The sequence below is a fragment of the Coregonus clupeaformis genome, unplaced genomic scaffold, assembly GCF_020615455.1.
Source record: "Coregonus clupeaformis isolate EN_2021a unplaced genomic scaffold, ASM2061545v1 scaf1582, whole genome shotgun sequence".
Classification (NCBI taxonomy): Eukaryota; Metazoa; Chordata; class Actinopteri; order Salmoniformes; family Salmonidae; genus Coregonus; species Coregonus clupeaformis.
In genome coordinates, this window is record NW_025535036.1 from 1 (window position 1) to 59,396 (window position 59,396).

The 59,396-nt window shown below is 43.5% G+C and overlaps 3 protein-coding genes across 3 annotated transcripts; 2 read left to right on the forward strand and 1 right to left on the reverse strand.

Annotated features, from left to right (window-relative positions):
• Positions 1-3,322: 3,322 nt before the first annotated feature.
• On the reverse strand, positions 3,323-27,768 carry LOC121558329 (tax1-binding protein 1 homolog B-like; the record flags this gene model as incomplete). Its single annotated transcript, XM_045218442.1, has 12 exons — positions 27,640-27,768; positions 22,964-23,157; positions 11,037-11,139; positions 10,233-10,423; positions 9,896-10,117; positions 8,556-8,744; positions 6,155-6,340; positions 5,556-5,807; positions 4,259-4,447; positions 4,046-4,118; positions 3,636-3,754; positions 3,323-3,343 (listed from the first exon to the last, which is right to left on the reverse strand). Coding segments are annotated over exons 2-12 (1,722 nt in total), but the record flags the coding sequence as incomplete, so codon positions are not given.
• A 1,550-nt stretch (positions 27,769-29,318) lies between these two features.
• LOC121558324 (3-hydroxyisobutyrate dehydrogenase, mitochondrial) lies at positions 29,319-39,334 on the forward strand. The gene is made up of 8 exons (XM_041871724.2): positions 29,319-29,426; positions 32,882-33,042; positions 33,447-33,556; positions 33,756-33,877; positions 37,045-37,178; positions 37,408-37,484; positions 37,833-37,989; positions 39,156-39,334. Exons 1-8 carry the CDS (start codon positions 29,357-29,359, stop codon positions 39,324-39,326), a joined length of 1,002 nt encoding a protein of 333 aa, XP_041727658.2. The 5' UTR covers positions 29,319-29,356; the 3' UTR covers positions 39,327-39,334.
• An 8,026-nt stretch (positions 39,335-47,360) lies between these two features.
• Positions 47,361-49,963, forward strand: hoxa13b (homeobox A13b). Its single transcript, XM_041871723.2, has 2 exons — positions 47,361-48,059; positions 48,350-49,963. Exons 1-2 carry the CDS (start codon positions 47,414-47,416, stop codon positions 48,589-48,591), a joined length of 888 nt encoding a protein of 295 aa, XP_041727657.2. The 5' UTR covers positions 47,361-47,413; the 3' UTR covers positions 48,592-49,963.
• The last annotated feature ends 9,433 nt before the right edge of the window (positions 49,964-59,396 follow it).

Below are 59,396 nucleotides of genomic sequence, written 5' to 3' on the forward strand. Positions count from 1 at the left end.
GCTACGCTCCTTCTCCTCCTAGAGAGATAACACTCTGGTCACAACATGTAGCTACGCTCCTTCTCCTCCTAGAGAGATAACACTCTGGTCACAACATGTAGCTACGCTCCTTCTCCTCCTAGAGAGATAACACTCTGGTCACAACATGTAGCTACGCTCCTTCTCCTTCTAGAGAGATAACACTCTGGTCACAACATGTAGCTACGCTCCTTCTCCTCCTAGAGAGACAACACTCTGGTCACAACATGTAGCTACGCTCCTTCTCCTCCTAGAGAGACAACACTCTGGTCACAACATGTAGCTACGCTCCTTCTCCTCCTAGAGAGATAACACTCTGGTCACAACATGTAGCTACGCTCCTTCTCCTCCTAGAGAGACAACACTCTGGTCACAACATGTAGCTACGCTCCTTCTCCTCCTAGAGAGATAACACTCTGGTCACAACATGTAGCTACGCTCCTTCTCCTCCTAGAGAGATAACACTCTGGTCACAACATGTAGCTACGCTCCTTCTCCTCCTAGAGAGACAACACTCTGGTCACAACATGTAGCTACGCTCCTTCTCCTCCTAGAGAGACAACACTCTGGTCACAACATGTAGCTACGCTCCTTCTCCTCCTAGAGAGATAACACTCTGGTCACAACATGTAGCTACGCTCCTTCTTCTCCTAGAGAGATAACACTCTGGTCACAACATGTAGCTACGCTCCTTCTTCTCCTAGAGAGACAACACTCTGGTCACAACATGTAGCTACGCTCCTTCTCCTCCTAGAGAGATAACACTCTGGTCACAACATGTAGCTACGCTCCTTCTCCTCCTAGAGAGATAACACTCTGGTCACAACATGTAGCTACGCTCCTTCTCCTCCTAGAGAGATAACACTCTGGTCACAACATGTAGCTACGCTCCTTCTCCTCCTAGAGACAACACTCTGGTCACAACATGTAGCTACACTCCTTCTCCTCCTAGAGAGATAACACTCTGGTCACAACATATAGCTACGCTCCTTCTCCTCCTAGAGAGATAACACTCTGGTCACAACATGTAGCTACGCTCCTTCTCCTCCTAGAGAGACAACACTCTGGTCACAACATGTAGCTACGCTCCTCGTCCTCCTAGAGACAACACTCTGATCACAACATGTAGCTAGGCTCCTTCTCCTCCTAGAGAGACAACACTCTGGTCACAACATGTAGCTACGCTCCTTCTCCTCCTAGAGAGACAACACTCTGGTCACAACATGTAGCTACGCTCCTTCTCCTCCTAGAGAGATAACACTCTGGTCACAACATGTAGCTACGCTCCTTCTCCTCCTAGAGAGATAACACTCTGGTCACAACATGTAGCTACGCTCCTTCTCCTCCTAGAGAGATAACACTCTGGTCACAACATGTAGCTACGCTCCTTCTCCTCTTAGAGACAACACTCTGGTCACAACATGTAGCTACACTCCTTCTCCTCCTAGAGAGACAACACTCTGGTCACAACATGTAGCTACGCTCCTTCTCCTCCTAGAGAGACAACACTCTGGTCACAACATGTAGCTACGCTCCTTCTCCTCCTAGAGACAACACTCTGGTCACAACATGTAGCTACGCTCCTTCTCCTCCTAGAGAGATAACACTCTGGTCACAACATGTAGCTACGCTCCTTCTCCTCCTAGAGAGATAACACTCTGGTCACAACATGTAGCTACGCTCCTTCTCCTCCTAGAGACAACACTCTGGTCACAACATGTAGCTACGCTCCTTCTCCTCCTAGAGAGATAACACTCTGGTCACAACATATAGCTACGCTCCTTCTCCTCCTAGAGAGATAACACTCTGGTCACAACATGTAGCTACGCTCCTTCTCCTCCTAGAGAGACAACACTCTGGTCACAACATGTAGCTACGCTCCTCGTCCTCCTAGAGACAACACTCTGATCACAACATGTAGCTAGGCTCCTTCTCCTCCTAGAGAGACAACACTCTGGTCACAACATGTAGCTACGCTCCTTCTCCTCCTAGAGAGACAACACTCTGGTCACAACATGTAGCTACGCTCCTTCTCCTCCTAGAGAGATAACACTCTGGTCACAACATGTAGCTACGCTCCTTCTCCTCCTAGAGAGATAACACTCTGGTCACAACATGTAGCTACGCTCCTTCTCCTCCTAGAGAGATAACACTCTGGTCACAACATGTAGCTACGCTCCTTCTCCTCTTAGAGACAACACTCTGGTCACAACATGTAGCTACACTCCTTCTCCTCCTAGAGAGACAACACTCTGGTCACAACATGTAGCTACACTCCTTCTCCTCCTAGAGAGACAACACTCTGGTCACAACATGCAGCTACGCTCCTTCTCCTCCTAGAGACAACACTCTGGTCACAACATGTAGCTACGCTCCTTCTCCTCCTAGAGAGACAACACTCTGGTCACAACATGTAGCTACGCTCCTTCTCCTCCTAGAGAGACAACACTCTGGTCACAACATGTAGCTACGCTCCTTCTCCTCCTAGAGAGACAACACTCTGGTCACAACATGTAGCTACGCTCCTTCTCCTCCTAGAGAGACAACACTCTGGTCACAACATGTAGCTACGCTCCTTCTCCTCCTAGAGAGACAACACTCTGGTCACAACATGTAGCTACGCTCCTTCTCCTCCTAGAGATAACACTCTGGTCACAACATGTAGCTACGCTCCTTCTCCTCCTAGAGACAACACTCTGGTCACAACATGTAGCTACACTCCTTCTCCTCCTAGAGAGACAACACTCTGGTCACAACATGCAGCTACGCTCCTTCTCCTCCTAGAGACAACACTCTGGTCACAACATGTAGCTACGCTCCTTCTCCTCCTAGAGAGACAACACTCTGGTCACAACATGTAGCTACGCTCCTTCTCCTCCTAGAGAGACAACACTCTGGTCACAACATGTAGCTACGCTCCTCGTCCTCCTAGAGACAACACTCTGGTCACAACATGTAGCTACGCTCCTTCTCCTCCTAGAGAGACAACACTCTGGTCACAACATGTAGCTACGCTCCTTCTCCTCCTAGAGAGACAACACTCTGGTCACAACATGTAGCTACGCTCCTTCTCCTCCTAGAGAGATAACACTCTGGTCACAACATGTAGCTACGCTCCTTCTCCTCCTAGAGAGATAACACTCTGGTCACAACATGTAGCTACGCTCCTTCTCCTCCTAGAGAGATAACACTCTGGTCACAACATGTAGCTACGCTCCTTCTCCTCTTAGAGACAACACTCTGGTCACAACATGTAGCTATGCGCCTTCTCCTCCTAGAGAGAACAACACTCTGGTCACAACATGTAGCTACGCTCCTTCTCCTCCTAGAGAGAACAACACTCTGGTCACAACATGTAGCTACGCTCTGGTCACTGACTGCTCCTATTTAAACCAGAACCTCTTCCTCCTCTTTGGAGTGGGGAAAAACTGTCATGCTATCACCCTCCTTCTCCTCCTAGAGACAACACTCTGGTCACCCTTGGGGAAACCGTGTTCTCTTTCTACACTTTATGATTGATAGATTTGTAGATTGATTGGTTGGTCTGATGGACTATGCAAAAACTCTGACAATATGATGATGAACACACCAGACAGGAAGCCAAGAAGAGTTCTTACATTCAGCATCTGCTTGCATTTCCTGTACTTGTCGCTCCTGTCGGACGCCTGTCTGCTGAAGCCTTTGAGTTTCTCCTGGATGATGGCCTCCAGCATGGGGTCAGCAGAACCTGGACTCCCTGGGGATACACAGGTCAGACCGTTACTATCCCATCAATAGTTTTAACATCAAGGACCTCTTTGGAAAAAGTGTTTTAGTTAATGCTTCCAAGTCTTATTCTCTGGGATCAAATGCACATCTTGTTTGATGGAAGTATTATTTTGACCCCAAATTCAACTCTATTCAATAGATAGGGGCTTAGAAATAAAACATTTAGCATGTAAACCATACCTGAAAGTTTTACAACAAAGGAGGACATTTTAATTCAGGGTGTCACTGGTAGCAATATGTGAGGTGAATGTGTGTGTACCTGGCACAGAGGTGTCTGGACTGACAGACAGAGGGACGGCCATGGTCTCAGCTGCTGGGTTCTTCCTCAGCTCCTAGACACAAACAATATGAAGACACATGTTGATGAGTGTGTGTGTATGTGTGTCTGTGTATCCATGCCTGTGTGTGTGTGTGCCTGTGTGTGTGTGTGTGCGTGTGTGTGTGCGAGTGCGTGTGTGTGCGTCTCACTCACCCCCGGTTGTTCAGAGAGCTTGACCACCTGCCTCTGCAGCCTCTGACACTCCTTGTACTTCTCCTTGTAGTGTTCTGCAGCCATGTGCAGCCGGAGCTTCAGGTCCTCCACCTCTCTCTGCAGCTCAGCCACGGTGGCTGGGTCAGCCTCTGCCTCATCCTCCACCCTGCACACCTCAGACTTGGCCTGCTGCTCCCACAACACACAGAGGGACAGTGAGGACAGAGATGGCCACTTCATGTTAACATCAGACCGGTCCAATATTTGAGCAGGTAAACCTTGTCCGATCCAGAACAGTCCATAGGGGCAGGAGCTTAATCACCTGTTTTTGTAGCATGAGGTTACTTGATGTACAAGTACACCTCCTGGACAGGACACTAGTCTATCTCCTGTTTCTGTAGTGAGGCAGCTTGATGTACCAGTACACCTCCTGGACAGGACACTAGTCTATCTCCTGTTTCTGTAGTGAGGCAGCTTGATGTACCAGTACACCTCCTGGACAGGACACTAGTCTATCTCCTGTTTCTGTAGTGAGGCAACTTGATGTACCAGTACACCTCCTGGACAGGACACTAGTCTATCTCCTGTTTCTGTAGTGAGGCAGCTTGATGTACCAGTACACCACCTGGACAGGACACTAGTCTATCTCCTGTTTCTGTAGTGAGGCAGCTTGATGTACCAGTACACCACCTGGACAGGACACTAGTCTATCTCCTGTTTCTGTAGTGAGGCAGCTTGATGTACCAGTACACCTCCCTGGACAGGACACTAGTCTATCTCCTGTTTCTGTAGTGAGGCAGCTTGATGTACCAGTACACCCCCTGGACAGGACACTAGTCTATCTCCTGTTTCTGTAGTGAGGCAGCTTGATGTACCAGTACACCTCCTGGACAGGACACTAGTCTATCTCCTGTTTCTGTAGTGAGGCAGCTTGATGTACCAGTACACCCTCTGGACAGGACACTAGTCTATCTCCTGTTTCTGTAGTGAGGCAGCTTGATGTACCAGTACACCCCCTGGACAGGACACTAGTCTATCTCCTGTTTCTGTAGTGAGGCAGCTTGATGTACCAGTACATCCCCTGGACAGGACTCTAGTCTGTCAAATATATCAGCTGCACTTGATTTAGTTTGTCCAGTACAACGGAACCAATGGAATCGTCCCAAAAGTTCAAACTCCAAGCTAAACTGAGTGCAAACTAAGTATACATCCAAATTCAAACAGCCCTTTGGCTCCTGGTCAAAAGAAGAGCACTAAATAGGGAATAGGGTGCCATTGAAATCAAGGTCCTCCTTACTGCCTCTTGCTGGGCGTCATCCTTCATCTGTTCCACCAGGCGCTCCAGACGGCCACACTGTGCCAGGGCCTCCTGCTTCCCCTGCTGCAGGGCGTCTGTCTCCAGCCTCATGCGGTACAGGTCAGCCATGGTGCGGTCGCGGGCGCTGGACGCGTCCCTCAGCTCAGCAGACAACATGGAGGCCTGCTGCTGTTTGGCCTGAAGCTGCTCTTCCTTCTGACGAAGCTGTTCCTTCATGACCTTCAGCTCACCCTGCACAGAGACACCAGGGGAGAAAGGGAAATACATGCACAGGTATAACGGTCAGTACATCTCTCTCTCACATACACACAGGTATGGATGAACAAATCATGCACTCTGAATTAACATTTGTTGTGAGTTCGAATCCCAGGTCTGCCCACTGCCGTTGTGCCTTTGAGCAAGGACCACTCCATGGGCGCTGCTCTGCGGCTTTGACGGTGTTGCTTCCAGACTTTAGTCTCTTGTAGGTGTGGGGTCTGAATATTATGGTGTGCGGCCAATATTCCCTACCACCTATATAGTGCACTGGTCCAAAGTAGGGATCTAGGAGGTAGCCATGATAATATTCTGATTCTTACCAAGGGGGAGGCCTTGGCCAGGAACTCCTTGTGTTGTTTCTCCTTCTCAGTGAGGCAGGAGCGGAGGCGTCCCACCTCCTCTTTGAACTGAGCAATGGTGTTCTCCTTGTTTACACCCACAGCCTTCAGCATCTGCAGCTCTGCACTCAGCTTAGTGTTCTCCAGCTCACGGTTCTTCAGGTGGATCTAGAACCGCAAACAAATATTTTAAATACTTTTTTTGAATGGCAAAATCACATTACAATCAAAAAGGATTCTAACATTTCAAAGGTCACAGAAAGATGGACGATGTAGGGGGTTCGTATAACAAATGAATCATTAGAAAGTGTAGCTATGTTTCTGCCTGGTGTTCCAGTGACACCCCTCTGACTACATTAATCATCATCCTTCAGCAAGATGTAGCCAGCTCCTAAAATAATGCAGAATAACCTTAATTACAACACAGAGATTGAGGTGGGCTCGTTAAACTACCCTGCAGTCCCACCAAAATGGCACCCTAAACCCTCTGTAGCGCACTACTTTTGACCAGGGGTCATAGGGCTCTGATCAAAAGTAGTACACTATATAGGGAATAGGGTGCCAATTGGGACACAGCCTCAGCGACGCGGCCGGCTAAACGAGGTGCGGCTTTCACTTGTGCTTCCGTGGCGACAGTGTGCGTGCGTACCACTCCTAGTTCCTGAGCTGTACCCACCAGTCACCACCACTACAAAGCTCCCCAGAAACGGCAGGCGAGAACCAGGCGGAAGAGGGCCGGAACAGACCATATCCTGTTCAGCCACAACACTGTGGGATCCCACTGAGCAGGGAAACAGCAGCTACACACACACTAGTGGGATTAACTGGATTGAGAGAAGTGGTCAGATTAACTGGATTGAGAAAAGTGGTCAGATTAACTGGACTGAGAGAAGTGGTCAGATTAACTGGATTGAGAAAAGTGGTCAGATTAACTGGACTGAGAGAAATGGTCAGATTAACTGGACTGAGAGAAGTGGTCAGATTAACTGGACTGAGAGAAGTGGTCAGATTAACTGGACTGAGAGAAGTGGTCAGATTAACTGGACTGAGAGAAGTGGTCAGATTAACTGGACTGAGAGAAGTGGTCAGATTAACTGGATTGAGAGAAGTGGTCAGATTAACTGGACTGAGAGAAGTGGTCAGATTAACTGGACTGAGAGAAGTGGTCAGATTAACTGGACTGAGAGAAGTGGTCAGATTAACTGGACTGAGAGAAGTGGTCAGATTAACTGGATTGAGAGAAGTGGTCAGATTAACTGGACAGAGAAGTGGTCAGATTAACTGGACAGAGAAGTGGTCAGATTAACTGGACTGAGAGAAGTGGTCAGATTAACTGGACAGAGAAGTGGTCATATTAACTGGACAGAGAAGTGGTCAGATTAACTGGACTGAGAGAAATGGTCAGATTAACTGGACTGAGAGAAGTGGTCAGATTAACTGGACTGAGAGAAGTGGTCAGATTAACTGGACTGAGAGAAGTGGTCAGATTAACTGGACTGAGAGAAGTGGTCAGATTAACTGGACTGAGAGAAGTGGTCAGATTAACTGGACTGAGAGAAGTGGTCAGATTAACTGGATTGAGAGAAGTGGTCAGATTAACTGGACTGAGAGAAGTGGTCAGATTAACTGGACTGAGAGAAGTGGTCAGATTAACTGGACTGAGAGAAGTGGTCAGATTAACTGGACTGAGAGAAGTGGTCAGATTAACTGGATTGAGAGAAGTGGTCAGATTAACTGGACAGAGAAGTGGTCAGATTAACTGGACAGAGAAGTGGTCAGATTAACTGGACTGAGAGAAGTGGTCAGATTAACTGGACAGAGAAGTGGTCAGATTAACTGGACAGAGAAGTGGTCAGATTAACTGGACTGAGAGAAGTGGTCAGATTAACTGGACAGAGAAGTGGTCAGATTAACTGGACAGAGAAGTGGTCAGATTAACTGGACTGAGAGAAATGGTCAGATTAACTGGACTGAGAGAAGTGGTCAGATTAACTGGACTGAGAGAAGTGGTCAGATTAACTGGATTGAGAGAAGTGGTCAGATTAACTGGATTGACAGAGGTGGTCAGATTAACTGGATTGAGAGAAGTGGTCAGATTAACTGGATTGACAGAGGTGGTCAGATTAACTAGACTGAGAGAAGTGGTCAGATTAACTTTTGACTATGGTCTAAAAGACATCTCTGGTATGATTCCATACATTTTCCCAAGATTCCCAGGTTTTTCATAAATCCCGGTTGCAGGAAATCTTGAATCCTGGGAATTTTGGGAAAGTACCGGAATCTTGCAACCCTAGGTATGATCCTTCACAGCTACAGTCACATGACTCATAGTACAGCAGCAGTGTGCGCAACGTATGTGTGTGTGTGTGTGTGTGTGTGTGACCTTGTAGAGTTCCTTCTCATCCTTCTCATCCTTCAGGTGTGACTCCATGCCATCCTTCTCCAGAGTCAGCTTCTTCACTCTGTCCTTCAGGCTGTCCAGCTCCGTCTCTTTCTGCAGGCCCTTCTGGGTGACTCCTATCAGGTCATCCTCCAGCTGCAGGACCCTGGCTGTGGCCTCCTCCTGTACCTCCTGGGGACAGAGAGACAGAGGGAGGGAGTTAGTAACCTGTAACCTTAAATGTCTTTTTTATGTCCGTTTTACCCTTTTAAGCCAGAGACAAATTGTGAGAACCTAAGGGACAATAACGTTCTCCTCTCATCTACTAGTTCCCCTGGAGAATTTAGTTGGTTTGCTTCTCTGTTATGTAGATTAGAATAGAGAACCATGTCAGGTCTATACAGGATATATATCTGCAACGTCTTCAATTGAATCACTTCCTGTCTCTAAAGCACAACAAGAACAAATCCTCAGTGCTGTGACAGACAGGCGGCCGCTAGAGGAAATCCCAGCCAGTCCTGTCTGTGTCAAACACAGAGACACTGCCAGGTCTTTATGGATTCAATCACACACACACACAGTCACCCTGTAAATCCAATACTAACTGTGTGGCTGTGAGCCGGAGAACGGGAAAAAAACGTGTCAAGTTTTCGTACTACTTTTGAGATGTAAAATCATCTGCCTACAAATCATCCATTTCAATCTGGCGTGTTATTCTGTTTTGAGGCTGGAAGGGAAGCTTGCTCTGTCATAAGTACAGGACTGCACAATGACTGTTCCAAAAGGCATTGCAGCAGATTAGAATTTGTTTCTACTGTAAGTTTATGAGCCGAATTTTGGAATCATTTTTTTCACAGCGCATAAAAAAAACGTATAAAAAGTGTAGTCGTAAAATGAACAGCCACCAAATGTGTAATTATGTTTTCATCTCAAAGCCATTTTCAAAACCAGCAGCTTTATGGAACGGAATAGTTCTATGCATTATCATAAACACAATGTTTTAAAAGATACATGTGAAAGTATTAAATATCTGGTGCTGAACAGTGATCACACTCAAGATCATTACTAACTGGACTTTATTTAGTTCTTTATTTAGTTATAGTGGTTAGAGGTGGAACTGTCTGTGTCACACTAGGGGATGCTGAGAGACAGAGGCTAGATGGAGACATTTCAGGTCAACTGCCACCAGAGTCTTGTTCAGTGAGTGGGCACAGCACAGGGAAAGAATTGTTTGGAAATGGGGGAGGTACAAACTGAACTTGTCCAGTAAGAACACTCATTGTTGCTGTCCGTATCAAAGGGTTTTGCTACGTTTTGCTCTATCTCCCAGGAGTTGTTCTCACCTGGTTCTCTCGTCTCAGTTGGGTACACTTCTCTTTCTGCTGCTCACACTCTTTATGCAGGCTCTCCTTCTCCTCCTCTAGCTGGGCCTTCTCCTTCTGCAGGAGGCTCATGGTCCGAACCATCTCCTCCTTCTCCTCCTCTAGCTGGGCCTTCTCATTCTGCACGAGGCTCATGGTCCGAACCATCTCCTCCTTCTCTCTGTGGGCCTCCTCCATCTTTTGCTGCAGGGACAAAGAGAAAGCATTGAGGTGTGTGTGTGTGTGTATTCATGCTTGTGCGTGTGTATGTGTGTATGTGTGTGTATCAGTGCAGAGCCTGGCTCGCTCTCTGACGTACCTCCAGGTATCCGGTCCTGGTCGTCACCACCAGGATGTCCGAGTTGCACTCATCCTCCACGGTCAGCAGCTCGTCCTCTGAGGGGCTTTGAGCCCGGAACAGGAAGGGTGTGCTGGCCCCCCGGATCTCCCCCTTGTGGGTCACATAGCAGAACTGGTAGAACTCCCCATCATCGTTGGGCACGTAGTATCCTGAGGTAGGAACAGAACAGACAACATCAGAAAGAGTCTAGGGCTACGGGCTCTTTCTGGACAGGGCCTAGGTATCTAGGGTCATATCAGGTAGCAGGTAGCCTAGCGGTTAAGACCATTGGGCCAGTAACTGAAAGGTTGCTGGTTCGAATCCCCAAGACGACTAGGTGAAAAATCTGTTGATATGCCCTTGAGCAAGGCACTTAACCCTAATTGCTCTGGATAAAAGCATCTGCTAATTGACTAAAATGTACATGTAAACATCAAGCCTCTCAGAGTAGGAGAGCTGAACTAGGATCAGGTCCCCCTGTCCACAAAATCATTTTAATTGTGATGTAAAACAAAACAAATGCTCAGGATCTCAGTTTCAACCTTTAGCAATCAGAGCCCTTCTCTGGCTCCAGTCCTAGGCTAGCTATTAATAAAGAACACAATGAAAACTATCTTGTTAACACCAAACAAGAAATCCCTTAAATGGGTAGAGTTTCATATTTTACTGTGTTGGTATAAAAGTCTTAACAGCCCTCTGAGGGGCCAGGCCTCTTGACATGAGGTTAGAAAAAGTGTAAAAGTTCCATAAAACCACGGCGCGTTCAGTGGGCCCAAATCACACCTTGAAACACCAGCGCTCTGTGGATGGCAGTGCCCTCTGTGTGGTTCTCAGGAACAGGGCACCACAAGAACGTGTAATAGTCCCTCGCTGTGCTCCATCCAACCTGCAACACAGAGGGTGGGGGGCGTTAAAGGTGGAAATACAACGCACCAGGTTGCACCCAAAACGGCACCCTATTCACTACACAATATATAGGGAATAGGGTACCATTTGGGACATAATTACAGTAATAATTGAGCAAGTTAGCAGACAGAAAAACCACCCAAAGCTGTGAAACAGTATCCTACCTACACATGACACAGTGCCAGCCACACTGTGGAACGCACAGCAATGTTGAAACGTTGGTGTTTTACCCAATAAATTACTGGGAGTATAGATAGAGAGATACTCTATTTTTATAGCTTTCAGTTTATTCTCCGTTAGGTCACAATATGGACCATGATCATGAAAACCCTTTGTAATATAAAAAACCTAAAACCCCCACTTAGGCTAGGTTATATTAAGGTTTTAGATGTGAAAAAGGGGTTCGTTTCAACATTCCCATATTCCTGCGTGCCACGTGTCGTATATATGGCCTATAATGAGGCCCGGCCTCGTCAACATGCTCCGCTGCAGAACAGCGGCAACAGCTCACCTCCAACAGGAAGGGGGAAATAGGTGAAAATGATATACTTCAAAATGGAAACCAACATGTAATTATATTAATTTTATGTGTTGTTAACTGATGGCTGGTGAGGGGGAGTACAGAAAATACATCCAGAAGGCCATAAAACTGTCAAACAAAATCAGGATCACAGTGCTGGCTGGGGTTACAGGTCTAAGCTACAGGCTCGGTGCTGGCCTGGTCGGTCCAACTACGATACACACAACACCAAAACAAGCCTGGTCGGTCCAACTACGATACACACAACACCAAAACAAGCCTGGTCGGTCCAACTACGATACACACAACACCAAAACAAGCCTGGTCGGTCCAACTACGATACACACAACACCAAAACAAGCCTGGTCGGTCCAACTACGATACACACAACACCAAAACAAGCCTGGTCGGTCCAACTACGATACACACAAGACCAAAACAAGCCTGGTCGGTCCAACTACGATACACACAACACCAAAACAAGCCTGGTCGGTCCAACTACGATACACACAACACCAAAACAAGCCTGGTCGGTCCAACTACGATACACACAACACCAAAACGTTGATCTAACCTATGAGACTTTATGTAAGCAAAATCAAATCTCTCCCTATGACACACATTCTCTCACCCACACAGTTTGTTTACATATGGTCAGTGTGAAGCAGCACTGTTGCCACTTGACAGTCTGTCTCACTCCTCACATAAGTCTGACCAGCTTGTTTTCCTCCACTACCGCATCATCGCTGTGTGTGTGTGTGTGTTGCAGATGATCCTGTGCTACGCTACAATGGTGCCAGTGTTGTTGAGAATCCCCTGGGTAGTTGTCCCGGGGAGGCGTTCCCACTTCCAGCAGTAAAGAACAGGAAGCTATTAAAGCAGGCACATAGTTAGTGACTGTCATTACAGAATGAAGGAAGGCTAGTAGCAGTAGGCGTTACTGCAGCAACACTCATTAGTGGTGAGAGAGGTGAGAGTCAGGGGCTGACTAAAGCACCTTTCCCATGGACCAGAGGGCCTAGCCTGCCCTGTAAACAGCCACACTGACAACCAGGAGAGGAGTGGACACAGTGTGCATACCTGGGTCTAATCATGCTGGATAAGCTTCATCCAACAGGTCTATTGGCTGGATAGGCTATCCTGTTGGATACAGGTCTATTGGCTGGATAGGCTATCCTGTTGGATACAGGTCTATTGGCTGGATAGGCTATCCTGTTGGATACAGGTCTATTGGCTGGATAGGCTATCCTGTTGGATACAGGTCTATTGGCTGGATAGGCTATCCTGTTGGATACAGGTCTATTGGCTGGATAGGCTATCCTGTTGGATCCAGGTCTATTGGCTGGATAGGCTATCCTGTTGGATACAGGTCTATTGGCTGGATAGGCTATCCTGTTGGATACAGGTCTATTGGCTGGATAGGCTATCCTGTTGGATACAGGTCTATTGGCTGGATAGGCTATCCTGTTGGATACAGGTCTATTGGCTGGATAGGCTATCCTGTTAGATACAGGTCTATTGGCTGGATAGGCTATCCTGTTGGATCCAGGTCTATTGGCTGGATAGGCTATCCTGTTGGATACAGGTCTATTGGCTGGATAGGCTATCCTGTTGGATCCAGGTCTATTGGCTGGATAGGCTATCCTGTTGGATCCAGGTCTATTGGCTGGATAGGCTATCCTGTTGGATCCAGGTCTATTGGCTGGATAGGCTATCCTGTTGGATACAGGTCTATTGGCTGGATAGGCTATCCTGTTGGATCCAGGTCTATTGGCTGGATAGGCTATCCTGTTGGATCCAGGTCTATTGGCTGGATAGGCTATCCTGTTGGATACAGGTCTATTGGCTGGATAGGCTATCCTGTTGGATCCAGGTCTATTGGCTGGATAGGCTATCCTGTTGGATCCAGGTCTATTGGCTGGATAGGCTATCCTGTTGGATACAGGTCTATTGGCTGGATAGGCTATCCTGTTGGATACAGGTCTATTGGCTGGATAGGCTATCCTGTTGGATACAGGTCTATTGGCTGGATAGGCTATCCTGTTGGATACAGGTCTATTGGCTGGATAGGCTATCCTGTTGGATACAGGTCTATTGGCTGGATAGGCTATCCTGTTGGATCCAGGTCTATTGGCTGGATAGGCTATCCTGTTGGATCCAGGTCTATTGGCTGGATAGGCTATCCTGTTGGATCCAGGTCTATTGGCTGGATAGGCTATCCTGTTGGATCCAGGTCTATTGGCTGGATAGGCTATCCTGTTGGATCCAGGTCTATTGGCTGGATAGGCTATCCTGTTGGATCCAGGTCTATTGGCTGGATAGGCTATCCTGTTGGATACAGGTCTATTGGCTGGATAGGCTATCCTGTTGGATACAGGTCTATTGGCTGGATAGGCTATCCTGTTGGATACAGGTCTATTGGCTGGATAGGCTATCCTGTTGGATACAGGTCTATTGGCTGGATAGGCTATCCTGTTGGATACAGGTCTATTGGCTGGATAGGCTATCCTGTTGGATACAGGTCTATTGGCTGGATAGGCTATCCTGTTGGATACAGGTCTATTGGCTGGATAGGCTATCCTGTTGGATACAGGTCTATTGGCTGGATAGGCTATTCTGTTGGATACAGGTCTATTGGCTGGATAGGCTATCCTGTTGGATACAGGTCTATTGGCTGGATAGGCTATCCTGTTGGATACAGGTCTATTGGCTGGATAGGCTATCCTGTTGGATACAGGTCTATTGGCTGGATAGGCTATCCTGTTGGATACAGGTCTATTGGCTGGATAGGCTATCCTGTTGGATACAGGTCTATTGGCTGGATAGGCTATCCTGTTGGATACAGGTCTATTGGCTGGATAGGCTATCCTGTTGGATACAGGTCTATTGGCTGGATAGGCTATCCTGTTGGATACAGGTCTATTGGCTGGATAGGCTATCCTGTTGGATACAGGTCTATTGGCTGGATAGGCTATCCTGTTGGATACAGGTCTATTGGCTGGATAGGCTATCCTGTTGGATACAGGTCTATTGGCTGGATAGGCTATCCTGTTGGATACAGGTCTATTGGCTGGATAGGCTATCCTGTTGGATACAGGTCTATTGGCTGGATAGGCTATCCTGTTGGATACAGGTCTATTGGCTGGATAGGCTATCCTGTTGGATACAGGTCTATTGGCTGGATAGGTTGGGATAACAATAGCGTGCACAAAAGTGAGAATCTTGAGTTCCCGAAAACAACAGACCAAAAACCATTTAGCTAATCCAGGATCTAGCCTAATTATACCCTTTTCGCATGCAAAGCACATTCTTAGAAGAAAAAAAACATCTGTGCCAACATGCTTAAAATACTTTGCTAACATTCCCATAAGACGTAATGCCAGCACACTGTTCTTCAGCAAGCTGCTGGTTAGGGACTAGTAGCTAGCATAGTAAGCTGCAGGTTAGGGACTAGTAGCTAGCATAGTAAGCTGCAGGTTAGGGACTAGTAGCTAGCATAGTAAACTGCAGGTTAGGGACTAGTAGCTAGCATAGTAAGCTGCAGGTTGGGGACTAGTAGCTAGCATAGTAAGCTGCAGGTTAGAGACTAGTAGCTAGCATAGTAAGCAGCTGGTTAGGGACTAGTAGCTAGCATAGTAAGCTGCAGGTTGGGGACTAGTAGCTAGCATAGTAAGCTGCAGGTTGGGGACTAGTAGCTAGCATAATAAACTGAAGGTTAGGGACTAGTAGCTAGCATAGTAAGCTGCAAGTTAGGGACTAGTAGTTAGCATAGTAAGCTGCAGGTTGGGGACTAGTAGCTAGCATAGTAAACCGCAGGTTAGGGACTAGTAGCTAGCATAGTAAGCTGCAGGTTAGGGACTAGTAGCTAGCATAGTAAGCTGCAGGTTGGGGACTAGTAGCTAGCATAGTAAGCTGCTGCAACAGTTGAAGGCTTTCTTGTTCGCCATGTTTGTTAGCATATAGCCTAAGTAGCCTAGTCCGAGCCAGAACAACCCTTACGGCAGGAGAATCACACTGTATCAATCAAACAGGTAGGACAAGTGGATCATGAATCAGGCAGCGGGGCTGTGCTCTACGACAGGTTAATTATAAAGGCTGTGTTTGCCTGTCCCGACACTCCTCCATCAGTGTGTAGGTGTTTGTTCGTGTGTGTGCGCTCTCAGAGCACCTCAGATCACAACTCACAGTAACCGTTCCAACATCAAAGAGCCATAGGCACAAGACACAGTGCAGCCTAACAAGAGTCTGTCTGTCCCCCACCCTCACCGCTTTGCTGTTGACGCTAAATAGATGGTTGTATGAAATGTTTGGTTTATCTTGGCGAGTGGTACCGTGCAATTATGACATTTGTTGTACACGACTATAGGTTTGCATAGCCTAGGTACATGGGGAGAACAAGTATTTGATACACTGCCGATATTGCAGGTTTTCCTACTTACAAAGCATGTAGAGGTCTGTAATTTTTATCATAGGTAAACTTCAACTGTGAGAGACGGAATCTAAAACAAAAATCCTGAAAATCCCATTGTATGATTTTTAAGTAATTACAGTGGGGGAAAAAAGTATTTAGTCAGCCACCAATTGTGCAAGTTCTCCCACTTAAAAAGATGAGAGAGGCCTGTAATTTTCATCATAGGTACACGTCAACTATGACAGACAAAATGAGAAAACAAAATCCAGAAAATCACATTATAGGATTTTTAATGAATTTATTTGCAAATTATGGTGGAAAATAAGTATTTGGTAAATAACAAAAGTTTCTCAATACTTTGTTATATACCCTTTGTTGGCAATGACACAGGTCAAACGTTTTCTGTAAGTCTTCACAAGGTTTTCACACACTGTTGCTGGTATTTTGGCCCATTCCTCCATGCAGATCTCCTCTAGAGCAGTGATGTTTTGGGGCTGTCGCTGGGCAACACGGACTTTCAACTCCCTCCAAAGATTTTCTATGGGGTTGAGATCTGGAGACTGGCTAGGCCACTCCAGGACCTTGAAATGCTTCTTACGAAGCCACTCCTTCGTTGCCCGGGCGGTGTGTTTGGGATCATTGTCAGGCTGAAAGACCCAGCCACGTTTCATCTTCAATGCCCTTGCTGATGGAAGGAGGTTTTCACTCAAAATCTCACGATACATGGCCCCATTCATTCTTTCCTTTACACGGATCAGTCGTCCTGGTCCCTTTGCAGAAAAACAGCCCCAAAGCATGATGTTTCCACCCCCATGCTTCACAGTTGGATGCAACTCAGCATTCTTTGTCCTCCAAACACGACGAGTTGAGTTTTTACCAAAAAGTTATTTTGGTTTCATCTGACCAAATGACATTCTCCCAATCCTCTTCTGGATCATCCAAATGCACTCTAGCAAACTTCAGACGGGCCTGGACATGTACTGGCTTAAGCAGGGTGACACGTCTTGCACTGCAGGATTTGAGTCCCTGGCGGCGTAGTGTGTTACTGATGGTAGGCTTTGTTACTTTGGTCCCAGCTCTCTGCAGGTCATTCACTAGGTGCCCCCGTGTGGTTCTGGGATTTTTGCTCACCGTTCTTGTGATCATTTTGACCCCACGGGGTGAGATCTTGCGTGGAGCCCCAGATCGAGGGGGATTATCAGTGGTCTTGTATGTCTTCCATTTCCTAATAATTGCTCCCACAGTTGATTTCTTCAAACCAAAGCTGCTTACCTATTGCAGATTCAGTCTTCCCAGCCTGGTGCAGGTCTACAATTTTGTTTCTGGTGTCCTTTGACAGCTCTTTGGTCTTGGCCATAGTGGAGTTTGGGGTGTGACTGTTTGAGGTTGTGGACAGGTGTCTTTTATACTGATAACAAGTTCAAACAGGTGCCATTAATACAGGTAACGAGTGGAGGACAGAGGAGCCTCTTAAAGAAGAAGTTACAGGTCTGTGAGAGCCAGAAATCTTGCTTGTTTGTAGGTGACCAAATACTTATTTTCCACCATAATTTGCTAATAAATTTATAAAAAATCCTACAATGTAATTTTCTGGATTTTTTTTCCTCAATTGGTCTGTCATAGTTGACGTGTACCTATGATAAAAATTACAGGCCTCTCTCATCTTTTTAAGTGGGAGAACTTGCACAATTGGTGGCTGACTAAATACTTTTTTCCCCCACTGTAATTTGCATTTTATTGCATGACATAAGTATTTGATACATTAGAATTTGCATTTTATTGCATGACATAAGTATTTGATACATTAGAAAAGCAGAACTTAATATTTGGTACAGAATCCTTTGTTTGCAATTACAGAGATCATAAGTTTCCTGTAGGTCTTGACCAGGTTTGCACACACTGCAGCAGGGATTTTGGCCCACTCCTCCATACAGACCTTCTCCAGATCCTTCAGGTTTTGGGGCTGTCACTGGGCAATATGGACTTTCAGCTCCCTCCAAAGATTTTCTATTGGGTTCAGGTCTGGAGACTGGCTAGGCCACTCCAGGACCTTGAGATGCTTCTTACGGAGCTACTCCTTAGTTGCCCTGGCTTTGTGTTTCGGGTCGTTGTCATGCTGGAAGACCCAGCCACGACCCATCTTCAATGCTCTTACTGAGGGAAGGACGTTTTTGGCCAAGATCTCGCGATACATGGCCCCATCCATTCTCCCCTCAATACGGTGCAGTCGTCCTGTCCCCTTTGCAGAAAAGCATCCCCAAAGAATGATGTTTCCACCTCCATGCTTCACGGTTGGGATGGTGTTCTTGGGGTTGTACTCATCCTTCTTCTTCCTCCAAACACTGCGAGTGGAGTTTAGACCAAAAAACTATATTTTTGTCTCATCAGACCACATGACCTTCTCCCATTCCTCCTCTGGATCATCCAGATGGTCATTGGCAAACTTCAGACGGGCCTGGACATGCGCTGGCTTGAGCAAGGGGACCTTGCGTGCGCTGCTGGATTTTAATCCATGACGGCTTGTGTGTTACTAATGGTTTTCTTTGAGACTGTGGTCCCAGCTCTCTTCAGGTCATTGACCAGGTCCTGCCGTGTAGTTCTGGGCTGATCCCTCACCTTCCTCATGATCATTGATGCCCCACGAGGTGAGATCTTGCATGGAGCCCCAGACCGAGGGTGATTGACCGTCATCTTGAACATCTTCCATTTTCTAATAATTGCGCCAACAGTTGTTGCCTTCTCACCAAGCTGCTTGCCTATTGTCCTGTAGCCCATCCCAGCCTTGTGCAGGTCTACAATTTTATCCCTGATGTCCTTACACAGCTCTCTGGTCTTGGCCATTGTGGAGAGGTTGGAGTCTGTTTGATTGAGAGTGTGGACAGGTGTCTTTTATACAGGTAAAGAGTTCAAACAGGTGCAGTTAACACAGGTAATGAGTGGAGAACAGGAGGGCTACTTAAAGAAAAACTAACAGGTCTGTGAGAGCCGGAATTCTTACTGGTTGGTAGATGATCAAATACTTATGTCATGCAATAAAATGCAAATTAATTACTTAAATATCATACAATGTGATTTTCTGGATTTTTGTTTTAGATTCCGTCTCTCGCAGTTGAAGTGTACCTATGATCGAAATTACAGACCTCTACATGCTTTGTAAGTAGGAAAACCTGCAAAATCTGCAGTGTATCAAATACTTGTTCTCCCCACTGTACATGTTCAAATGTTCTGAGAAACTAGGTTAAATCATGGAAAAGACAGAAGCCTGTGCTTGAGAGGAATTTAGGGCAACTAAAAACATTTATAGTTTAATTGATTAAGACAAAGGAAGGATTGTTGTGGAATGGAAATGTGTATTTTTGCATATCCCACTCCCCCTGAGACACCCTCGGAGAGTGGGGTCACGGCCAGGGGTCAGCCATTATTGATGGAGAAATTAGGGTTAAGTGCCTTGCTCAAGGGCAGATTGAGAGATGTTTCACCTAGTCAGCTCGGGGATTCGAACTGGCAACCTTTCGGTTACTGGCCCAACACTCTAACCGCTAGGAAACCTGCCACCCTATATACCCAATATAGTTTTAACACCGTGTTGCTCTACCCTATCATGACTTATCAGATCAGTGCAGATGAAGACAAAAAGACAAGGATAGGAAACCATTTCAGGCTGAAAGATAGACTTTTTTTATTTTTGTTCATCTGTTATGAGGCAATAGCAGCTCCATGTCACTAGGGGGCGATAGCACCTTACAGGCTGAGGTATGGGGCTCAGCGGTGGAGCTGCACCACACAGCTCTTGGGACAGTGAGTGAAGTAAAGAAGAAATTCAACTCTTGTAATTTGATGTAAAAAATCAATGTGTTTTGGTATGTAGCCTTCATCAGAGTATTTTTATAAACTTTCACTGTCCTCCAAGAGATCGCTGAATTTCCTCTTCAATTCAGTTTGGTCCTCAAGTCAGGTAGCGGCAGTGTTCTTCCCTTCCCACAGTGAGAGAGTGAGTCACGGTCCAGGTATCTGTCCTCCTGTGAGTGCTGCCTGGAGCTCAACTTGGCACCCCAGCCTCCTGTCTGTCAACACGCCCAGGAACATTTACACGATTTATGTTCCATACTGCTCTGCTTCGCGAATTAGCGTGTTTGGGGTTTAGGGAAAACGTGCACCACTGCTGCAGTTAGGTGCTGTGGTATGCCATCGCCATCAGACAACACTCCAATCAAATCCCCGACTCCAATATTTCAAACAAATCCCCAGATGTTACCTGATCCTCCCTTGTGTTGGATGTTGCTTCCCAAATGGCACACTATTCCCCCTACTTTTGACCAGAGCCTTACTATGGGTAGGGAAAAGTAGTGCCCTATATAGGGAATAGGGTGCCATTGGGGACAGTCGCATCCCTAATATAACCACAAGACTCACTTGGAGCTTGGCCTTCTCTTTACCATGCTACTCTACACACAGAAGATTAAACAAAGGGTTCATGTTTAAAATCATCTTGTGTTCTGCTTTTATGGAGCCAATTTATGGTTTAAACTCAAACTTAATCATTTTATCCGTTCAATTAGATATAATTATATGACACTGAAAGTCATTTTTTACAGTAGGCTTCTGCCACACGTTCTGATAAAAAAACACATTCTGCAGTGCCATAAAACTACAGAGAAACAGAAGAAATCGTCGTGTGTGTTCATTGAACTGCGTTCAATCCAGCCCACATAGAGAGGAAACAAAAAAACAGAGCGGAAACAGAAACAGACCGCTGCTTTGATCTGGTCGGATGAGATGTGAGCCCAGACATACAGACCACATCTCACCAGTTCCACCTCTCCTCCAAAGTAGCATTGCTGCTGCTGGAGAAAGCGCTGGCCCCAGCTCCACTCCGCCCGCCATCTTTCACTACAGAAGAGGCTCAAATCAATAAGTGCCAGTGCATTGGATTTAATGTGCTCCTATAACCAGATCCATCTGGGACGCGCCAGTCTGCAGAGCAGGACAAAAAGACTCCCCTCTCCCTTTTCATACTGAGGGCCCAACTGCGGCTGCACTCACACACATAGATTACAGGACTTGGTTACCTTACTTTTAAACATTGTTACTTTTTAACATGTGTAAAGCAAACCTTTCTCAGATAAACCAGGAGTCTTGAGAGTACGGTTGAGTACAAAATGGCACCCTAATCCCTATATAGTGCACTATTTTTTTACCAGAGCCCTATGGATCCTGGCCAAAGGTAGTGCCCTATAAAAAGGGTCTAGGTAACTATTTGGGACACAACACAATTCAAATATGGTTGCTCACAGCGAGTGGACTGGCCCAGATTGAAATGATAGGTCAGTCCCTATTAATAGGTGTCCATGTTCCACTCTAGAAATGTAATCAAGTCTGGTAGTGACTGGGTCTGGTCACGTGACCAATGGGCGTTATGGTCGCTAGTCACTAGAGCGCTGCAAGCCCAATACCTCTTTTTCATATTTTATAACATTATTTGGATAAGGATTTATTTTTATTTTTAAGACTGATTAACAATGCCGACTACCCAAGGAGGCAAGAAAAACAGCGCTTCTCCGACTTCTTCCTCTATAGTTAAGCGTCAGAAGACACCCCTCAGCACTGAAACTGAGTCCTTCATATCTGCTGCGATTTCTGAGGCAGTTCCAAATCTAAAATTGTATCACCTATCGTTCCAAACAAATTTCCTGAAGACCTGGTTAAACCCAGAGGCTTCTGTTCCTTGGCATGCTATAGAAGAGTCAATAGTTTCTCCTATTAGATTACCAGATGTATTATTTTCTGGATTGACTCCTAAAAAAATGTGCATTATTGTTTGGACCCATTATAGCGTACTCAGTAAATGTGTGGAAAGCTACAGAGAAGCATATGAGATCTAATCTTAAATGGCATTCATACTCTCCAATATGGCGTAATAAATCATTCTTAGCGTGTAAGAAACCATTTATATCAGATTCTTGGTCTAAGAAGGGTATTTATACTTTCAAAAGACATATTCAATTTGAATGGACTCAAATTGTTGGAACTCAAGTTTCCAGGAAATCTGTCAGTGTTTTAATGTCCCAGGTGCATCATTTTGTCTTTACCTTCAACTCCGCCTATCCATGCGAGCCTATGAGGTCCCCTGGGGAGCAGGACTAGCAATACACCCATTGGTCAAAATTCTAACGGACAGACACCCCTTAAAAGGAGTTGTTTCTAATATCTATAGTCAATTAATTCTAGCAGCACAAAAACGATTAACTCTATCCACTGTATGGGAAAATATTTTACACTTGCTGGGAGACAGTATGGCAAAATATATTTGGATAATCTAGAAACCCCAATCACCAATTAATTAATTTAAACATTTGCCATAGAACCTAACTAACACCTCAAAAAAGACATCACATAATAAAAACTTGATGTTAAAAAAAATATATATATATATAAAATCAGGTCTGGAAGATAGATGCCCTTGGTCCTTTATAATAGAATTGACCTGTTATTGGCAGATGAATCAGCAACATGACATCATTATTCTACACAGCGGGCCGGGGGTACTTCCTGCTTACAGGCTTCAACGATAACATGATGACCCTAACTGACCAGACTAACACTATTGACCACATTGGGAAGTAGCCTGGTCCCAGATCTGTTTGTGCTCTTGCCAACTCCATTGCTGTGGGAAAATGTTTGGCGTGACAAGGAGTTGGCATGATAGCATAAACACAATGGCACTCAAGCTAATTGGGAGGAGCTAAATATTGGCAGATTTGGAATTGTGTTTGATTTCTGTAAGCTGAAAGTAACCCTGTATGATGTACGCTGTATTTCTGAGTCCACCTTAAAAGAGATGCATGGGAGAGGAAGGAGGGAGGACGGACTCACCTTGAATATGCCGACCCAGTCCTTCTGGTGTGGTTTGATGAACTGGGTGAGAGTGTAGTGACACTCTAGAGCAGCGTGGGGCAGGTAGCTCTTCCCCACGTTCTGGAAGATGACGTGTGCAAAGTTTGACGTGTCCATGGCACTGCCTACTGATGTCTCGTCCAGGAAGAGAGCCATCGATCACTCAGCACAGGCTGCATGGGAAGAGAACAACTGACAGCATAAGTTCTGTATCCCAAAAAAGGAAAGGTGACAGCATCTTCTACAAATGACAACAACAAGGTTTTCAATTCATGGTGCGACTGTATGGTATTTTTTTAAGCTGGAGTGTCTTGATATTTCGAAACAATGCTCAGTCTCCAGAGCATTGATAGTCCCCTGCTATCATCCAGAAGGCGAGGTCAGTACAGGTGCATCAAAGCTGGGACCGAGAGACAGAAAAACAGCTTCTATCTCAAGGACATCAGACTGCTAAACAGCCAACACTAGCACATTAGAGGCTGCTGCCTATAGACATAGACTAGAAATCACTGGCCACTTTAAGAAATGGAACACCAGCCACTTTAATAATGTTTACATATCTTGCATTACTCATCTCATATGTATTACTGTATTCTATACTATTCTACTGTATCTTAGACCATGCCACTATGACATCGCTCATCCATATATGTACAATACCAGTCAAAAGTTTGGACACAGGGTTTTTCTTTATTTTTACAATTTCTACATTGTAGAATAATAGTGAAGACATCAAAACTATGAAATAACACATATGGAATAATGTAGTAACCAAAAAAAGTGTTAAACAAATCAAAATATATTTTATATTTGAGATTGTTCAAATAGCCACCCTTTGCCTTGATGACAGCTTTGCACACTCTTGGCATTCTCTCAACCAGCTTCACCTGGAATACTTTTCCAACAGTGTTGAAGGAGTTCCCACATATGCTTAGCACTTGTTGGCTACTTTTCCTTCACTATGCCGTCCGACTCATCCCAAACCATCTCAATTGGGTGGAGGCCAGGTCATCTGATGCAGCACTCCATCACTCTCCTTCTTGGTAAAATAGCCCTTACACAGCCTGGAGGTGTTGGGTCATTGTCCTGTTTAAAAAAATTATAGTCCCACTAAGCCCCAAACCAGATGGGATGGCGTATCGCTGCAGAATGCTGTGGTAGCCATGCTGGTTAAATGTGCCTTGAATTCTAAATAGATCACAGACAGTGTCACCAGCAGAGCACCTCCACACCATAACACCTCCTCCTCCATGCTTTACGGTGGGAAATACACATGCGGAGATCATCCGTTTACCGACACCGCGTCTCACAAAGACATGGCGGTTTGAACCAAAAATCTGCAATTTGGATTCCAGACCAAAGGACAAATTTCCACCGGTCTAATGTCCATTGCTTGTGTTTCTTGGCCCAAGCAGGTGTCTTCTTCTTATTGGTGTCCTTTAGTAGTGGTTTCTTTGCAGCAATTCAACCATGAAGGCCTGATTCACACAGTCCCCTCTGAATAGTTGATGTTGAGATGTGTCTGTGACTTGAACTCTGTGAAGCATTTATTTGGGCTGCAATTTCTGAGGCTGGTAACTCTAATGAACTTATCCTCTGCAGCAGAGGTAACTCTGGGTCTTCCATTCCTGTGGTGGTCCTCATGAGAGCCAGTTTCATCATAGCGCTTGATGGTTTTTGCGACTGCTCTTGAAGAAACTTTCAAAGTTCTTGAAATGTTCCGTATTGACTGACCTTCATGTCTTAAAGTAATGATGGACTGTCATTTCTCTTTGCTTATTTGAGCTGTTCTTGCCATAATATGGACTTGGTCTTTTACCAAATAGGGCTATCTTCTGTACACATCCCCCACCTTGTCACAACACAACTGATTGGCTCCAACGGATTAAGAAGGAAAGAAATTCCACAAATTAACTTTTAAGAAGGCACACCTGTTAATTGAAATGCATTCCAGATGACCACCTCATGAAGCTGGTTGAGAGAATGCCAAGAGTGTGCAAAGCTGTCATCAAGGCAAAGGGTGGCTATTTGAAGAATCTCAAATATAACATATATTTTGATTTGTTTAACACTTTTTTGGTTACTACATGATTCCATATGTGTTATTTGATATTTTTGATGTCTTCACTATTATTATACAATGTAAAAAATAGTAAAAATAAAGAAAAACCCTTGAATAAGTAGGTGTGTCCAAACTTTTGACTGGTAGTGTATATATTCTTAATTCATTCCTTACTTAGATTTGTGCGTATTGGGTATATGTTGTGAAATTGTTAGATATTACTGCACTGTCAGAGCTAGAAGCACAAGCATTTCGCTACACCCGCAATAACATCTGCTAAACACGTATATGTGACCAATAAAATGTGATTTGACAGTGGGCCTATTAGTCTGGTACATTCAGTTAAGGCTCATTACTCTGTTGTTGCCATGGCGTGCATGACTACTGTTGTTGCCGTGGCATGCACGACTACTGTTGTTGCCGTGGCGTGCATGACTACTGTTGTTGCCGTGGCGTGCATGACTACTGTTGTTGCCGTGGCGTGCATGAATACTGTTGTTGCCGTGGCGTGCATGAATACTGTTGTTGCCGTGGTGTATATGACTACTGTTGTTGCCGTGGTGTATATGACTACTGTTGTTGCCGTGGTGTATATGACTACTGTTGTTGGCGTGGTGTATATGACTACTGTTGTTGGCGTGGTGTGCATGACTATGACACGCTCATCATCCCTGACTAGAGTTCACAAGGGTTGGTCTGTTCTGGTCTGTTCCCCAGCTCTTCACTAAACTATGCAAATCAATTACTCAACAAGCGGAAAGTTCAACACACCAACAACATAAGTCGATCTGGATAAGAGTGTCTGCTTAGTGACTAAAATGTTAAATGTAATCTAAATGTACCAACAAAGCTCTTATCTAAAAATGCAATTCAACTTCATTAGGACTGGGTGTTCTTCCTGCATTTAGCTTTGCAGTGTGGTTGGTTCACACAAAGCAGCAAGGATACCATCTCAATCAGACTGTTCTTATTTAGTAATCACAGTAATCCAGGTACGGCCTCCAGATGGAACATCCACTGAGACCTCTGAGGAAAGAACCAAACTAAAGGTTGTCGGTATATTTAGACAAAGGACTTGATCAGTGACCACAGTGAGAGAAAGTTTAATGTCACTGTTGGTTCAGAATTTGTGACTCCTTTGAGGGTTTAACTACTGTTACTAATGAGATGCGTCCCAAATGCTATTCCCCATAGTGCACTATAAAGGGTATAGATTTAGTCTGGCCTAAACTGTAGCCTGAATGTGCTGATGAATTCCTCTTGCCACAAAATCCGTCAGCATTTTCCCTGAAACAAGATAAGAGTTTCTACTTTCCACACTGTTGCAATGAGAAAGAAGTTTCAACAGTCAAAGGACCTGTGTAAAAATGTTGTCCTCGATCTCATTCTCAACAGATAAAAGTTATATCACTGAACCCTAGCTAAAAGTCTAATAAAGGTATGTAGGCTCTTTTTTAAAAGAATTATTAACTAGGCAAGTCACTTACGAACAAATTCTTATTTACAATGATGGCCTACCAAGAGGCCTCCTACAGGGACTGAGGCTGGGATAAAAAATGTATGAAAAAAAATAGTAGGACAAAACACGCATCATGACAAGAGAGACACCACAACACTACATAAAGCCAGACCTAAGGATCAGACATGATTAGCAGGAATGTCCAGTCTCTCTGTTCAGTCACAGTGACGTGTTCAGGAAAATGGTACACATGAGAAGTATCTAAGACAACATCGGTAAATAGAGAAAGAAAACACAGTCCAGGAGGTTGTAATCTAGGTAAAACACGCCAACAACACGCACCACTTATTCTCATACTAAGTAATGTCTAAAAACAGGCTTGTACTAAATCATTTCCAAAATTATGCAATTTGCTAGACAATAGCAGAGCATTGTTCGACATGCCAATTGTATGGGACTTAGAAAATAAACGGTTATACTTAAATTATACATTTATTATACGGATTGTGATGAGTGACATGAATATTAATTATCTGAATTGTTGACAACCCAGTGCGTGTGTCAGCCAGTGTGTTTGAGCCAAATTAATCACACAATGATGTAACTTTATGGCTAGCTGACGTTAGTTAATGTATAGTAATGGCATTAGAATTAACTGGGCAGGTATTATATGGCTAGATAGATTCCAGACATAAATACAGCCATGTGGATCAAAACAAAGAAAAGGCCTAGCTAAATCGTGTAGTTAAGCTATCATACTGCTGTAAATCGAAAATGTTACTTGTTTAGGCTAGTTAGCTAGCTAGATAACATATGCTAGCTAACTCCCTAATGATAGCCTAGATAGCTTGTTCCAATAGCTAGCTATGTATCTAGCTAGCTTTAACAGAGATTAATGACCATTTTCGAAAACGTGATACGGGGCAATGACTTCAGCCAACCTTGTACTATGTCCTCCCAAAATAGCGTGAGTTGTCCGTCAACCCTGCTAGCTAGCTAGCTGTTTGCTGCCCTGGCTTTAGCACGGACCCTTTGGCTAGTTAGCTATCATATCAAGTTACCAGGGCAAGACGAAGACATTTTTCAATAGTTGTTACTTTTTAATCGACAAGAGCACATAAGATGATAACGTACCCATTTGCCATGCTGAAGAGTAGAGGAAAACCAAAGATAGTCGTCAAAACTGTTATTGACGCAGTTGCTCGATGTTAAAGCGCAATCCCCGTCTTCTCTTCCTGGAATAGAACAACAACATTAGCTACATCACTTCCGGAAAAATACCGTTATTTGTCAACTGGGAATTCCATACTTGTTACAATGTAACAAATTGTTAACAACGTGTAGCTAACGATCTGAAAAACGCTGAATGGCACAATGAATATATATTTGACCCACTTTCTGATACAGGAAAGAAACTCTGAAATTTGAGTAGGACCCATCAAAGTGGTAGATGACAATATATTTGGCCCATTGTGGGTAAAGATGGTCCACCTTTTTCAGTTTCATTAGTTCTGTATGCGGTTGATATAAAGCAAATTATAAACTGGGTGGTTCGAGCCCTGAATGCTGATTGGCTGAAAGCCGTGGTATATCAGACCTTATGCCAGGGGTATGACAAAACATGTATTTTTACTGCTCTAATGACGTTGGTAACCAGTTTATAATAAATAGCAATAAGGCACCCGCTTTGCATCGTGCATAAGAACAGCCCTTAGCCGTGGTATAATTCCTCTCATAAGATAATGTTCCATAATATAGCAAACTGTTCCAACACCAGATACTGTTCCCCCATAATATTCCGCTCCTCCAGATACTGTTCCTCCATAATATTCCGCTCCCCCAGATACTGTTCCTCCATAATATTCCGCTCCTCCAGATACTGTTCCTCCATAATATTCCGCTCCCCCAGATACTGTTCCTCCATAATATTCCGCTCCTCCAGATACTGTTCCTCCATAATATTCCGCTCCCCCAGATACTGTTCCTCCATAATATTCTGCTCCTCCAGATACTGTTCCTCCATAATATTCTGCTCCTCCAGATACTGCTCCCCCATAATATTCCGCTCCCCCAGACACTGCTCCCCCATAATATTCCGCTCCCCCAGAGACTGCTCCCCCATAATATTCCGCTCCCCCAGACACTGCTCCCCCATAATATTCCGCTCCCCCAGAGACTGCTCCCCCATAATATTCAGCTCCCCCAGATACTGTTCCTCCATAATATTCCGCTCCCCCAGATACTGTTCCCCCATAATATTCCGCTCCCCCAGAAACTGCTCCCCCATAATATTCCACTCCCCCAGAAACTGCTCCCCCATAATATTCCGCTCCCCCAGATACTGTTCCCCCATAATATTCTGCTCCCCCAGATACTGCTCCCCCATAATATTCCGCTCCCCCAGATACTGTTCCTCCATAATATACTTTTACTCGATCAGACTTGATATAGTTAGGGGGGCTTGACATATTTAGGGAAACCATGACTGCCAAAGGCTGTATGTAACATGATAGTCATATTATGATGCAGTACAGTATGCCCCTTATGCCGTTATTATATAGTTTATGTGCTGATAACGTTAGGTTTCTTTATGGTTGAGCTATTGAAAACGCGTTTCCACCGCCTGGGCAGACTATTGAATTGGTGTTATTAACTACTGATTTTGCATTTCAGCGCTTGAGGTATGAAATCAGCCATGTCCTTCAAGTTCATACAGTTCGGATATCCCGCCCCCAATGTTTCTCATTGGATATAAACCCGGGGAAACGGCTTTGCGATTGGACAGAAAACGTGTCATTTACAACCCACACAATGATGTCACGCTGAATCCGAGGTCAGAAAGCAAAGAAGCATGGCCGCTGTTTTAAGGGGGTCTCGGAACCTATGGGGAAGGAGCCTCAAACATGTTGACTTTACTTTGGGTAAGGAGTTAAAAATTATAACAAAAATATAATATCTACCATCAATGTTGAGGACCTGTTTGATGGCAATTCCCTTATATGACACGAAAGGCACCGCTGCGTGCCAAATCAACGTTGAATAAAAGTTGATTAGCATTGGCTATTGTGGCTCGCTCACTTCTGCTAACTAGCTAGTTAGTTTGCTAAAATAGCTAGTTAGCTAAAGTCATGGGACGTTGGTTGATCGAAACATTTGTTTTATTGTTTATCAGGACAACCGATAGCCACCACCAGCAAATGTTCTAATCAGAGGTGTGTATCTCGCACAAGTAACAAGTTGAGGGTCAAGTCAAAGCCCACAGCTCTTGTCAGCAATTCAGTAATTGCCAAGCGAGTTCTGTATTGAATAGGGTGATTGTTTGCACAAAGGGGTGTATGCACTCACTAACTGTAAGTCGCTCTGGATAAGAGTGTCTGCTAAATGACTAAAATGAAAAGTGTGAGGCCAGGACAGATCATTGAGATGTAGCCCAACTATAGCTAGTCTGTTCTGCTGCATGTTTGATTTACATCTCTTCTCATACCAGTGCTGTGCCCCTACTGTCCTCACTGGTAGTTCAACTCTTACCATGACAACCCCACCTACTGTCCTCACTGGTAGTTCAACTCTTACCATGACAACCCCACCTACTGTGCTCACTGGTAGTTCAACTCTTACCATGACAACCCCACCTACTGTCCTCACTGGTGGTTCAACTCTTACCATGATAACCCCACCTACTGTCCTCACTGGTAGTTCAACTCTTACCATGATAACCCCACCTACTGTCCTCACTGGTAGTTCAACTCTTACCATGATAACCCCACCTACTGTCCTCACTGGTAGTTCAACTCTTACCATGATAACCCCACCTACTGTCCTCACTGGTAGTTCAACTCTTACCATGATAACCCCACCTACTGTCCTCACTGGTAGTTCAACTCTTACCATGGTAACCCCACCTACTGTCCTCACTGGTAGTTCAACTCTTACCATGACAACCCCACCTACTGTCCTCACTGGTAGTTCAACTCTTACCATGATAACCCCACCTACTGTCCTCACTGGTAGTTCAACTCTTACCATGATAACCCCACCTACTGTCCTCACTGGTAGTTCAACTCTTACCATGATAACCCCACCTACTGTCCTCACTGGTAGTTCAACTCTTACCATGATAACCCCACCTACTGTCCTCACTGGTAGTTCAACTCTTACCATGATAACCCCACCTACTGTCCTCACTGGTAGTTCAACTCTTACCATGATAACCCCACCTACTGTCCTCACTGGTGGTTCAACTCTTACCATGGTAACCCCACCTACTGTCCTCACTGGTGGTTCAACTCTTACCATGATAACCCCACCTACTGTCCTCACTGGTGGTTCAACTCTTACCATGATAACCCCACCTACTGTCCTCACTGGTAGTTAAACTCTTACCATGATAACCCCACCTACTGTCCTCACGGTAGTTAAACTCTTACCATGATAACCCCACCTACTGTCCTCACTGGTGGTTCAACTGTTACCATGATAACCCCACCTACTGTCCTCACTGGTGGTTCAACTGTTACCAAAACCCAACCTTGTGAAAAACGTGACCTAGCTCTCAAACTCTAGGTGGCATTCTGCCTTCTCCCTACAGTTTTCAGCGGTTAGCTTCGCCCATGACTGGCTCATGTCAACTACAATCCTGACGCTGTGTTGTAACTTTTAGAAACGTCAATAATTATAGCTTGGAAAACAATAATGGCGGCTTTCGAAACACGGCCCTTACATCAGCGACAAAGATTCCTTCATATAAAAGATGCACTCACTGTAGAAATTGTGCACAGATACCCTTACACTCAGGTGTTCGGAGCATGCTAGATAGCTAATTAGCACAGGTCTGTTTTCTGTTAAAAAAGAACTGTAACATGGAGATATGTCCATGTGGGCAAGACCAACCCTAACCCTATAAAGGTGTGGATCCTTTATTTATTATTATTATTTCTCGCTGATATGAAAGGGCCTTTCAATATATGCTTCCAAAACCGTACCACAAGCGATGTGTGTTAATGTTCAGACCGAGCATCGGGGCGCTTAACAAAACTGCCCCATACAGAAGACGCCTTCTTCCAGTGACTCTTATGTGTAATGTAATGGAACTGAGTCATGATCAAGGGTTAGTGACCTTAATTGCAATGGCAGTAGGTCTAGCACACAAGACCGGGGTTGCGTCCCAATAACCTTCATTGAATTGACTGGCACTGGTACATGGAAACACCCTCTAGCCCATGCCTACACCAATCTAATGCCTTTATGTTTGTGGGAGGACACACTTCAGCAGGAAGTAGAGATTATTGAGACGCAGCCAAGGGGTCTTTCTGAGTGTGTGTGTGTGGTAGTTCCCTAATGCCTCGTTCAAATGCTAGTCGGAACTAGGAAACTCTGACATTTCCGACTTGCTGATTCGTTGAAAGTGGCACGTGTATGGCTAAAATCAGTTAGCGAGTCAGACATTTCAGAGTTTCCAAGTTCCAACTAACGCGTGAATGCGGCGTTAGTCCAACAGTGGCAGGTCACGTGTGTCTTTCCACTGAAGCCACTATGAAGATTGATTGGGAGAGCCAGCCATGTGAGAGACCTGCAGCCTGGATGCCTGCCCCACAGTGTATTTATAAGATGCCCTTTGGCCCAATACATCTCTACTTTCATCCAAAACCTTCGTTCTATCCTTCTGTTTTATAGGAAATGGTGAATGGGTTCACTACTGGCAGGTTTACTGCTTTGATATGCAATTATCGGGTTAGCATTAGCTTGACTGGAACCAGCTACATACAAGGGCTGCAGTGGGTTTTCATATCAAATGGTTTAGGATTTGCAATTAAACATGTTTCTTTATTCTCAGGACAAAATGAATGTCTGGAAGCAATGTAGAAATGTCTGGCTACCTTTCCTTGGTCCTAATTTGTTTTTATCCAGCTTGCCTCTGACATTACCCACTGGAATGTACAATACAGGTCTTGGTTAACTATTGATAGGGCTGGGTTATGTTTGGATTTCATTGAAACAGAAGTGCAAGGCCTAGATTAGAAGTGGCCTTGATGTTTCAATGGACTAGGGAGCCTTTTGACAGCATTTTGCAAGAGACTATAGTTTTTCACATTCCGGTCATTTCTTTTTGTTAGTGAAGCCTACACAGAAAAGCTGTGTTAGAGCTTTCTCAGCTTGGCTGAAAGGTTTACAAAAGGCCTAGGGTAGTCTAGCCATCTGTCAATAACACCGCTCCTTACAAGTTGTTCCTGGGGTGTATTAGGAACCAAACGGGCTGAAACTGGGAGGGACCTAGGCCTACCTGAACTTGTCCAATAAGGAACATTAGTTTTCATTGGAATGTTTTGCTACGGATTGCACCGGTTTGCACTAATGAATACACCCCTGTACCCCCCAGTCTCCAGCAGGTCCATGGCTTCTAAGACCCAGGTGGGTTTCATCGGCCTGGGGAACATGGGAAAACCAATGGCCAAGAACCTGCTGAAGCACGGATACCCCGTCATCGCCACTGACGTCTTCCCTGAGTCCTGCAAAGAACTGCAAGAGTTGGGTGCCCAGGTGGGACACAAAACTATCTTTCTTGTTTTCTAATGGCAGCGCATTGAGCGCAATGCACCGGATGATGGCATGCCATAGCGCTCTGTTTGTGATGATAGCTGGTAGGTGCTAAAAAAACACGAACAAAATACCATGACTGAAAACTCTATTGTAGATAGGTGGAACCACTTTAATTAGTGTCCAATCCAAACAAACTGAGTCCATCATAAGATTTGCCTCTCGTCATTGCCTATCTACTTCTTACTTTAATCCTGATGGTTGTGCTTGCCTGGGGTGTAGCTTATTCATTATGCACCAACAGACTAAAACAGGGAGGGACTACCTGAACTTGTCCAATAAGAAACACTCGTTTTTGAAACATTTTGCTACGGTGAGCCCTAATGAGTAAAGCCCTGTTTTGTCAGATCGTGGATAACCCTGCGGAGGTGGCAGACCAGGCAGACCGCATCGTTACCATGCTGCCCTCCAGTCCCAACGTCATCGAGGTTTACACTGGACCCAACGGTATCCTCAAGTAAGATCCCTTGCTCTCAATTACTCACTGGCTGTGTCCCAAATGGCACCATATTCCCTGTTCCCTTTGTAGTGCACTACTTTTCACCAGAGCCCTAATAAAAGCAGTCTCCAAGTCAAGTCACTTAGCCATCTGTCTTTAACAGAAACCCTTCAGACTGTTGTTTAAACTATAAGGTGGGTACTTTACTGTTCTACAGGAAGGTCAAGAAAGGCTCGCTACTCATCGACTCCAGCACCATCGACCCAGCCGTTTCCAAGGAGATGGCCGTGGCCTCGGAGAAGATGGGGGCTGTTTTTATGGACGCGCCTGTGTCAGGAGGTAAGGACTAATAGGGCTGTGTTCCAAATGTCACTAATCCCTATATAGTGCACTAGTGTTGGCCCGGGCCCATTTGGGGGGTCTCTGCTGCAATCTGAGAGGACCAGCCTTTCCACTCCTTAATTGTTGAAATGGACCAGATTTAGGAGATGGAGCTCTCTAGCGCATTTGTGGGCCGCGATGTGGATTATTTCAGAACCCAGCATCTGGAGTTTGATCCGATGACCCTTCCACCCAAACGCTCCGTTCTCAGATCCCAGCAACCTAAAAATCTCCTGCTCTCTCTCTCTTTATTTGTGCCCCTCCTCTTCTGAAAACATCTGGTTTTGAAAGTCTACTACCAGTTCATCACTCCATCTCATAGCACAACTTTACAACAATTACTAATCTTTTTACTGCAAACCATTTGACCAAGTTGTATAAAGAGAAACATCTCCATCATGATCATATGTGTACTCATGTCCGTTGCCACATGTATCTCTGTGAATTACACTGGGAGGAGGACTGCATTGTATTGCTCCTGACAACTCGGTGACTCTACCCAGGACAGCAGACTCCCATGTGGGCATAGGTTCAGGTTAAAATGGCCGACGCTGGATCATTTCCTTTCATGTCTGACAAAATGGTGTATCCATCCAGTCTCTCTGCTTCTCATGTAGATGGTTGAGCCTGGGTCATAAAGAGGAGGAGTACCTTACCTATGTGACAGCCTGGGTCATAAAGAGGAGTACCTTACCTACCTGACAGCCTGGGTCATAAAGAGGAGTAATACCTTACCTACTTGACAACCTGGGTCATAAAGAGGATGAGTACCTTACCTACTTGACAACCTGGGTCATAAAGAGGATGAGTACCTTACCTACTTGACAACATGGGTCATAAAGAGGAGGAGTACCTTACCTACTTGACAACATGGGTCATAAAGAGGAGGAGTACCTTACCTACTTGGCAACATGGGTCATAAAGAGGAGGAGTACCTTACCTACTTGACAACATGGGTTATAAAGAGGAGGAGTACCTTACCTACTTGACAACATGGGTTATAAAGAGGAGGAGTACCTTACCTTCCTGACAACCTGGGTTATAAAGAGGAGGAGTACCTTACCTACCTGACAACATGGGTCATAAAGAGCAGTAGGAGTACCTTACAGGACCTGGTCAAAAGTAGTGCACTAAATAGTGAATAGGCTGCCGTTTGGGATGCAGCCACTGTGTGGGGGGTAGGGAAGATGAGGCGAGCCGTACTGGCCTTCAGAAAGGCTCCAAGCCGTAAAACTCACTATCACAGTCTTGGGAACACACACACACACTGTCGCATACGCTACACACACTGTTTGTTTGAACTCAGCCTTTTAACTTGAGGAAAGGCACTTTCTTTGAGTTGATGTTGGCCTATTTTACGATCAGGCCCTAAAGATTAGTAATGATTTATATGCGTCTTTCCTGCGGCAGTGCTCATGGATTAAGGCTGTCCAGCTTCCCACATTGAACTTGGGTGGCTGCAGGTCACAGGGGGGTGTGTGTGTGGTTAGAGTCAAGTATTGCAGCATGTTACTACCTTGATTCTGTGCTGGAATGCCAGTGGTTGAACATGTTATCAGTGGTCAGAAAACACAAACCACTTGAGGACAGTGTGTGTGTGTGTGTGTGTAGGACAACACATGTTGCATGGCAGTAATAGAGCACAGAGGAATGAGAGGAGACTGGTGTCATTGTTACCCAGGAGATGGTACTGTAACCAAGGAGACCACACACACACACACACAAACCCAGGAGCACACATCATGTTTAACTTCCAACTCTGCTTGTTCTGAATCCAGCAAGGAGCTTTGCTGTAGCCCAATTCAGACCAATCCAGAGTACCTTCTCCAACCCAGACTTACTTGCATAGTGCTATTTTATTGTGAGAGATGGTGTATATAATCAGGATGTTCCCTGTGCTTTGAGAGACTGTAAAAAACACATTGTCCCTCTGGTTCTCTGTCTTTCATGTGTTGCCTCTTCTACCCAGAGCCCACATTGCGTCAGAGAGGTTTGGCAGCAGACACACTGTTGGAAGGAATGCCTTGTTTTCTGGAGCAATAATAGGAAATCCACAACTTGGGTTGCGTCCCCAAATGGCACCCTGTTCCCTATATAGTGCACTACTTTTGACCAGAGCCCCACGGGGCCCTAGTTAAATGTAGTTCACAATATAGGGAACAGGGTGCTATTTGGGACGCTCCCCTGCGCTGTCAGCGGTAGTCATCTTACAATAACCTAGTCCCAAATCCAGTCATTGCGAATTGTTTTCTTATAGATTTTCATTTCAATGAATGGACTTGTATGTAAAACCTTGGGAAATGTTTATCATGAAAGGCTACTGTAGTGACTGGAATGAAAACGTTTGACCACAGAACTCCTACGTAGCCACCAACAAACACATTCACTTTCACTGTAACACACGTCCTTACAGAGACTCAGTAATTGGTGTGTGTGTTGTTGGTTCCTAGGCTGTGTGAGATGGCAGAGCTGGAATCGTCACACACTCACTGCTCATTAGTATGGCAGAGAGAAAGAGAGCCTGTAACTTTGGCAACAGAAATGAAAGGGTTGTCTTTTTATGTACGCACTTTGACGATTTGCGTAGCTTGTTCAAGTTTTTAATGCGTTTGAGAAAATCTCCCCCATTTTTAAAAAATGGTTACCCCACCACATTTGGCATGGGATTTGAGACATCTCTTTCTCTCTGTGCTCTAGACAGCTTTTTGCTTCCACTTCATTTAGTCTAAATATGTTCAGCTACCTTTCACCACAACCTCACTTTTCCTTTCAGTTGAATTTATGTGGAATTACTTTCTCACCCAAACTTGGTGAGCGAAGGGTGGGTGTTGGGACAAGGGAACAAACTACTGTTTAGTAAAGTGCTTTGTAGATTTGCATCCATCTTTCCGTGATTAACTCATAACAGTTTTGAGGAGCTGAGAAGCGACAGCAGTGACTGACAGACATACTGTTCTAATGAAACCGACATGCGTGTTTTATATGCTACAAGCACGGCCCATCCCAAGGCCCGTGCGTGCGCCTGTCTGGTGTGTGTGTGTGTGTGTACAACGTTTCCACTTCACCAAAGTCTTCATCAGGTATTCTCAAGTTTAGGATGTGCATATCACCCTCCTTTTCTCCAGGTGTGGGGGCTGCCAGCTCGGGGAAGCTAACCTTCATGGTGGGGGGAGTAGAGACGGAGTTTACTGCAGCCCAGGAGCTGCTCACCTGTATGGGAGCCAACGTGGTGTACTGTGGGGCCGTCGGCACTGGACAGGTAGGCATTAACATTTACAAGAGTTACGTCTCAAATGGTACCCTATTCCCTATATGGTGCACTACTTTTTGACCAAAGGCCCTGGTCAAAAGTAAAACACTTTAGGGAATAGGGTACCATTTGAGACGCACAGCGCACACAATACATTCATACTAGGGGCATTATGGGTGGATTATTACAAAACGACGTGTGACTGCGTAGGATGTAACCAAGGGCCTGTTTCTTACAGGCTGCCAAAATCTGCAACAATATGCTGCTGGCGATAGGCATGATCGGAACCTCTGAGACCATGAACCTTGGCATCAGGTTGAGTATTGCCAATACGATCTCTGCTGTAAATGTATCTCCGACAAAATATGTTGTGTTGCACTTAACGCTTGTTGAACTAGAACCATGCCGTGAGAATTGTACATATCTGTAACACTACACTCTTAAAGTAACTATGCAATGGAAAATCTCCTTTTTAAAAGCACATACTCTATCAACTGATGTCTACATGTTGTAAATGACTCGTCCTTTACTTGTAGTTGTGGTTAAACCAGCAATCAGAGAAATGACACACGGTAAACAGTAACCCACGTTAAACTTGTAACCGAAACTAATGGTAAAAAAATGCTTGTGATTTCCTGAATCTGTCCGTCTGGCCCCTGACAGACTAGGTCTTGACCCTAAGCTACTGGCTAAGATCCTGAACATGAGTTCAGGCCGCTGCTGGTCCAGTGACACCTACAACCCTGTACCTGGTGTCATGGAGGGAGTCCCCTCTGGAAACAACTACCAGGGAGGCTTTGGGACCCAACTCATGGCCAAGGTGGGTCTCTCCCTCACTCTTGTTTACTCCATCTCTCTCCATCTCTCTCTGTTTACTCCATCTCTCTCTGTTTCTCTCTCTCTCTCCATCTCTCTCTGTTTCTCTCTCTCTCTCCATCTCTCTCTGTTTACTCCATCTCTCTCCATCTCTCTCTGTTTACTCCATCTCTCTCCACCTCTCTCTGTTTACTCCATCTCTCTCCACCTCTCTCTGTTTACTCCATCTCTCTCCATCTCTCTCTGTTTACTCCATCTCTCTCCATCTCTCTCTGTTTACTCCATCTCTCTCCATCTCTCTCTGTTTACTCCATCTCTCTCCATCTCTCTCTGTTTACTCCATCTCTCTCCACCTCTCTCTGTTTACTCCATCTCTCTCCACCTCTCTCTGTTTACTCCATCTCTCTCCACCTCTCTCTGTTTACTCCATCTCTCTCCATCTCTCTCTGTTTACTCCATCTCTCTCCATCTCTCTCTGTTTACTCCATCTCTCTCCATCTCTCTCTGTTTCTCTCTCTCTCTCTGTTTACTCCATCTCTCTCCATCTCTCTCTGTTTACTCCATCTCTCTCCATCTCTCTCTGTTTACTCCATCTCTCTCCACCTCTCTCTGTTTACTCCATCTCTCTCCACCTCTCTCTGTTTACTCCATCTCTCTCCATCTCTCTCTGTTTACTCCATCTCTCTCCACCTCTCTCTGTTTACTCCATCTCTCTCCATCTCTCTCTGTTTACTCCATCTCTCTCCATCTCTCTCTGTTTACTCCATCTCTCTCCATCTCTCTCTGTTTACTCCATCTCTCTCCATCTCTCTCTGTTTACTCCATCTCTCTCCATCTCTCTCTGTTTACTCCATCTCTCTCCATCTCTCTCTGTTTACTCCATCTCTCTCCATCTCTCTCTGTTTACTCCATCTCTCTCCATCTCTCTCTGTTTCTCTCTCTCTCTCCATTGGAAGACGTTTAGTACACAAATGTTTGTGAGTGACACAGCAGATGATTCTTCAGGGGCTCTTTAATTTCCTGTGACTTTATTTTAGTTAATTTCTCTGTCAATAATAGTATTAATAACTTTACATGTAATGTGAAAGAGGTGTGCCTTTGACATGTTTAACTGTGCTGTGTACAACAAGCGGTGATGGCAGAGCACTAATGAGTGTTTCTCCTCTTAAGGACCTGGGGCTAGCCCAGGCCACAGCCACCAACACCAAGACCCCTGTCCCTCTGGGCTCCCTGGCCCACCAGATCTACCGCATGATGTGTGCTCGGGGCTACGCCGGCAAAGACTTCTCCTCCGTCTTCCAGTTCCTGCAGGAGGATGAGAATAAGGAGGAAGGCCAATAGGGGTGGGGAACACCACCCCACCTCTGCCCCATCCATAGCCTTACCAGGGTCTGTTCCATACAAGACTACTACCATGTAGTTGGGGTGCGTCGGTTTGCCCCCCTCTCCCCAGGACTTGTCAAGACGTGTGTATTGGGTCAAAGCCAAGAGAGCGAGCCGTGATGTGACAGATCATCTTAACAGAGTACTATACTACACTATGTCTCTAAGATGGGGGTCATGTGACCTGTGTGTGTGATCCTGCGTTTTGTTAAAGTAGCACTCCTTTAATGTTTTAGATCGCTAGGCTAGAAGACAGTGGATGTTTGAGGTGTGGGGAGGTTCTCCAAAGTCACTGTCGCTAACCACTACCGCTATCACCATGACTATATCGGTGCTACCCTAACACACGTCGCCATTGAAAGCCACCCAGGCGTTGTCAAGGAAATGACCCAAGTTAGACTTGTTAACGACCACACTCACTCGTCAACAATAGACCACTGAGACTTCAGATGATTCTTAGTTCTAGTCACCACTCACTCACTGCAACTTCACGTGTATTGATCCTGATCATTGATTTGTTTGAGTTGTTTTTCACTTCCTGTTGTGGAGGGATAGAATGTTCCTGTCTTATTTGTATGTGTTTTAATGTTTAATAAAAGGTGAGAGATTGTAGGAGTGTTTTTTTCCATCCAGTGATATGTCAATCATTGCTAGTGATTATTGGATTGCTTTTTGACCCACTGCCCTAAACCCTCGCACAGCTGTACAGTCTGTTTTGAAGGAGGAGATGTACTGTGTCCGTACAGTCTGTTTTGAAGGAGGAGATGTACTGTGTCCGTACAGTCTGTTTTGAAGGAGGAGATGTGCTGTGTCTGTACTGTGTTTGCAGGAGGAAGAAGAGGTGCCTGATGATGAGACTGATCCAGATGATTAGATCATTCTTATTTTATTAAGCGCCTCGTTAGAGAGGGTAAGCGCACTTTAAAGTTTTGCATCACAGTACAAATATGTATTCTAGTAAAGGAATGGTGAAAAGAGATGTCTGAGGTGTTGCATTATTAAGCCAGCCCACATACTGTCCTTCATGTCTGTAATAATATGCCATTTAGCAGACGCTTTTATCCAAAGCGACTTACAGTCATGCGTGCATACATTATTTTTTTTTTGTGTATGGGTGGTCCCGGGGATCGAACCCACTACCTTGGCGTTACAAGCGCCGTGCTCTACCAGCTGAGCTACAGAGAACCACTGTAGGTTACTGCTTTTATTTTGGGAAATAAGAACTGGGGTGTATTCACTAGGTACCAAACAGAAACAAATGGCTGAAACGGGGAGGAAATAACCTGAACTTGTCCAATAAGAAACGCATGTTTTTGTTTGCGAAATGTTTTGCTACATTGCGCACTAATTAATACACCCGGCCCTGATTTAACGTAAGCGCTCATGAATTCTGCATACACGGGAAGTGTGGCTGGCTGCTACAGTATAGCTGCTTCCTATTGGTCAAGCAAAATGAACAATGCAGTGTGCTGTACATGCAGAGGAGAAGATGGCCAAAGACTGCCAGAAGTGGAGCGACTCTGTTGCTGCCCTATGCGACCAGCCAGCCGGACGGGGAGGAGTGAGCCAGCGTGCACGTGACTGGGTGAATGTGGTTGTGTAGTAAGCCTATAGAATTCAATAGGGGTTCTTATACACAGAGTATACCAAACATTAGGAATACTGAGTTGCCCTCAGAACAGCCTCAATTCGTCGGGCCATGGACTCTACAAGGTGTCGAAAGTGTTCCACAGGGATGCTGGCCCATGTTGACTCCAATGCTTCCCACAGTTGTGTCAAGTTGCCTGGATGTCCTTTGGACCATTCTTGATACACACTGGAAAATTTAGTGTGAAAAACCCAGCAGCGTTGCAGTTCTTGACACAAACCGGTGCACCTGGCACCTACTACCATACCCCGTTCAAAGGCACTTAAATATTTTGTCTTGCCAATTCACCCTGAATGGCACATATACACAATCCATGTCTCAATTGTCTCAAGGCTTAAAAATCCCTTTAACCTGTCTCCTCCCCTTCATCTACACTGATTTGAAGTGCATTTAACAAGTGGCATCAATAAGGGGTCATAGCTTTCACTTGGATTCACCTGGTCAGTCTGTCATGGAAAGAGCAGGTGTTCTTAATATTTTGTCCACTCAGTGTATATGATGCATTGGAGTTTGCCAATATGAGGTGGGAGAGGCCTTCCAAAGTGTGTCAGGAAAAACAGAAAACTTGTAGAAGCAAGAAAGGAAGTGCTTCCAGGATACACCAGCAGCACTTTGTAGATTGAAGGGGCTCTTTAGTTAAGGGGTGAAATGGTCATCAAGAATCAAAGAGGTCCTTGTTTTCTGATGGAAATAGAAAACGGTTGTATTCTCTTTCCTTCCCTTGATCTCTCGCTCTCTCGCTCGCCCAAGACAAAGAAGAGAGCGGCATGTTTCTGATCTAGTTTTTCCAAGAGAGACACTGAGAGGCCAGGATGCCATAGGTCACACGATCACAAGGCTAGCCCATAAAAAGTCCATTAAGCACTGGAGACTAAGTGCAGTGTTATCTGCTTGCCAGCTATTACAAACAGAGCACCACTTTGGTCCTATATCCTATAGAGCAGAGCAACCAGGCCAGGCAGGCCAAAGTGAAAGGTTTCCCTGGGTGTCTCTGAGTTAGCTAGAGAGCCTGGGAGTTCTACACAGAGTGTGCGTTCCAAATGGCACCATATTCCCTATATCGTGCACTACTTGTGCCAGAGCACTATGGGCCCTAGTCACAAGTAGTGCACTTTGTAGGAATCGGGTCCAATCTGAGATGAAACCACTGTCGCAGGAAGAGGCAGAGCAAAGGGAGATGCTGTTGCTGGTTGTTTAGCTTGGGTTGGGGAGGGGGGCGGGATCACTGATACATGTTGTGGACTTGACTCTTATTTTTTTTTAGGCACAATGGTGATAAAGCACCGTTGTGCCTCAATCAATCTACTGTGACTATAAATGCAGTGCAGTTAGCGAAAGGATCATTGAAATGGTGTGATCTTGAATAGGAGTGTGCCCTCTTCCACCTCTGCAGGTTGTAGCCTCCCGACCAGCAGCCAACTGCACTGACACCTCTTCCACCTCTGCAGGTTGTAGCCTCCCGACCAGCAGCCAACTGCACTGACACCTCTTCCACCTCTGCAGGTTGTAGCCTACCGACCAGCAGCCAACTGCACTGACACCTCTTCCACCTCTGCAGGTTGTAGCCTCCCGACCAGCAGCCAACTGCACTGACACCTCTTCCACCTCTGCAGGTTGTAGCCTCCCGACCAGCAGCCAACTGCACTGACAGAAGTGAGTAAGGAACTGTGTACTGTTCAAAGTGCACAATATATTCCGAAGTTAGTGCTTTTCTGTTCAAATTTTATGGAGCCGACTGACAATTATGGAAATTAAGTATTTTGCTCATAAGTGTTAGACATAAAGGGAATTATTTACCAGGTTTGGCTCCACAAAAAATGCATGACTATTTTCTATATGTGTGTTGCTATTAGTGAATTAAATCCCCATGCCAGCACACATTCTGACTAGCAGGGATCAATAATGGCTGTCCACTCACTGAAAAGTACAGTTTATTACATACGCTATTTATAATTTATAAACTAAGCAGGTGATCCAGTGTTTGTAAAAACGAAATAGGCTACAAGATTATATTGTGATATTACCTTCCTTTCTAGAGATTTCGTTCAAAGGAATAAAACAATATTGCATTTTTCTATATAATCATTCACTCATTCTCGTATAAGTTGGCGTAGGGTGTATCTACACGTAGTTGTATTGTATTATCTAAAGAGCTACACACACTAGTCAGTTAGCAGAAGTCTGTATGTTTTCATGGAATTAATTCAACAACGCTCATCCGGCAGGACGCGTCATTCGCTGATTTTTACTTCTACGCCAACATTAATGTCAATTTGGACGTCAAATATAATAATAATTATGATGAAATGATGAATGGTTTAATAATAAGTTAATAGTTATGTTATTAGTTTAATAATTGTATTTATTCAATTTCGCATAGGACATCGCTGTTTGTTATTCACATTTGTGTTAGGCCAAACTAAAAATATTTTAGGAAAATGTTGTATCGCCTAGTATTTCTGAACTGTTTCTATTTCAAAATGTACCCTTAACGAACATTTAATTTCTATAACATCTGAAGGGTCATACTCAGACGAATGTTATAGCTAGTAGGCTATAGGCCAATTAACATCTAAATAGTTGGTTGCTGCAATTAAGCGAAGTCCTTAATGAGCCACGGCCAAATAATAAACAATACAATCATATTTAAGAAATGCAGTTCAAACCGGTTTATTGGATTAGAACAAAATGTGTACATTACCATCTACACAGGCCACTTAGCTACAAATTTGAGTCACATTCAAACTCAGTTCTTAAGTAGACCATCAATTTATAAAAAACTATACTTTAGAATGACAATATGCATAGGATTAGACTGATTCGGCGTTGTTTTATACGACTATATCATTCGCAAAACAGTATTTCAAGGCCTACTATATATTCCTCATGGCTTGTGTTAGTGTCGGCTTGGATGAATGGGATTACCCGGCCGATATACAAAGACAAAAATGTGTTTGTTGGCATAGCATTAAGGAGATAGATTGGGGGTAAGGCCCTGGGACAGACTAGCATCCTGTTCAGGGGGGTGATTGCCCATTTTAATTATTAAAAGGTCTTAATTGACTTCTACCATCATGTGAGCCTATGTGTTTTATTTTGTGAAACGAAAAATACACCTATGAAGGCCTACTGAAGATACACAGACACGCATACACACACATGATAACACACGCACTATACACACACGAACACATGAATTTTGTGTTGTAGATATGTGGTATTAGATACTTGCACATTGTTGATTTTCTGTCGAATTTCTATAAAGTGCATAGCCTACCGCATTAAAATATGACGTTAAAATAACCCTTTCAATATTTTAGCGGGTCAAAGGTGTCTTTGAAAATTACTTGAGCGTCGATTACTATGTCCTCTAGATCTATCAACCTTTTGATGAACGAATTTACGCAAGGACCCTGATATGATTTGCTAAAACTATAGGCCCAATGTATAGCCTCTTTCTACAGTGTGCGCTATGCCCACGCTGATTCAGGGCCCACAGCCAATGTGTGGCTATGGCACCGCAAGCCATATTTATCTAGGAAGAGCCTGAGTGTGTGTCCATCATGCCAGATAGGAGTATAGGTTAGATCCCTTCCTTTCCCTCACCGGCCCACTCCACCACTGCACTGGGGGTCTGGTCATATTCGATGTTGGTAGTAGCATCGCGTCATTATTTTATTTATGACTAGCTACATGACGCTTTTTCAATGACTGTGGTAGGGCCGCTAATGTCTCTACTGCGACCATTGAATGATCTCAAAGCCGCATGAATATAGGCATAAATAACATAGGCCTAACATATGGTTTAACATGACAGCCCAGCCTCATTGAACTCGGCTCTATTCGCAGAGAAGAGAAGGGAAGGAGTTCTGACTGAGTTTAGCAGACATGGCGATGGCTGTGATATTTCCTGCCCACTCGGTTGGATGGCAATTCGCCCAAGGCTTGGAATGAAACACCATTAATAGTATAGCAGTAGGTCTAAAGCGGAGGCCTATCCCTCATACCCTCCAAAAGAACTTGGTAACAGCATCGACCGAAACCGTGGAACCAGATTTCAATTGATATGTCCAATTGCTACAATCGGTGGTCGAAAATAAAAACTTTTTTGGCGGCAGTTTTGCAGGATATTGTATATTCGGGTCATGAGTCTTGTAGATCTACTATATGTCTACTTTTGGATCTCAAACATATAGGGACAGGCTATATATTGGGAACGGTGTATCAGGGAAAACACGGGCAGTTCAATAGCTATGAAGAATACAGGTTAAGACATTTTAGGGCAGTGTCACAACCAAATCCTAATTGTCTCCTGCAAATACCTTAACCATAAAAGGCACCTTCTCGGCCTATTGTCTTGGTGCTGGTGCTTGTAAAATGTCGAATACATTGTTATTCAATTATTCCAACCAACTACATCTAATGGAAGAAATGCCGTACAATTTGTTCATTCGTTCTCTCTCACAGACAAAGCCAGTGGCGATGTTGTAACCTGTAGCCTTTTGCTAATTCTAACTTAAAATAAGATATAGTCTAGCTTCATTTTTTCTTTTTCTTTTAGACCCAAGTTCCACATTTTATATTTGTGCACAAGTAAAAATGCAATTTCACAAACAGTTACATTGTCATTGATTCGAATTGATTAGCTCAATTTGTTCATCTAGTAGCCTGTAGCCTAACTGAGATAGCCTGTTATTACCACGTGCATAACAAATCATGAGAGAGCAGAATGTTTCTCTCGTTCCTAATGAGCTGAAAAGCTGGTGCAGTTTAACTTCTCTTTGAAACCACAGTTTCCTATTGTCCGCTAATGTTTTACGTGTCTGAAATGCGAATAGAATAGGTTTAGGCCTGGCAAACTAGGAACTATGTCTTTAACCCTGGAGAAATGCCACGTCGGTAAACACGAAAACCGGTCGGATGCCCTTACATTTTTATGTTCAGCATGTTTCTACAATTACATAATTTCCTCACTACTTTGCCAAAAGCTCACATGGACAAATGAATACATATTCTTCCCCCCCAAGTCACTAAGAAATGCTACAGGCTATATTGAATAAGCGCAGAGGTTTCTTTAAACATCGTCAAACGATCACCAAAGTGTATTTTCAACAATGTACTTGGGGTTGTTTTTCTCACCTTTCCTGAAGGAATTCAAGCCATACGGTCAGTGGTTGAATGACAACAACATCTCTGGCTAGACGGACTGCAACTAACTTTCAACTTGACCTTGTCCTTGGCCTCCAGCAGTCTAACCCATATATGTAAAAGACCTCGCTGCCCAATAGTGTGCTAGCTGCTTTCTGTGGGTAGGTTATAAACATTTAAGCCTATAAGAGACTGAACAGCAGATAGTATAAAAATGTATGCACTCACTAACTGTAAGTCGCTCTGGATAAGAGCGTCTGCTAAATTACTAAAATGTAAACTGTAAATAGAATAGCAGTGTGTTTCATGCCGTGGCATGCATGGTTTACTTTTCAGTGAATTTTATGCACAGACTATTCATGATTTCCTTTACAGATTGCATGACTGAAATTTCTCCACCAAAGCATTTTAATGTAGTTTCACCTTCCTTGATAGTTTCCTATTAGCCCAAAACAAAATGTAGGATACTTCGTGTATAATTAAAATGTGGGATAAAAACGTATCGAACAAAAACATGGATTGGTGTATTTTGCAGCACGTTGTTTCCAAGCTCTGCGCATTCTGGTCTTTTCCAGACTCACACGGTGTAGTAAAAAAAAGAATATTAATTAATTAATTTGATTTGAATCAACCCATTGAACATATTTCGTACAAACTGCCTTGTTTAATGTTATTTATTTAACCTTTATTTAACTAGGCAAGTCAGTTAAGAGCAAATTCTTATTTACAATGACGGCCTTGGCCATATAACTGTTGATAAATTGAAATGCGGAATGGTTGCATGCATAAATCTGCGTCCACCGCCTCTCCATTCTACTGTTTTTATCAGCATTTTGACAAACAGGATTTTAACGTGTCAGTCTCCATCCATGTGATGTTTCCTCAGCAAAATTCTAGGCTATAAACCAAGAATGACATCAGACAGATTCCAATGAAGAATGAACCACAACTATGGTTACCTGTATGATATCTCGAAACTACTCATCTTGTTTAAAAAATGTAGTCATTTTCCTCCTAAATGCTATATTGTTTTAGCGTATAAACATTTTGGGCATGGATCTGCATTATCTGCAGTCTAGACGTTTATCATCTCCTTTGCATATCACGTGCCTGGCTTTGCCCAATAACCTTGCGATCTTTAGGTCTACACAGGCGCGTGGGTATCAGTTACTCTCCCAGATTCCATATCTCTTTTTTCAGTCGTGGGGATTTTTTAAAAAGAGCTGGTTGTCTCGATGTAGGGCATGCTATGACAGCGTCATTACTTCTCCATTCGCGCTGGATTGACCCGGTCATGTTCCTGTATGATAACGGTTTGGATGAGATAAACAAAAACATGGAGGGGTTTGCAGGAGGCAATTTTGCAGCAAATCAGTGCAGGAATTTGTTGGCGCATCCGACGTCCCTGGCTCCAAGCACTACCTACACGTCGAGCGAGGTGCCAGTATCTGGCATGGGCGAAGCTGTCAAACAATGCAGCCCTTGTTCCGCAGCTCAAAGTTCCTCAAATGCGTCCTTGCCTTATGGATATTTTGGCAGCAGCTACTACCCGTGTAGGATGTCACACGGCAGCGTGAAGTCCTGCGCGCAGCCCTCCTCTGACTATGGGGACAAATACATGGACACATCCGTTTCAGGAGAGGAGTTCCCAGGGTCCAGGGCGAAGGAATTCGCTTTCTACCAAGGCTATTCATCCAGCCCTTACCAACCTGTCTCCAGCTATCTGGAAGTCCCGGTGGTACCCACCCTCAGCGGACCCACCGAGCCCAGGCATGAGCCTCTTCTGCCGGTGGAGCCTTATCAGCCATGGGCTATCACCAACGGATGGAATGGTCAGGTTTACTGCGCTAAGGACCAGCCACAGTCAAACCATCTATGGAAATCGTCCATTCAAGGTATGGGCTTACGGCTATACATTCTTAAATGTTTTCACAAGCTTATGCATTATTTGTATTGCAACATTATAAACCTCACAGTTTAAAAAAAATCAAAAGTAGAAACACCATCATTCGTCCTGCTTTGTTTTTCCTTTTACAATTAGCATATTAATCATTCGTTTGAAGAAATCATCATCCATCTTGTCACCGTAATGTGAATTGTGGATAGGCACGACAGACCCAGTCGTTATTGGAAACTATACTACGTTTGTAGGCTAATTAAGCACGTGTTTATGCTCTTCACACAGACACTGTATCTGGAGGGGATGGCAGCACTATTCGACGTGGGAGGAAGAAGCGCGTGCCATACACCAAGATACAGCTGAAAGAACTGGAGAGGGAGTATGCCGCCAATAAATTTATCACAAAGGACAAACGACGAAGGATATCTGATCAGTCAAACCTGACAGAGCGACAAGTGACTATCTGGTTTCAGAACAGGCGAGTAAAAGAGAAGAAGGTCGTCAACAAATTTAAGAGTCCCAGTTAGCTGTATGTGGAACTACTGAAACAAAAAGACCAAAAAAAGAAGAGACTTGATGGGTGTTCAATGAAAATGAACTATATTATAATTTATTACACAATATAAGGCGTCTCCTCGGCCGCCATGGGTTGGCTCTGGTTTCGGAGGTCCACTTGGCAGTAGTTTTTTTCTTTTTGGTCGTAATTAATTGAAACCATTCGGTGTCCTGTGTTTGAAGGAAATGGGGAAATAACTTCCTCCTTGTTTATATATTCTGTCTCATACTCTTTTCGACGGACATATAGCTTTTATCATTTTCTACAATCTGTTCCCAATACTCTACATAACTCATAGCCAAAAAATATGAAATCTCAAGTCAGAAGAACATAGCCTCCTGTAATTGGAAACGTAAAAACTAAAATAAGCGTGGGACAATTCCATTTTAGCTCCATCAGAGTAAGAATTAATGAGACAAAAAATAGCGCATAATTTATATTGACGGTTTGAGATTATTTGTTGAATTTGAATATAGATTCCCTGAATTTATTGATATTGAAATGTTGGCGAGAGCGCTAATGCGCAACCCGCAAATCCTGTAGGCCTGCGAATATTATTTTAAAAGCTGAAACATTTCTCATCACAAAATGGTTGAGCTATTAATTAGTAAATTGCTTTACATTTACCCTATGCATTCTGTGAATATTCGGTTAATTATAAACGATTCGATTTTTTATTCTGTCTGAGTAGGCTATGTCTTTTCCCATACAATAATTATCATCTTAACTCTCTGTTTTATGCACCAATTATCTGCGCAGCCATCATCGTTTGAAAATGAAAATGCTGTATTTCGTTTTCTATCATAACAAATGTAAATACATCGTATCTGATTGCAATTAATGAACAGTTACATTTAAAGTTCCCCTGTTTTTGACTGCAAACATATAGCCAATAAGCTATTCCCAATAAAAGTTGGAGAAACCCCATTACCTTGTAGCCTAATGTTCATATTTTTTCTCAGACAAATGAAAAGTCAGACTTTACAAACGAGCATTGCTTTGTAAGAATGTTTATCTCGGGGTTAGTTTCTTAGTTTTTTATTTTTCTTGAATTTAGGTAGGATACAAGCCTATTAGACCTATGATTAGCGTTGATAAAACGAGTCAAACATACATAGCTTTCCTTTTTGTCATTTAATGTTGTAGAGGCCTGCAACATTGAGCCATTATAATACCAGTAGGCTACTGTAGGAGAAATCCCTTACTGATGATGACGAGATGGCAATGTTGCCATCTGCTGCCGGATCTGCGTCATTGCATTTGATGAGTTCAGGTCTAGGCCTGACCATTGCCAAACTGAACAAAAATATAAACGCAACATGTAAAGTGTCGGTCCCATGTTTCATGAGCTGAAATAAAATATCTCAGAAATGTTCCATACACACAAAAAGCTGATTTCTTTCTAATTTTGTGCACAAATTTGTTTACATCCTTGTTGTGAGCATTTCTCCTTTGCAAAGATAACATTTTACATTTTAGTCATTTAGCAGACGCTCTTATCCAGAGCGACTTACAGTTAGTGAGTGCATACATTTTTCATACTGGCCCCCCCTGACAGGTGGTGGATTAAAGCTGATTAAATATGATCATTACACAGGTGCACCTTGTGCTGGGGACAATAAAAGGCTACTCTAAAATGTGCAGTTTTGTCACACAATGCCACAGATGTCTCAAGTTTTGAGGGAGAGTGCAATTGGCATGCTGACTGCAGGAATGTCCACCAGAACTGTTGACAGAGAATTGAATGTTAATTGATCTACCATAAGTCGTTTTAGAGAATTTAGCAGTACATCCAACTGGTCTGGCAACTGCAGACCACGTGTAACCACGCCATCCCAGGACCTCCACATCCCAGGACCTCCACATCCGGCTTCTTCACCAGCCGGATCGTTTGAGACCAGCCACCCAGACAGCTGATGAAACTGGGGAGTATTTCTGTCTGTAATAAAGCCCTTTTGTGGGGAAACACTAATTCTGATTGGCTGGGCCTGGCTCCCCAGTGGGTGGGCCTATGCCCTCCCAGGCCCACCCATGGCTGTCCCCCTGCCCAGTCATGTGAAATCCATAGATTAGGGCCTAATTTATTTATTTAAATTTACTGATTTCGTTACATGAACTGTAACTCAGTAAAATTGTTGATGTTGCTGCATGTTGCGTTTATATTTTTGTTCCTTATATTTTGATATATGGCTCTGACCATGGCTTAACCCATGCAGGTGAAAAACATGGAATGATACTTATCCAAGATTCCTTCATGTGAGCAATGTTGCCGAATGGAAACGATTCAGTATTGAGTACTATAGGAAATGGAAAGGCATACACTGATTTTTACTCTTCTCAATTGAGAACTTTAAATATGTAATACTGTCGTGGAAACCTATAGCTAATATTGCCTTGTGGATATAGCCTTAGTATGATTTTTTTTTCTTTTTCAAATGGGAATTAATGCATTGATTTAAATGTGGCTAATATTTGGCAATAATGCGTGCACGATATTTAGTCATCTGATTACGTTTTGTTACAGATTCTTTAATGAATCTCCAAGCTGGGCCTATATAGAAATGTAAGGTTTTGTCGATGCGCCCCAGTTGTTTTTTGAATCACTTTTAAAGAAAGGCAGACACTATTGTGGATATAATTTATGATCAAATGCTCAATCCTTAAAATTCTACTCAATATATCCTTTCTCCGTTCGGCCTATAACTACTTTAAATGTCATGTTATGAAAATTGGACATTATAATAATAATAATAACATTCTCAGAAATGCTCAGGGAATTAGTGTGGATATACTATATATCATTTATTAAACTATATAAAACTAAATATAAATTTGGCAGAGAAGGTGTATAGCTGTTCTATGGATTAAATGACCAGAGCAAAAAAATATGCAAGTAAATAAATAGTTAAATATGAGAGAATATATCTTGAATCAATAGACTATACCTAAAATCAAAAGATGGGCAATAGAAACATATTTTTTACAGTCATTATATATACAGCACTAACTACGACTGAAAGGATGAAGGTCAAATCAAACGTTTCAACTTACAGTTTTTCTCAATTGCTAAAACACTCAACCCTATTGTCTGAACCAAATGCTCAGTTGCCTGAACCCACTGATTGAATCAATCACTCTTTTGGCAAAACCATAAGCACTTTTCACCTGTTTAGACATAACTTGCCAACACATTTTCATTGTGATGCACCCGTGCTGCATAATGGTGAGCACAGGTGACAAAAGTCAAACACAATTAGAGCACAGGTGTCACCACTTGAACACAACAACTCAAAATTGATCACACTTGTGGCTAATGATGTGAGGGAACATATACAGTAAGCCAGTTCAGAGAGCACTGGTTTGTGAGGCCCTACAATGGATAGAAATCTGAGAGGAAGAGTTCGTGTGAGAGGAGGTCGAGGTGGTCAGCGAAGACAAAGAACAGTAATATCTGATGAAATCAGAGCTACTGTGATTGACCATGTTCTTGTCCATGGTATGAGCATGAGTGAGGCTGGACAAAGGGTACAACCAAACATCAGTAGATTCACTGTGTCCACCATAATCCGAAGATTTAGAGAAGAGAACAGGTAATTACCTTTTTTTGACATTATAGTACAGTATGTAAATGTTGACAGCAATTACTGTATGACATACTATATACTGTACCACAGTATACTGTAAGTAAATATATGTTTCAGTACATCACTGTACCAATGTACTGTAGTATTGTAATGGAGGGTTGGTCTAACTGTTTGTAGGCCTAGTATTCCATGTATATTTTTTGTAACTCCATGTTCTCTTTTTGTAGAATTGAAAGACTGCCACATGGGGGTGGGAGGACAGGTATGTTCTCCCCACACCAAGAGACCCTAATTGTTGATATTGTCCGTGAGAACAATGCCATTAAACTGAGCGAAATTCAGCAGAAGATCATTGAGGACCATTTAAATTTTGAGGGTATCAACAGTGTCAGCCTCTCTACTGTTGATCGTGTCCTCAAGCGCAACAGACTGCGCATGAAACAGCTATACAGAGTGCCCTTTGATCGCAACTCAGACAGAGTCAAAGAGCAAAGATTCCAGTATGTACAGGTTGGCATATATCCAGACACATTCAATGTTGATTACTCTAAGTAGTGATTTACTGTAGTGGCCTAAATCACTTTTTCCGTATCACTTACAAAACTATATCTATTTCTACAGAGGGTTTTTCAACTGGATGCAATGGAAAGACCCCATCAATACATCTACATGGATGAAGCTGGGTTTAATCTCACCAAAAGGAGAAGGAGAGGCCGTAATGTGATTGGCCATCGGGCCATTGTTGGTGTTCCTGGGCAGCGTGGTGGCAATGTCACATTATGTGCTGCCATCAGCAATCATGGGGTTGTCCACCATCATGCCAACCTGGGGCCCTACAACACTCACCAGCTCTTCATTTTCCTCAATCACATGCGAGATGCTTTGTTAGGGCAGCAGGATGAGCATCCCATCTATGTTGTTGTTTGGGACAATGTGAGTTTTCACAGAGCCCTCCAGGTTAGAGAGTGGTACAATATGAACCAAGGTTTTATCAATTTTTGCCTTCCACCGTACTCCCCTTTCCTAAACCCCATTGAGGAATTATTCTCCTCATGGCGGTGGAAGGTATATGAACGCCAACTTTACACCAGGGTAAATCCTGTGGCCTGACCCAGTACGGAGACATGATGCTGTGGCTGAGTAATGCACTTATTTGTATATTTTTGTACTTTATTTTTACATGGGCTTACTGTACACAAGTGGCAAACGCATAAGATTTCTGTTTTGTTTTTACAAGTGCTACATGTAAATGCACAAGATTTCTGTTTTGTCTTTTTGTACAAGTGCTAAATGCACAGGTTTTTTTGTTTTGCAACATGCATTTAGCCTACAGTGAACAATAAACATTTATTTCTCCAGCTTCATGTCCTGAGCATTGTGTTTTCTATTTTTCTACGTAGTGTTTAGTGACTGTTCAGTAGTGTTTTTAATTTTGATTGACTCGGGGCACGATTTGACAACATAGTTCAGTTTTGAGCACAGATTGAACTGTTTTGAGGTGAAAGTTTGGTTTTGCAAGAAGAGTCTGAGGTTTTGTGAATGTAGCTTGAAAATTGGGTTTTGTGTTCACAGTTAAGAGAAAAGGAGAGCAGCTTTCAAGAAATGTGTCTTAGCAATAGAGAAACTGTAAGCTATACCGACTGGGGTCATATTATACCCAATAAAAGGTAGGCCTGTATCTTGCAATTAACACTTTTGTGAACTATTTACAAACATAGCTTATACTGTGTGTATATATATATATATATATAGAGAGAGAGAAGGTAGGAGCAGATCGACCGGCTTCAGCAGGACGCGTCTCCACCGAACAGGGTCTTCCTCAGGCAAAACATCACATGACAACATCATAATAACTAAATACAAACTATACATTATATAAGGGATAATCAACGAGGGGCTATGCTTCTATGGAAAATAATGAACGAAGTGGAAAGTGTGTTCCACGACGTGCTAGCTGACCTTTCACGGAGGTGCATTATTTTCCAGAGAACGCATAGAGCCCCGAGTTGATTATCCTTTTATACCATGGCTATAATTGAACACATTTGCCACTAGAAATTTGTTCATTTGTCGGTAGAAATGTGTTCAACATCCACTGAAGTAGCTAGCAAGTTTACTAGAGAGCTACGGTAATGTTAGTTGCAGTGGTAACCAATCAAACAGACTTGCTAGTTTAGCTAACCAAACCATCAGTCCTAGCTTGCTATTATGAAAATATAATTCAACAATACCAATACTGTTTTCAATTCGACTTTTGCTTTCAAAAGCAGCTCAAACAAACATGCAAAAATTAACTATAGCCATTGAATTCTACCATGCAAATGTACCGTGCGTTATAGGGAAATAATGCACGCTCTAGAATGCCCTTCAAGCCAATCAGAAAGGAGTATTCAACAATGCCATGGTATAAACAGTCATAATACAAAGACAACTATGGTAATACATACATATCCAAATGTGTGCGTAAAATAGTGTGTAGTTGCGTGCGTAATGCGTGCTTAAAAGTCAACATTCGATCTATCAGAAGACACCCATGATGTAGAATACAATCATACAAGGACTAATCCCGTGGAATGTCAACTATATATTTGAAAAGGACATGGGGAGGCAGAGTAGATCTAGGAAACAGGTTACTTGTTTAAACCATTAGGAACAGCTGTGTCCAGGAGGTGGATTCACTTCTCCTTTAAAAGGGCATGCCCAAATCATCTCTTAAATGGATTGTTACTCAATGAGTTCGTTTTAAATTATAATAATGAGTTAATTTTGGGGATTTCATTTAAAGCATGCTAATGGGGTGGATTGCAGTCACTGCTTTCAAGGTAAGGAAACAAATATGTAAATATGTCAAATCGCTGAACTGTCTCTTTATGCCATACCCACATTACTCAGTTTGTCCCACCAAGGAGAGGTCCCACTAAAGGTGCCAGGTTGAGGGAAATTGTGGTGCTGGACTTTGTGCAAGTCTGGACTGGAGCTTCTTACGTATATAACCTGGGCCCTATTCACTAGTCACCAAAGAGAAGAAAACAAACTGGAAAAGGGAGAGGCTAACCTGAACTTGAACACCCGTTTTCATTGCGAAAAAGTTTTCAATTGCAAAACGTTTGTGCACTAATGGATTCGATTTATGATTGTACTGTTTTTGCTGCCACCCAAAGGCTAATTTGATAGCAACATTTCAAGTGACTCTTGTGCGGTATACACTTGGGTGTAGTCTATAGTAGACCAGCAGAGGACTTCTCAATTCCCTGCATGAGATACAAATAACTATAATAGTCAATGGAATACATGTTTACATTTTAGTCATTTAGCAGACGCTCTTATCCAGAGCGACTTACAGTTAGTGAGTGCATACATTTTCATACTGGCCCCCCGTGGGAAACGAACCCACAACCCTGGCGTTGCAAGCGCCATGCTCTACCAACTGAGCTACAGGGGATACATCAGATATCTTCTTAAACCAGAAAGATAATTGAAATAAAATGGGCAATGGGAATTCCAATTCATCCCTGCTATACTTTATTTAAAAAATATATACTCTTGTTCTATTCAGATTTTTCTAATTCATGCAATTGTGGTTTGACATTCAAGTGAGCAAGTCCGTACACATCAATTTAATTGAATCAAATATATATACTCGTTTAAATAACTGTTTTAAACTTCTGTATGCTTGCCTTGGACATGTACAGTACCCATGGAAAGAATACTCCTTGCACATGTTGCCTTACAGCCTGGACTTTCAATGGATTGAATTAGAATATTCTTCACATTACTTATTGCCCAATTTCCAACACCAATCCAAAAACATAAGTATTGTAGTGACTGTTAAAGGTGCTTTGCCATGCAATTAAATGGCTCAGGGGTCTAGAAACATTCCCGTTTTTAAAATGTGAGAAGGTGTATATCATTCGATCAAATGATCAAATGTAATGCTACACTATACTCTCTTAGAAAAAAAGGGTTCGAAAAGGGTTATTCGGCTGTCCCCATAGGATAACCCTTTTTGGTTCCAGGTAGAACCCTTTTTGGTTCCATGTAGAACCCTCTATAGAAAGGGCTATACATGGAACCCAAAAGGGTTCTACCTGGAACCAAAAAGGGTTCTTTAAATAGTTATCCTATGGGGACAGCCGAAGAACCCTTTTAAATTATAGAATGCACCTTTGTCATTATAATCAGTTATGGTAATAATAAATAAAATAACATTACGTATGCCTACTACTACTACTACTACTACTACTACTACTACTACTACTACTACTACTACTACTACTACTAATAATAATAATAATAATAATAATAATAGGCTATAATAAGAAATAATGGTAGCTAATGGTGTGATTACAAATATGACTTTATTATTACAACGATTATAACCTTATAACTCAAGTAAATAATATCTAGGGGTTCACATGTTGAAAGGTCCGTCCCACACCCAAAGCTGTCTTTTAAAATCCTGCTTCCAGGGCTCTTGACCGCAAGTATGTCCTTTAATTATCCGAGACTTTTAGGAGGATGGTGATGGGAGTTCCGCTTGTTGCAACAACACATCCAATGCATCCATGGTTCTTATGGCACTCCCAACTAAAGCATACTCAGTTACTCCCTTTTCGTTTCCATAAGCATCTCTTGCCGTATATCTTCCATATACGTATATCTTGCCGTATATCTTCCATATAAGTATATCTTGCCGTATATCTTCCATATAAGCATCTCTTGCCGTACGTCTTCCTTTATCATGATGCCTTTAGAGATGAGATTAGGTCTATCAGCCTCTTCTCTTCTCCTCTGTGCTCTGCTTCTCCTGCTGCCAGCCGTCTCACCTAAAGAGGCAGTATAGAGACAGATTTAAAGCTGTAATCTTCCCGCCACCCATCTCATCTACTGTAAAGAGGTAGTATAGAGAGACATTAAGCTGTGACGTTCCACATTTCCAAGTGCAAGGCACTTGGGTCGTAGAAATATAGTCTAAACTCCCCCCACCCCAGCCTGTAGAAATGCTCGTTAAAGTTAGTAAGGCCTATAGCGCCTATACAGAAAATAACATCTAAATGGCATAAATATGAGAGCGCGCCAGTGGAAAAATGTCTCACACCCAAAGAGAGTGGTAAAGTACAAATGTTTTCTATTTAAAATCAGTGGCAATGGAGCGTGTAAGCTACATAACTAAGTTACCACTTTTTCTATTACACCTGCCTCTCACATGTTGACGAGTTCTTAACGAGACCATTCCATTTTAAAATCAGCATTTGTGGCTATGGGTATAGGCTTATTTCATTCGGCTAGATTGGAAAAGTCATCGAAAACGCTATAATTTAGTTAAACATGTCAAATCATTGCAAAAGTTTGTAAAAAATTAACCAATATCTTAGGCGTATTGATGAGCTTGCTGGTGTATATGTGTTCATCTTGAAAGTGACTACACCCATTTGTTGATCAGCCATGTTAAATCTGAACAAAAAAGGTCAAACAAAAACAACTCGTATAAAATAGCTGTATGTTTCATGTCATTTATTTTTCAAAAGTAAAGTTTAACAGCCTATTTTTTATTTATAGGCGTTTCAAAGCAGCCTTAACAGCCAATAATAATGGACGATAGAGCCTATTCTCACGTTTTTATGTTTAATGTTTCAATATTTGGATATATTCTGCTCTAAAATATCAGATTACGGATTCTAAAGATTATGTTAAATGTAGGCTATATATTGCAAATTATGCCTACTTGCACTACTTATTTGGTTTAATTGGTAGGCTATAGGCCTATCTGGTTTAATTGGTAGGCTATAGGCCTATCTGGTTTAATTGGTAGGCTATAGGCCTATCTGGTTTAATTGGTAGGCTATAGGCCTATCTGGTTTAATTGGTAGGCTATTGGCCTATCTGGTTTCATTGGTAGGCTATAGGCCTATCTGGTTTCATTGGTAGGCTATTGGCCTATCTGGTTTCATTGGTAGGCTATAGGCCTATCTGGTTTAATTGGTAGGCTATAGGCCTATCTGGTTTTATTGGTAGGCTATTGGCCTATCTGGTTTCATTGGTAGGCTATAGGCCTATCTGGTTTAATTGGTAGGCTATAGGCCTATCTGGTTTCATTGGTAGGCTATAGGCCTATCTGGTTTAATTGGTAGGCTATTGGCCTATCTGGTTTCATTGGTAGGCTATAGGCCTATCTGGTTTCATTGGTAGGCTATTGGCCTATCTGGTTTCATTGGTAGGCTATAGGCCTATTTGGTTTAATTGGTAGGCTATAGGCCTATCTGGTTTAATTGGTAGGCTATAGGCCTATCTGGTTTAATTGGTAGGCTATAGGCCTATCTGGTTTAATTGGTAGGCTATAGGCCTATCTGGTTTTATTGGTAGGCTATTGGCCTATCTGGTTTAATTGGTAGGCTATAGGCCTATCTGGTTTAATTGGTAGGCTATTGGCCTATCTGGTTTAATTGGTAGGCTATAGGCCTATCTGGTTTCATTGGTAGGCTATAGGCCTATCTGGTTTCATTGGTAGGCTATAGGCCTATCTACCTAAATGATTGCCAGATTTGAAAACGGACATAGTATTTCATCATGATGACAAATTTGTGATGACAAATTGGGATATATTATTTACAACATTTTAACATATGGTTATAAAAGACAATCGTTTCTCAATACACAGTGACCTGTCCAATAGGGCAGGGTTTCCCAAACCCGGGACCGAGTTTGGGAAACCCTGCATTAGGCCTATCAAACAGTTAACGCGAATTTAACTGTTAACGAGAAATGTGTCATGGTTATACAGGAATGAACTTCATCCGGGGCACGGGGCAGGGGTGTTTGTGACCCCTTTCTCACAAATAATGACCCTTTCCCTTCCCCGAACTTGAGTTCTGCAGCACGCAAAAAGAGACTGACGGTGCAGTCTGATAGATGGGCTATATGTTGCCATGTGTTATCCTATAGGATACAACAAACGACATACTTTAGCATATATAGTTAGCCTAAGGGCCTCGAGGCATGCTCACAGAGAATAAAAACATTAGGCTTTTGCTATAAAGTTATATTCTTTAACGAACCATTTAATCGTTCAATATTTCGTAGCCTATAGGCCTATATTACATGCATTCCAAGACATTACAGTCTCCATTTTACGCACAGGCCTAAGTACTCACCCGGAGCCTTGTTTTGAGTCTCGTTTCATTGAACTTCATGA

Coding starts and splice junctions, on each gene's coding strand:
- LOC121558324 (XM_041871724.2), top strand. CDS start 29,357: ATGGCCGCTGTTTTAAGGGGGTCTCGGAACCTATGGGGAAGGAGCCTC. Junction 29,427..32,881: donor ACATGTTGACTTTACTTTGG/GTAAGGAGTTAA, acceptor TGTACCCCCCAG/TCTCCAGCAGGTCCATGGCT. Junction 33,878..37,044: donor GGACGCGCCTGTGTCAGGAG/GTAAGGACTAAT, acceptor CCTTTTCTCCAG/GTGTGGGGGCTGCCAGCTCG.
- hoxa13b (XM_041871723.2), top strand. CDS start 47,414: ATGACAGCGTCATTACTTCTCCATTCGCGCTGGATTGACCCGGTCATG. Junction 48,060..48,349: donor ATGGAAATCGTCCATTCAAG/GTATGGGCTTAC, acceptor CTCTTCACACAG/ACACTGTATCTGGAGGGGAT.